We start from the raw sequence: 51,869 nt of genomic DNA, 5'->3' as shown, positions 1-51,869 counted from the left end.
GGTCTAGATCCAAATGAAAAGGAAAAAGTTCCGTTTTAGATAATAGTATAATGTTTATATAACTGACAATCATGTTAAAATATGATTAAAAGATGTAAAAATAGTATAAAGATACTATATACAAAATTCAAAGTGATATTTTGGCAATTGAATAGAACTCGAGTCGCTACGAGAAGATTATCCAAGGAACGACTCCAAAGATTCCTCTTATAAAAGATTTACACAAATTAATTATGTGAGGATTATAATGTAGGGATTATTTATGTGAAAATAATAATAATGCAGTGACTAATAATAAAGAGATTGTTGTACAACTTACTTTGAAAATGCACTCTTATTTTAAGGAAATTTTACCTCATACAGTAAAGATATACATCATATTTATTATAAACCAAAATTATTTTAAATTATTATTTTTTTACAGCTACCTTTTATATTTTATAGCAAAATACGCTATTTATGTTTTCTTCTCTCTTTGTTTCAATTAACACACAATTTTCTCTCCGAATTTTTCTTCTTTCTCTCCCTCTTTCTTCTCTCTCTCTTCGAGCACCTCAAGATACACGCCCTAGTATTGATGGCGGACGAGACATTAAAATATCTCTCTCTCTTCGAGCAACTCAAGATACACGCCTTAGTATTGATGGCAAACGAGACATTAGAATAGAGTAGAAGGCAGCCAGGAAACAGAAAAGAGTGAATTTTAGGAGCAGTGTGATGAACTCTTATCATAAATTTGTTGTACGAATCCGACGAACTTTCTTCTCTTCTTGGCCGAAAAATGCCATATCCGACGAACTTTCTTCTCTTATTTGCTATTTAGTTATATACAATGACACAAATACATTGTATGTTGTACAAATTCATCCAAACACATTGTATTTTTGTATAAATATATTTTTTTGCCTGTATTTATGTATTTCGAAGGTCTATAGTTTTTTAATACAACTTAATACACATGTATTTATGCATACTGTACGTACAATATGCATGAATACATGATATAAATATTAAAATAGAACAGTATATAAACAGTGAATACATTTAATTTTAAAATATAATAAAATATACTGAATACAAATAAAAATGTAATCAATACAACCAATGAAATATACTGAATACAGCAGTAATAACATATAATAGAAATAATTAAAATACTGTTAATATAAATACATTTGAATACACTGAATATAAAATAGCGAATATAGTAAATACAAACGTTGAATCTAATGAATGCAACAGTAAAAAAAATATCGAACCACACTAAATACAAAAGTTAAATACATGAACAATTATATATGACTGAAAAATTATTCTAATTAATTGGGTTGATAATGAGGCATGTTAGAATTGATTTTGTTGAGTTATATTAGGAGTGCATCATGCTAATTGATATTATTCCGTTATTAGGCATGTCACGACCCAAACCGATGGGTCACGACGGGCACCCGGTACCTTACTCAACCGAATACCAACATAACTTATATTTCATATAATACTATCATAGGTAAATGAGCCTGAGAGGCTGTCATGAGATAAGTAGAATAAAACCTGAGACAATACTCAATATAGGGTGACCCAACCTGATATACTGACTTATACATATGACGTACTGGCCTATAAGGCCATACCAGTATCCGTATACATGACATCTGTCTACAAGCCTCTAAGAGTACATAAATATCATAAAGGTCGGGACAGAGCTCCGCCATACCAAATAATACATATTCAAATCATACTGACCAAATAGGCAACTCCGGAGCAAGTGGAGTGCACAATAACCTTCTGCTGAGCTGATAGCCTACTAAGAGAACTCTCAACCTGTCTATCGGGACCTGCGGGCATGAAACGCAGCGTCCCCAAGCAAAAGGGACGTTAGTACAAATAAAGTACCGAGTATGTAAGGCATGATAGTAGTATATAAAAGACCTAAAAGAAACATGGAGTAAAGAACTCAACCTGTAATTTTGAATAGCTCTGTGAATCATGAAAATTTATAATGTCATGCATGTGCGTATAAATGTCATACCATGCATAGGTATATGCGTACATAACATCATCAAGCCTCTGAGGGCATCCCATCATATCATCTCAGCCACTGTGGGTAAAATCATCAATGTATACCAGCTGATCAGGTGGTGGTGCGTATATAACGCCTTAACCTTTTTTCATATCCCATATACATATAATATACGCGTATATAACGCCTTCTGGTCATGGGTCAATGTATATGTATAAATGCATAAAATGCATAAGAAATACGTTAATAAGATTTCTCGAATATCATAAAATCAATATGCCTTCCAGACAAACTTTATCAAATCCGTATTTTTAGGAGACCCATGAATAGAGTATATAATAATAATAATTCACATAGGGAATCAAGAATATAGATACCCCTAGTATTTCTATGAATAGAGTCATTTATAAAATTTACGTATTTTGCTCATTTCGTTTGTATCATTTGGATCATGCCAAAAAGAAAGAAGGGATAACCTTAACATACCTTAACTCCGTTGAGTCCTTAATACCTTCCAAGAAATTCTTCAAACAACTCAACCCAATCTACCACATCATAAGGAGATTCAAAATCAGTGCTGAGTAAAGGCTAAGTCCGCAACTTAAACTAGTAGCTCGTTTACGTAAATTTGGGCAGCATCTCCCCTGTAACTAGGCCCTCCTCCAATACCATATACCAACAACAACAAGAACACAACAATAACAAAATGTAAGAATCATTTTATAACCTTATATCTATCACAATATACCACAAAACAGCCCACACGCCCTAATCACTTCATACATAAAACGACAACCAAAGTAGTGTCAAACAACTTAAAAGAATATAACGATGAATGACCAGCCCACCATTCCGTCATTATGTGGTGTTTCTCCACACCATTTATCCTCCAAAATTTCATTAAATAGTAGAAAAATATACAGCCCAAAGGTAACACGAAACAGCCCACAAAACAGTCCACTACAAGTCAAATAACTCGAACTCACGGCTTTCGATCACCGTCCCGTGAGTTCTAACTATTAGGATACGAATTTATCAACATTCCTTGATATTTAAACACTTAAATACAGAAAGTATATGTTTTCTTAACTATGAAATACTTTCCAAAACTCAAACTACAAAGAAAAAAAGAGGCGATATAGCGATACTTACGTCGTAAGGATCGTTTTAATGTTATCGCTTCTTGATTCCGTGCCCTGGATGATAATATTCTTTGAAACACTATTAGAGAGTTCAAAGGCAGGTTCTATGGTGTTCTATGGTCGGGTTATATGTGAAAATGATGAGACAGACGGGTTAAGACATATTTATCAACTTTTGAACAGTCAAAAGGTGCTAGCTTGGCACCCTCTCATTCGCCCATTTTTCGACGCTTATATCTTTTTATCTAGATGCCGTATGAATGAACAGTTAAGAGCGTTGGAAACTACATTCCAAGACCTTCAATTCAGTATATAATATGTCCCAAAATGACCTTATATAGCACACGAAATTTATTTCTCAAAAAGCTCTGTTACAAGAAAAATCCTTAGTCGGTGTTTCCGCAACTTTAATCCGTTTTTTTTCAAACTTCATATTTTCTATCCAAACATCATATATAGCCATATTATGACTTTAAAATCATTTAAATCATGATTAAAAAGTCTCATATTCATTACGTCACCTTGGGACGCATAGGGTGTAACAAGGCAGTTGTACAGACCTATTTTTAAGGTGATTATCGTTACTGTATTCATGAATTCATGGCGCAAATACGTGCGCCTACAACTAGACTGCCCTGGATTTTAAGCGTTTTTTACTGTTATATGCATGAATACAGCAGCACGAATATATCAAATATACTACCATAACAACTGAATAGTAACTATAGGAAGTAATTATGTATATGGTAGTTATAGGAAGTTAATAACCACTAAACAATAGTGGTTTCTGAAAATTTCTCTATTTTTAAATAGTAGATCTGTACGTTACGAGTATGCCTGTGTTTAATTCCAAATTGCATCTGGCATACTATAATAGATAAACTCTGGCGCAACTTAATGTAGATACTGTCAATTCTTTCTGTAACAACCTTAATTGATCCGATATTGTGCGACTTTTACACTGAATAACTGTTATACACCTATAACAACATTTAACGTTTAAATATTTTTTGGTTGTTGTAAATAAAATTTATCCAAAAATTAATTTTTTTTTGTTAATACTACATATAAAAGATAAGAAAATTATTCAAATTTAAAATCTTAAAAGATATGCATATTTCAATAGGTAAATATTGAAAAAAACTAATACGCTATTAATAAATTCATACTAAACGTACACATATTTAAACTATAAGGCACGCATTTTAAAGCTACTAGAAAAATAAAATCTTTCAAGATTGATAGAAGAATTTTATAATTGTAACTATTTTGTAGATTTCATTCTTTTACTACTGATATAACACTTGAATTTGCGAAGATTCGTGTCCAAATTTTCAACAAAAAGGTATGAAATGGAAAATATGTCATGTATAAATTTTCAAATCTTATGTTTTATGCAAGAAAATTAAAACATTGTTCAATGGAAAAAATTGTGTGCATATTTATAGAATTATTATTAGTAATCTTAAATATTTTGTATGACTGTTATAGATGAGTAATTTTAAAAAGAGCGTTCTCCCTATAAATACGGATATTGCCGTTATAGGTAAAAAGCTGTTATAGATATGTAAATTATTACCTAAAAATCGATTTCGCAGAAAACTTGATTTTTATAGTGAATGACTGTTATATAGAGATGTTGTTATAAAGAAGTCTGACTGTATTATTTCACTGGCAATCAACTAGTGAATTTGTTCTGTGGCAATTACTTATTTCTTATGCGACCAACCAAATACTGTATTAACTTATACAAGATCTTATGCTTAGATTAATTTTTCCAACGTAAACCAAACAAACTATACTCAAATTCAATATAAGATAGAGAGAAGAAAAATAAAAAGAAAAATTTTATTAATAGAAGGAAAATTTCAGGACAAAATCTAAGACAAAGAGAGAAGAAAAATAAAATAAGAGACTAAATTAATGAAAGGAAACTTCATTTTTCCAGCAATAGGTTTGATCAATCATACTAAAAAAACAAGATAATCACACAGAGCTAGCAGAGAAAATACTATTACTCTTTTTTATCCCAAGAGCTTTTCTTCGTGGACAATTTTTTTTCAGACTTTTCCTACATATATTTAGGTGTACAATATTGTGTTTTGCAATAATTTATATTTAACTAATGTGAATCTAAGTGTAATTATTTTTCTACACTATCAGTGAATTTTAACAAGTGATATCAGGTTACTTACCATTTTACCATATTATTAATTTAAAAATTTTCAAAATATTTACATGTTATTACTATTAAGTGATAGTGCCAAGCCAAATCCTATATCGTTATTATATGTACCTTAAACTCTTTTAAAAAAAAATTAAAAATCCATTTACAACTTCACGAAAATTAAATAGGTAAACATGTCCTCCAAATCCGCAATTTTATTTTGAATCGGCAATAGCAGAGGAATAGTTTCCAAATAATAGCCACCACTTTAAAGCATACGAAAACAAAAACAAAAAAAATCAAAATTTGTTAATATCTTGAAACAACTAGAATCCATAATTATTCAACACTAAACGAGATGAAACAAATCTCACAACAGAAATGAAACAAGTAGATAAAAAAAACTATATAAAAAAGAAGTTAAAATAAAAACAAGTAAAAATTCGGGGGGGGGGGGGGGGGGGGTGGAGAGAAAGAAGAGATTAGTGCAATTTTGATATGGAGAGAGATTTGGGAAGTAGAGAAGCTGAGCCGTTGGATTAAATGGCTATCTCTGAAATGAGTATGTAATGGCTATTTGGGAAATGCATATGTGGGATCTATATATATACATGGGAATTTTCTCGTAAAGTTGATAAATTAAGGCTGCCGCAATATAATGAAGCAATCTCGACGAAAATAACTTTTTCTATCCAGAACTTGTTTTCCTTTTCTTTCTGTAGAAATGTTACAAGTTAACATGAGTCAAAAATGGAACAACTATTATTGCACAGATCAGAGGACTAAAAACATCTTTCTTATGTAGCTTACCTTCCCAGATGACGAGAATGAAGTGAATGTTTATCGTTTTGGATAAGTTATTCAACCTAATTCTAAAACAATATTTTCTTCAAATAACACCTTCACCAAGATAACAAAATTTATAATATTATTAAGGCAACATGAAAAATCAAACAGTAATTATGTGGCAGAAATTGAGTTGATCGCATGATTTGCAAACATTAAGAGATGCCACATCAACACTTTTTGCCCTCCTTTATATATGTAACCTTCCGCAGTATTTATTTTTGGTGGGCAATTAACTATCTTCAAATTTTCAAATCAAAACTGCATACAAAGAAGAATAGGAGCACTTTAATTAATTAAGCAATCATAAAATTGATAACAATTTCAGAAAATGAGACGTTGCAAGAAAGAACAAGGAGACACTGTTTAGAATTTTCACACATTCCATAGGTAGATAGATACTGGAGGATGAAGAAATACAGTGAAATACGTGATCGTTTTTTCGGGAAGCATAAATGGTAGTTTTAATTTGAATGTAACCTTTCAGAAGCAAAACCGATAGTCGTTTACCTTGCCAATGTGACTTTTCAGAAGTAAAACTGTTTAGTCTTTTATGTTAACGTATTTCCCTTTCCCTTTTTCATTTATAAGGTTTTTTAAAAAAAAAAAGCAAAAATAAAATAAAATAGGATTCCTAGGTTTTTAGAGATGCTACATCAACACTCTTTGGCCCTCCTTTATATAGATATATAGATACCTAATAACACATTACAACTTCATTTCATAAGACAATATTACATAATAATAATAATAATACAATACATAACAATATCAGAGACAAAGGGAGCAGATATACTTGGAGTGATTAGCATGAGCATCGAATCCTATCTAAAATAGATTGGATATTTAACAATGGAGCATGGTTGGATGTGTTGCCCTCTAGTAAGACCATTTTCTTGCTGCTAAGGTAGTCATGGCTGAAGACAGGACCAATCATATGAAATCATTCGTATATTGCAACAATTGGAGTCAACATCCTCATTTTACAAGACTGGTAGAAGAAGGATGGCTGGTACAAGTTGTAGGGTACAAAATATTTCAGATAGTTAAGAGGCCGAAACTGCTCAAGAAGAAGTTATAAAAGCAGAATAAGGACTACTCCAGTAATATAGTAGCAGAGGCAGAAGAGGATAGAAAGGATCTATACCAGGCTCAGACTCTATTACATACTAGACCTTTAGATATTAAACTTCAAGCAATTGAAAAGGAGAAGTACCTAAAATTCAAAAGATCATCTTACTTAGCAGAAGTGTATTTGCAATAGAGGAGTAAAGTCACTTGGCTGTAATTGGGAGATGATAATACTAGCTACTTTCACTCCGTCATAAAGCACAGGAAACTGAAGCAAGCAATAACTCGAATTAAGAATGACCAGGATGAGCTAAAAACTGATCAAGATAGCATAGTTCGGGTATTTATAGATTGCAATCAAGACCTGCTAGGAAAGAAGGCAACAACTAAGGTGCCAACTCATCCAGCAATCATTAAGAGGGGGAACACTTTGTCAACAACACAACAAATACAGCTTATAAAGGAGTTCACAGAGGAAGAAGTCAAAGCAACCTTATTTAGTATTGAGAAAAATAAAAGTCCTCGGCCAGATGGATTTGGAAGTGGATTATATAAAGCAGCTTGGAGTATTGTGGGAAAAGATATAACCAAAGTTGTTATCGAGTTTTTTCATAATGGGAAGATGCTTTGACATATCAATGCCACAAACATTGTCCTTATTCCAAAAGTTGATCATCCTGAAAGTACAAGCCAATATAAGCCTATAGCTTGCTGTAATGTGTTATACAAGTGCATCTCAAAAATATTGTGTAGGAGACTCAAGGAGACAGTGAGTCATATAGTTGCAGATAATCAATCTGCATTTGTTCAAGGCAGGTCTATGATCCATAATATCTTAATATGCCATGATCTCCTCAGACACTACAATCGAAAAACCTCATCAAGATGTCTTATGAAAATAGATCTCAGGAAGGCGTATGATATGGTAATGAGGAAGCTTTGAGGGGGTTTGGATTTCCTAAGAAGTTCATTAGGTTGGTCATGACATATATATCCAATCCAAAGTTTACTGTCAAAATTAATGGAGAAAGTTAGGGCTATTTTGATGGTCAGAGAGGCTTAGACAAGGAAATCCTGTATCTCCTTTATTATTTGTGTTGGTAATGGAATACTTAACTAGAGTCCTGAATTGTATGAGTCTGCTGTTAGACTTCAAATATCATCCAATGTGTAAATCTCTAAAACTACTCATCTAATCTTTGCGGATGACCTGATGGTATTCTGCAAAGGGGATGAAGACTCAATCAACAGAGTCCTAGAGGCTTTAAATCATTTTAGTGCTGCTACAAGACTTATTGCCAACAGGGATAAATCACATATGTTTGTTGCTGGTGTGCGTGATCAAGTTAAAGCTCAATTGTTGGAAAAGACTGGATTTGCTCAGGGGACTTTTCCTATTAGATACTTAGGATTACCCTTGTCATCTAAGAAATGGAGTAAGCTCGAAACAACAGTTGATCAACAAGATTACAAGCCAGATAACAACTACTTATGCAAGACAATTATCATATGCTGGAAGGCTACAAGTACTCAATATTGTCATGTTTTCTATACACAACTTTTGGGGTTCAGTCTTCATCCTGCCACAGAGTATCCTAAAAAAAGTTAATAGGAAGTGCAGGGAGTACCTATGGGGTAAAACAGTGGAACAAAAGAAAACATCCTTAGTCTCTTGGGATAAGGTCTGCTTGCTTAAGAGTAGAAGAGGTTTAAATGTCAAGGATTGCAGAACTTGGAACATTGCTTCAATGGGTAAGTTATTGTGGCAATTGATAGAAAGGAAGGACTCACTATGGGTGAGATGGGTACAAGGTGTGTATATAAAAATAGACTCAGATATATGGAGTCATAATGCACCTTCCCTCAAGAACCAGATGCAAAGCTGGTATGTGTAAATATCTAATTTTTTATCTTTCTTTTCTTATACATCGCACTTTTTTAGGTTTATTTTTTGTGTGTTTGTAGATTTTAGAATTAGATTTATTAAATATTGAGTGACGGGGTTAAGGGGATTTGGTCTTGTCATTTTAAAGCACAAATTGGCCCAAAACATGGACCAATTCATTGGCCCAAGAGCACCTGACCCGCCCAACCTTCATGCCCATACCAAACACGCCACAATGACGTAGTTTTGTTTAAGTGGATGAGATTGAATCTCAGCCACCCATCTTAATTGGATCCAATGGCCATAAATCACCTTTATCTTAGGTATTTAAAGACCCCATTTCCTAATTTTCCCCCCATTTTCCCCTATTTTGTCTTCTCCTCTCCCTCTTTCTTTTTCCTCTCTCTTCTCTTTCTCCTATGTGCCAAACCCATCACTGTCGCCTCTCCCCCGCCGCCGGAAATCGCCTACCGGCATCGGCTGTCCTCCAAACACTCCAAATTATACCAATCTTCTCCTCTCTTCATCCTCTACCCATATCCAAATCCCCGAAATCACCCTCAATATCACCAAATCTACCTAAATTTGAAGAAAACCCTAGCCGTCGCCGCTCTCAAATCCGTCAAGATCTAACCTCCCACACTCCGTGTCATACATAAACGGAGATCTATCCCTTCCTACCCATTTCACCCCCAAAATTCCCCTCATCGCCGAACTCACCACCCCACTGCCACATCACACCGCACGACCACCCCGCTGCCATCTACCACCACTGCCTCACTACCCACACGACCCCACAACTCCGTTTTACCCTTGGCTTGACTTGGAATCAATTTTGGTATGTCGAAATTTCTTTTTTCCAGCAAAAGCCATCGAGAAAACAGATCTTTGGGAGTCGATTTGCCGCGGTTCGCGTTGTCTTTGAGTTTAAGGGCAGCCGTTTTGAATTGTTTGGTACAACCCCTAATCTTTTCTTTTTTCTTCTTTTCTTTCTTTCTTTGTTGTTTAGTTTCTATATTCTGATTTTAGGTTCTGTTTTGATTCATTTATTGTAATCGACTACTGATAATTAGAATATCAAGCTGGTGTATTTGTTAGTTATCTCTGTTTAGCTACTTATGTTAATGTTAGCAGTTAGTTATCGATCAACCAATCTTTAGTGTCATCGGATCCGTGTTTATCTAGCAAGTTGTAGTCATCGTTGATATTTCGTCCGATTAGTTCAACAATGCTTGTTTAATTTCTGTTTCGTACAATAGTTATAGTTTCAGTCACTTTATGTCACTTTGCATAAGTTGAACGAATTTTAATCTAGTTCGCTCAGTTTGGTCGCAATCCAAATATGTTTGCCTTATCAATTTAATCAGTTTTAGTTACTTATTTCTTGATTTGATTTTGAATCACATAGGTTGGTACTAATATTGTAAGAGCTGAAATTTAGGTTATTTTTATCATAAAATAGGGTACTAATAGCCTACTTTTTACTAGTAGGGTGGCTGAAATGACATTGTTTCTTCTTGCTTTTGACATAGCATATTTTCGTCCTTTCACCTTTTGGACAACCTTTGAACAATGTTTAGCACACAAAGTCAGTCCTTTTTGGATAGACTTTTAGTGAACCAAAATATGTCTAAAAAGTGACTTTATTTGCCTATTTAAGGGGTTGTTCTTTCCTCACTTCAGACACACTCTATGACACTTAGAGATCATCCTTTACACTCTAAAAAGACAGATATCTTTAAGAAAAATCAGTAACTAAATACTAATAATAAGCTGAAAATTATGAGTTTTGTGAGTGTTTCTTAGAGTGTAAAACCTTTGAGAAAAATAGAAAGAACCCTTAGGCAATTTGTGAAGTTGTTTAGCTATTAGTTTCAAGCATCTTTGTTGGTTTTCTGGGCTGTTTTAATACTGAGGTGTTGCTGTAAACTTGTGCCCATTCCAGAAGCCCAATAATCTTCCCAACAAGCCCAATGCCTTTTAAAAGTTTATTTAGCCATTTTTCTTTTCAAGTCACTGCTGGCCCATTTTTGCTTGAGTTACTGCTGGCCCATTTCCTTTTAAGTAATGTACTAGACTAACTTTTGTAAACAAAGCTGGCCCAATTGATTAAAAGTCATGTTTGCTCAAATAGATTAACTAAAAGTGGTACTACAAAGTTGACCCAATTGATTAAAAGTCATGTTTGCTCAAATAGATTAATTAAAGTGGTTCTTTCTCTTAGTAATAGTAATCTAATAATTTAATCACCTCTTAATTGATTAATTTAAATGCTAGGCAAATGGTAAGTGCGCTTTAACTTCACGGAATCGCTTGCGTAGCGTGATGTTTAACATTGAATAAATTAATTGAACAATCTCATACCTTATCCAATAGTTTTAGTTAATTGTTTTAATTTAATTATTTTTCATAGTTGCGGATTCGCTTGCGTAGCGCGATAGTAGCTTATAATAAATTTAAAAATTAATTTCTTCGAATGTAGTAATTTTCTCCAAAAGTAATGATGTACTAATAATCCTCGTCATGGTTGCGGATTCGCTTGCGTAGCGCGGTTATGACAAAAAATTAATTAAATTTATCTCGGTCGCACATTCGCTTGCGTGGTGCGGTTAGGACAATTTTATTTAAAGCTTTCTTTAATAATTTTAATAATTAAAAGCGGATAAGTAAAACATAAAAATTCAGTAAAACACAGTTTGTCCAAAATTAATTCAAGTCAAGTTTAAGTCAATAAAGCGACCGTGCTAGAACCACGGGACTCGAGAATGCCTTACACCTTCTCCCGGTCAACATAATTTCTTACCCGAACTTTATTTTTGCGAATCGATAAAAATAGAGTCAAACCTTTCTTTGACTAAAGATTCAAATAAAAGGTGACTTGGAACACCGAAAAATCAATTCTAAGTGGCAACTCTATAAATAAAATAATCTCTACTCATATTTGTCACTTTAATTGGAAAAACTATTTAACCCACAATCCATAACACATATCTTTTGGGGTAGAAAAGGGGTGTGACAGTATGACTAGACAAGATACATTCTCACAGTTGGGGGAAGATATTCAATCACTAAAAGCTACTTGCAGCTGAAGGGAGAGCACAACAAAATGGAAGTGGCAGATCTCATTTGGAACTCAGTAGCTCTACCTAAATACAGATTTCACGTTTGGCTAGTAGTCTATGGTAGGCTATTGACAAAAGAAAGATTGCTCAGATTGCACATACCAGTAGAGAATCCCAATTACTACTTATGTGACCATCGGGTCATGGAGAAAAGTACACATTTATTTGTGGACCGTAATTGGATCACATCTTTGAGAGTTGAACTTACTCAATGGATTAATGTTCAGCTCCCCGCTGGAGAGCTGAAATATGTGTTAGAATGTATCAAGAGGAAGCGTTGGAAAGAATTTTCAAAGGAACTGATAGCAGCTGTTTGGGGCGCCATGACATACCAGACCTTGCGAGCTCGGAATTACAAAGTGTTTAAGGATGCTATACTACAACCAATAGAAGTAGCAACACAGATAAAGAGAGAAATTGTATAGAGAGAGAAGTACTTAGATTGTAAAAAAAAAAAAACATATAGGAGTAGATAGTTTTTACATAGAATACTTAGTTGAATTATAGTTCTTCTGCATATTTGTAATTAGTTGCTGTCGGAGGCTTATTGTTCAGAGTGTCCTTCCTAGAAGGTGGTTATGGAAATAAGTGCTCTATAGGTGTATTAATTTGGCTTGTTATTGGTAATTTTCACATTGTTACCAACAAAAAAAAAAAAGAATTAATCAAAGAACAAAAACATCAATTATATATACCTATTACGTAGCGAAAGAATCGTTTAAACTGTCACAAAACAACTAGCTTCAAGTCGAACGTTGTTTCACTAGAAAATACAGTAATACACCAAGAACTAACTTGAATATCATTACACTAGGATTTTTTAAGTGCAATACTACTCCTTATTAATCTCAAAAAGGAAATTCAACCATTGATCACTTGTTCATTAATGGTTTTTGTTTTTTTCTAGTAAAGTATACTTATTGAACAAGATAATATTATTTAAGACAGTTATTATAATTACTTTAGAATTTTCTGATGGTGTAAAAAAGTCTTATTTAAATAACCTAATCGTGTAATTTGAGAAAGAAAATTATATGTATATTTCTTTAAAATTGAAGTTTTGTGTGATCTAATCTGAAATATAGTATAATATTGTAATGATATATGAATCTATATATAGTAAGAATCTATATCTATATCTATATTATATTAAAAGCACGAAGTCCCTTAGCGAAACGTCGTTCGCCTTTTTTACCCTTTAAAATTTGATTTCAAACTAGGCAATGTAGTCGTTTTATTATTTTCCTAAAGTTTAGGAGTTTGAAGTCAACTAAAATTATGGCCATTAAGTCATTCCTTATTTGATCAATGTAGAAACTCTTAATATTTAAGAACTTAAAATTAGGCAATTTTACTAATATAATCCTTTATTTATTTGAATAATTGTGTGACGTAAAATATGTGAAAAGTGAAACTTTTAAGCTGGCTATTTAGAATACGTGATGTTAAGTATGTTAAAAATTAGTATATTATATGTGAAACTCTTGACATACAAGACTTCTCATTTCAACTAAAATTAAGCATGCTATAAGTTATTTATACTTCTTTTACATGATTAGTTTCTTATTATGTAGTGAAATAACATTTTTATCATTACTTTGATGAGTTTAAAGTTATCATCAATCTTTTGCTAGATTTTTTATTAAATGTGGCTCATAATATTTTTTGCCTTTTTAGTTCTTTAATCCATTGGATGCTAATTGTAGTTCTTTATATCATCTAATTTGTGGTATAATGGTTGACATTAGTTATTTTGTAGGCTCTAAATTATCAATTATTCATTTTATTTTCTAGGAGTTGTAGGACCAACCATTACTCTCAAATTTCAAACAAACAAAATTTTGATTTTCTTCATGTTATTGACAAATCTTTGAATAATTATGATAAAAGTATGACAAAGAAGATATTTAACTAAATTTAATGTTGATAGCTTTTCAACTTAAAAAATGAAGAATTAAGCTAAATAGCCGGTCATCCAACCGCTTAACTAAAAATAGCCAGCGAATATATAATATATGCCTACCAAGTGGAAAAAGTAAATAGTGAATCCGTTCGGCTATTTAAATAAAAATTCCTTTTGAAAATAGATTTTACATTACACAAAGTTATCCTTTAATTATTCTCTTAATATTTAAGATTTTAAAATCAACTAAAATTTATAGTTCAAAATGTAGCTGATGGATTCTACTTTTGCTATAGTAATTTTTTTTTAATCTGTTAGAAACAATTCGTATAGTAGTTCTTATTGATTAAAGAAAAATAGACTGTCTTTTGTTAGTTAGTTGAACATGTTTGTATCTATTAGAATGAATTTAAAAATTACCACAAACACAAAAATATGAACTTGAACATAGCTTTTCAAAAAAAAAAAAAAAAATTAAAAAACTCTTAAATCTTCAAATGCTATGTGTTCTTACTGAAATTAAAAAGGAAGTATGATAGCTTGAGAAGTTAAGGTGATAAAATTATAGAGATGGCAATGAGTTTAAGTTGAATATATAGAATGATGATTGAGGAATTCTATGAGATAGTTTCTCTTTATTTATTGAGTTATCTATATTGGGTTAATATTCATCAATTTCAAAAGTTTAAACTTTTATTTTGTAATTCAGATATAATTTTAATATACTATTTATGTGATTTTTATAAAAAGTTTATTTATTGAAGTTGGGTACACGCGCAACGCGCGTATCCTAAGACTAGTTATATTTAAGGCACGAAGGCCTTTAGTGAAATGTCGTTCGCCTTTTTTACGCTTTAAAAATAGAGTTCACACTGGACAAAATAGTCATTTAAATATTTTTCTAATATTTAAGAATAATTATTTAATTATTTTTTAATATTTAAAAATAGTCATTTAATTATTTCTATAATATTTAAGATTTTGATCAACACTAAATATGAATTGACAAGTATACTTAGGAACTACGAAATTGGTTCTCCATAGAATACGGTCTCATTGTTCATAGGTATGGACAGAAAAGAACATTACTTGTGCTTGTATTTACCAAAGCAAAATTTCTTCTTCCTTTATCATTGTAATTTTTCATTCACAGAAACCATGAGCCCCATCTCCCAAGTTCCTGTTAATTGTCTTTTCTATGTTTTAGGAATTCCAGTCATGCTCTATTATTAACCAACAATATCTATTGTGTAGCATATACACAGCAGATACTAAAAGGTATCCACTCATTGCCGAATTTCACATGCACATGGACTTAGGAACATTAGTTAAATATTAAAATAATAATATGTTCATATATTAAGTTGTATTATTTTGCATGCAGAACATCACGTCTCGATACATATTTTCTTATTACAACATAAAATTTTAAATTACCTATTACCACTAAATAAGGTTTTATGGTCTGCTCCATAAGTACTTTTACAGTGCAAGATACATTTATCTCTCCAAAATGTATCATATTACCGGCGAATCTGAAGAAGATGATGATCAAGGTGACATCTCCATGATGACAGTGAAAATTAAAGCAGCTGAGTATGACTCTATCTTTGCCTTGATGGAACAGTCTGACGATGATGAAGATGACGACGATGATGATGAGGTAAACTTTCTAGATGTTCAAAGAAATCTGAAATCCTATTCTTCAAAAAAACTTATGTCCTTAGTAAATATTTTAATTGATACTTATCATAGTCTTATAAATGATAAAAATGCATTAACTATGGAACTAGGAGAATCAGAACAGTCGAGAGATGATCTAGTAGTCGTTGTGGTAGATTTAAAGGAAACCATTGAGAATTTGAAGAAAGAAAAAGATGCTTTAATTGAAAAGGTTACTAACATAGAACATGAGAGAGACGATCTAATAGTTGTTGTGGTCGATCTAAAAGAGACCATTGAGTGTATTAAAAAGGAGAAAGTAGCATTAACTGAAAAGGTTGCTAACATAGAGCATGAGAGAGATGACCTATTAGTAGTTGTTGTAGATCTGAAGGATACAATTGAGGAACTAAAAGGAGAAGGTAGGCATGAGATTCTTCAAAAGGGAAAGAAAGTTGCGGATGAAACACATCTTAGGCTTGAAGATGAGCTAAAATCAGTGAAATCTAGTTTGTGTGTTGAACTCGAGAAAAACAAACAACTTCAGAAAGATCTAGGTAGAGTCAAGAGTGATCTTGAAAATTCACTCAAGTGGACCTGGTCCTCTGATGCTATCACTGCCATGCATACGAACAATGGGGGAAACAGGCAGGGAATCGGATTCCAAAGGGAGAAAACTCCCTACAGCCCTCATAGCAAGTACGTTACTGTACCTGACAACTGGCTCTGCACTCACTGTGGTAACACTGGGTACTTTAAGAAAACCTATAAGGGCAGGTTTCAGTCTCAACAGAAAAATATAGTTTTTGCTAAAAAGATAACACTGTTAGAGAACCTGGTCCCTCATATAAAAGACGTATGATGCCTACTTGAACCAAAAGAACCCTCATTCACCCCTTTCCTCATTACAAGGGACCCAAACTTGTTTGGCTTCCTAAGTCTAACCCTTGATTTCCTTGTGCAAGGAGCAGTAAAGGGTAGCAGCCAACAATGGTACTGGATAGTGGTTGCTCAAAGCACATGACTGGAAGTACAAACGATTTCCTTTCACTGAAGGCCCTACAAGGAGGGAGTGCATCAAATTGAGACTTCCTAATCCTTCCCACTCCCGTACTCCAAATATTTCACAGATATTTCACAGATTAGGGGAGTAACTCAGACTCCCACTGCCCGTACTCCAGAGTAACAGGTTCATATTGATCAGGTTCCGAGTATAGTACCGGTACATCCTGTTATTCTGGTTCAGCCTGAAGTCAGGCCAAAGGCATAAGAAAAAGAACAAAAGAGACTTGAGAGGTTTAAAAGGTATAGTCTACCTACCTTCAGTGGCACAACTACCGAGGATGCCCAGGGATTTCTAGAAATGTATCACAGTATTCTCCGTGCTATGGGTATTGTGGAAGTGGGCGGAGTTGCCTTTACTACATTTTAGCTGTCAGGAGCAGTGTATCAATGGTGGCACGTTTATGAAGAAGGTAAACCAACTGATGCCATACCACCAACTTGGGCTTATTTCTCGGAGAGGTTTTTTGAAAGAGTTTGTTCCCCAGACTCTCTGGGATGCATGGCACACAGAGTTTGAACGGTTGCATCAGGGCACCATGACGGTGTCAGAATATGCTATCAGGTACAGTAAGTTAGGCCGCCATGCACCTATCTTGGTTCCTACAGTTAAAGAGCGAGTCCGCAGATTCATTGAAGGGCTCGATTATGATTTTAAAATATGTATGGCTCGAGAGTTGCAAAATGGCATTCCATTTCAGCAAGTAGTAGAGACTGCCAGGATATTAGAACATGTTTGAAGGGAGGAGAAGGAGTCTAAGGAGGCCAAAATGGTCTCGGAACTCTGGAGGATTTAGTAGATTCTACTATGCAGTTATGACTCATCATGGCGGAGGCTCGGTCAGCGTAGTCCGCAATTCAGAGTACTCGTAGTGCTCCAGTTAATACTTTTAGTGCACCACCGACACAAGATTCTTAACGTGGTTATTTCAGTTATCCGACACAGACTCAGCACGAGCATCCACGACCTCAGGTAGGTTGTTATGAGTGTAGTGATACTAGGCACATCATGAGAGATTGTCCCAGACTTGGGAGGAGTGGATTTCATTAGAGCACTCAAGCTACATGCTTTATTCCAGTTAATACTCCATGTGCACAGTTAGCTAGAGGTGGAGGACAGGCGAGTAGAGGGTGCCTAAGAGGTGGCGGCCCGACCCGTTGATATAATCGTTATGATTTGGCTGAGGCTGATACACCAGATGGTGTCGTTATAGGTACGATCCCGATTTGTTACAAATGGATATTTTCCCTTAATTTGATTCGGTTCTGAATATTGAGGTGAGTCCTCCTATTATGCTCCGCTTATGGGTGAGCTACATAATTTTGTGACCCATATATATGTTTATCCCTGTTGGGAGATTTGAAAATGTTAGCCCGTGTCTATCACTTTTATTTTGTACACTACTGAGGGCTATAAGTCCAACAGTGACTTTATATTACTCACTACAGTGGGTTTTGATGTGACTTCGGAATAATTGATCTCAATTTTATGAATTATATACCTTATTGGTATGAGGGTTCATTATGTGTTGTGAAAATTATTTATGTAATTTATTGAAAAGAAGAAAGAAAGGAAATTGAATATTTAAGTTGGCACAGTGTGCAAAAATACTTGTGATTCGGAGTTGAGGACGAGATCCTCACATTATTTTTATATGAGATGAAACATTTAAACTGGGCTACGAACCGCGGTAGAAGTTATGTAAGGACGAAGTCCTTGTGGTGAAAATTTTATAAGTTTTAATTTTGTGAAATTTAATTTGCACTATAGTATTAATAGGGAGTCATGCCTGGTAGGCTTATTTGATAATTCTTGTATATATTTTTGTGCATATTTAGCCATTTTCGTGCTATAAACATTGAGTTTTAGCCTATGAGATGAGTGCCAGGTGGCGTAAAATATGACTCGTTAAGTCGGGTAAATAGTTATGATGTCTTCATGCCTCACTTTCTGTGGTCAGTGTTGTAAAAACAAAATTCAAAACAAGGTTTTGGTTAATATGAGGTTAATTGATGATGCTGGAATTAATTATGAATAACTGTTAAGACCAGAGATATGGTGATGAGTATACATATGATATGCTTCATGTCCTGATATCATTATAATAATGCAGTGCTTGTAACGCTGGGATTAGTGTTATTGATATATACATTGTGGTGCTTTGTTGGGTTGTGGATGTGTTGTTAGGAGTTGTTTTGGTGTTACCATAGCAGGTGGATATGCCCAATTACAGGGGAGACTCTGCCGAAATTTCTGAAAAATTTGGGAGTTAGGAAAATTTGGGGAATTGAGACGTGCAAAAAAAGAGATAAGTTATGTTATATGTTTAAGGGAGAATGATCCTAAGCGGGGGAGAATGTAACACCTCGGAAAAATTTTGAAGTACTTCAACACTATCAAGAAAGTTGATGTGTGCGTAGGCACGAGTTGCTATAGCCAGTTGAGACTAATACTATGCGTTGATGTGAAAATCAAGCCTTTTGAAAATGTTTGGAGAGTAAGAAATTGGTTTTAAGGTTTATAAGTATGGATAAAAGAAATAATCTCAACTGAGATGGCGTTGTCGGATCCATGTTACATTTGAGGTGAAGTAGAATCACCCGCGAGTATGTGTGTAAGAATACATTCAGTAGTTTAATGTCCTCAGAATAATTCTTAGCACATTCGAGGACGAACGTATGATTAAGAGGGGGAGAATGTAATGACCCAACTTTTCGTTTTAAGAATTAATGCCATGTTCAGTGATTTAAGGTCTCGAGAAGCTTCGCAATAGGTATTATGACCCGCGGGTGTGGTCGAGTTTGATTTTCAGAAGATTCACAAATTAAATTAAAAGAACAATTCTTATTTACAAACTTAAATGAAAAGAGTTGACCGGAGTTTGACTTTTGAGGAAATGACTCCGGAATGGAATTTGGATTATGTCAATAGTTTCGTATGGTGATTTTGGACTTAGGAGCATGTCCAGACTGTGCATTTGAGGTCTACAGTTGATTTAGGCTTGGAATGGCGAAAGTCGATTTTTTGAAGATTTCGACCGGAAGTGGACCTTTTGATATCGGGGTCGGAATGCGATTCCGATAGTTGGAAAAACTCCGTTATGTTAGTTGGGATTTGCCTGCAAAATTTGACGTCATTCCAGGTTGGTCTGGTAGGTTTCGGCACGAGTTTTCGGTGTTGGAAGTTTTGGAGGTTCATAAGTTCGATTCTTGGTTCGATTTATAGTTTCGACATTGTTGATGTTATTTGAGACCCCGAGCAAGTCCGTGTTAGGTTATGAAACTTGTTGGTATGTTTGGACGGGGTCCCGGGGGCCTCAGATGTGTTTCGGATGGGCCACGAGTCATTTCCTCCTATTTTGAACTGTTGTTTTCTGTCATCGTGTTCTGCTGACCCGCCTAATTCGCGTTCAAGCTCTCGCGTTCGTGAAGGTCTTCCCTTTCCCTTCTTCGCATTCGCATTCGCTTCTTCGCGTTCGCGTAGTAGCAGCCTTCATTTTCTTCCTCGCGAACGCGACCCTTACTCCGCGTTCGCGATGCATAAAGGCCTGGGCAGAATATAAGATTTCCAAAACGAGGGTTTGAGCCCATTTTTCATATTTTAAGCTAGAGATCACAAATTTGGGCAAGGGATTTTCACGGAGTTGATTGGGGTAAATGTTTCTTACTTGGTTTTAATTAAATCCCGCGATTATATCTTTGATTTTATCATCTAATTTATGATTTGGGGTGGAAAATTGGGGAAGAAGATGAAGTGTTCTTGAGTTCGATTTTTGGGGTTTTAAATGAGATTTTGTTATCGAATTGGAGTTAAATTGGTATGGTTAGATTCGTTGTTGAATGAGCTTTCAGATTTTATAACTTTTGTCGGGTTTCGAGATGTGGGCCCAACAGGAGAATTTTGAGCTAAATTTCGGATTGTTTTGGATAATTAGCATTTTCTTATGGAATTAATTCCAATAAATTTCATTGACTGTATCGAATTATTTGTGGCTAGATTCGAGGCGTTTGGAGGTCAATTCAAGCAAGAAGGCGATTATGGAATATTGGCATAACTTCAAAAAGGTAAGTATCTTGCCTAACCTCGAGTGGGGGAAATACCCCTTAGGCATTGAGTATTATGTGCAAACTGTGTAATTGAAAACCATGTACGCGAGGTGATGAGTACGTACTTGGTTTATATGTGCAGATTTTATTGATTAAAATCTTTAGACGCCCTTAGGTATTAAATTGAAAATTATTGGCACTTATTAAATCCTCTATTTGTCATGCCTAGATCCTTGTTTGTTGAAATTATATTATACGATGATTTGGTGTGATTGCCACCTTGATTGTTATGTGAAATATTATTTTGTTAAGCTATTCACTCCCGGATATTTTTGTTAAGATTTTTGTGCACATTATGGTCAAACCATAGGATCCTTATTGTGGAAAATAATGTATTGTTGATTTTTGTGGCAAGTTATAATATTTGAGCACTTGACGTGCAATCTGTGATACGTTGTAATATTTGAGCACTTGACGTGCAATCTGTGATAAGTTATAATATTTGAGCACTTGATGTGCAATCTGTGATAAGTTATAATATTTGAGCACTTGATGTGCAATCTGTTTGTTATAATATTTGAGCACTTGAGGTGCAATTTATGAGATGTTGTAACGACCCGACCGTTCGATTTGAACATTTGCAATTCGCTCGGTTGTTTGAGGGCATGAGTAGCTCCATATGATGTACTTTGACTTGTGTGAATCGTCGGTTTTGGATTGCAGGTGTTTCGACATCGAATGTAGCATGTTCCGACGTTGTTTATTAGAGAATAAGTGGTATCACATTAAGCAAATGTGTTCCAAATTAATATTTGATTGAATAATTAGATCCGTATTGAAATTTCGGAGCCATACCAAAAAGAATCGTCGAATTCGGATATCGTATGAGAGAGTTATGCCCATTTCCGTATCGGAAAAGATTTTTCGTCGCCGCGAGCGCCCAGGGTAGCGTGGGGCGCTAGCCCTGGCGCTGGGATATTTAAGGGTACTGGAAATTGCGCCACAGGCAGCACCCCACGCTACCTGTGACGCTCGAAAACATTAGAGGCTCTATAAACGGGTCTTTTGGCCATTTTTGACATAAAAATAGTTGGGGAGCTCGGTTTAGGCGATTTTCAGAAGCGAACTTCACAAATTGGACTGGGATAAGTGATCTTAACTTGATTTGGTCCGTTATTCATGAATCTAACATTATTTCCAGCACTTATTTCATGATTTGGGGGATTAGAATAGAAATGTTTCAAAAATTGATTTGAGGGTTTGAAGGCCGAATCGGAGTCGGAATTTAGAAAATTTTATATGGTTGAACTCGTGCTTAAATGTGCGTTCAGATTTTATAACTTTTGTTGGGTTCTGAGATGTGGGCCCCACTGTTGATTTTTGAGTTAATTTCGGATTTATTTTAGAAATTTAGCATTTTCATATGGAATTGATTCCTATAGCTCGTGTTGATTGTATCGAATTATTTTGACTAAGATTCGAGGCGTTTGGAGGCCGAATCGCGAGGAAAAGGCTTATTGGAATAAATAATTGCTCGGATTGAGGTAAGTAACGATTATAAATCTAGTCCTGAGGGTATGAAACCCCGGATTTTGTATCATTCTACTATTTTTAGTGACGCACATGCTAGGTGACGGGCGTGTGGGCGTGCACTGTTGGGGATTCGTGACTTGGTCCGTCCCGTAGCAACTATAAAGTTGCATACTTTGTTGAAACTATATGATACTTATATGTTTAAGAAAGAATTTCTGTAAATTGGGCTGAATGCCATATTTGGGCCTTGCGCCAATGCTGTTTGGACCCTTAGGGGCTGTTTCTTACCATCCTCTCATTATTTTTGATTGAAAATCTATACTCAGTCATATTTATGCTTGTTTACCACATAACTCAGTTTATGACTCTATTTTGAAGCATATAAATATTTTGGGCCGAATGCCATATTTTACTGAAATGCCCGAGTGGCTTGAGATACTTATGACTGAGTGAGACCGAGGGCCTGATTTGTGAGGATGAGTATGGATCGGGGCTGCCTGCCTGCAGCATACCTGAGTGAGGCCGAGGGCCTGATTTGTGAGGATGAGTGTGGATCGGGGCTGCCCGCCTGCAGCATACTTTATGACTGAGTGAGGCCGAGGGCCTGATTTGTGAGGATGAGTGTGGATCGGGGCTGCCCGCCTGCAGCATACTTTATTATTATCGCACGTGAATTGTCCGTGCAGATTATAGCGCTTGGGCTGAAGGAGCCCCTCCGGAGTCTGTACACACCCCCAGTGAGCGCAGGTACCTACTGAGTGCGAGTGCCGAGTGCTGAGTGACTGGGAGGCAAGAGTGATTGTGAGGTATGCCCGAGTGGCAAGAGTGATTGTGAGGTATGCCCGAGTGGCACGAGTGACTGTGAGGTCTGCCCGAGTGGCTGTTTATGATTTCATCATTTTTGCTCACCTTTGCATTGAGCCTTTGTTTGAAAAACTATTGGAAAATAAAAATGATTTTTATTGGAACTGGGTTTAAACGAGATGTTTGATTCAAATCCTGATTTTTAAGAGCATGTGGTATTTTACTAAGATTTCCTGATATGAACGTTATATGCTTTATTGCTCGTCACTACTGCTCAGTCTTTATTTATTGTTGTTACTTACTGAGTTGGCGTACTCACGTTACTCCCTGCACCTTGTGTGCAGATCCAGGTGTGGCTGGACACGGTAGCGGTTATTGAGTGTTCTGGTTGCAGATTTTCTTGGAGATAGCAAGGTAGCTGTTTGGCGATCGGAGCCCCTGCTCTTCTCCCTCTTATCTTCTTCTAGTAGTATTTAGCTATTCTTCCAGGCTGAGTTAGCCTTGATATTGTTAGACAGATTATAGTAGATGCTCATGACTAGTGACACCCCGATGTCAGGTTTTTCCTTCCGCACTTTTATTTTTTGATTGGGAACTTCTTTATAGAGGTTTTTATGTTAAATAACATTAAAATTATCTTTGAAATGAGAATATCGGTTTGTTTTGGAAATGAGTCGGCTTGCCTAGTTCCACGATAGGTGCCATCATGACAGGGGTTAGTTTGGGTCGTGACAGATTGGTATCAGAGCCTAGGTTACATAGGTCTCACGAGTCATGAGCGGGTTTAGTCGAGTCTTGTGGATCGGTACGGAGACGTCTGTACTTATCTTCGAAAAGCTGCAGAACCCTTAGGAAAATTTCACTTCCTTGTATTCTATCGTGCGAAATTGATTTAGCTTGAAACATAACTCTTTGAATTCCTTCCACGCATCTCGTATGTGCACATGAGCGCTCGGTATCATTTGTACATCGCCAGCTTGTAATTCTACGAATGATGTTTGAGATGCGTTATGCATTTTGGTAATGGGCCAGTCTGGAGGACTTGAGGCCAGGTTTAGATCACAGCTTTGGCTCGATAGCTTCAGTTGTAACCTATACATTTGGACTCCTATGTCCGGTAATGCCCCTACAAGTGGAAATTGTGGCTCGATGAGCGGTGGAATAGCTTTGTGATGAGTATGATATAACTGCGAGATATGATAAGATGATTTGAATGTGACGAGAAGTGTTTCCTTGAAATATAAAGGAAGTTCATTGGGCGCTTGATTTTCATTTTGATGTGACAAACGGTCTCGAGTGAATGTTTTGAAAGATCTTTCACGTTGTTAAATTTTGGGACAAACTAAATTCTCATGTCTTGTCAATGAGTTTGGAATCAAGAAGAGTAACTGATTGTTTAGTAATTGTGGTGGGTATTTCTGATGTTGATGGCTCGAGAAAGATGATCTTCGAAGAGACTTAGAGTCGGTAACATTTTATTGGTTCAGGTGCGACAAAGATGATTTTCGATTTGATGCAACAGTTGGGTAGCAAAGTATGAGGGAAAACATGACGGGAAGTATTTCGCGGTGGTTGAAGTACTAGCAGGTCAAGTGGGAGAAGTAGAGGTTGAGAAGTTTCTTAAATGAGGTGATTTAACCAAAGTAAGAGTGGTAGATTGGCATATGAATTCAATGGTAGGGTAGTCGTGCGTCTTGAGAGAGTGTAGAATGGTTTGGAATCATGTTAGTATGTGAATCGTCATGCAGACTCTATTTGGAGTAATGGTTAGTGTTCAAAGGAAAAAAATTTTGAATATGGCAGAAAGGAGTGTATTTGAAATGAATAGAGGCGTGAAGATCTGATTATCGTGTCAGGTGCAATATGACTTGAGTTTGTAAGGTATTGTTGACGTACAATTGATGTCAATAGGGAAAGTGCAGACTTATACAAATGGTGGGCGAGCATGAACCCAGGAGAATTTACGGATTTAGTGGTCGTTGCACTCAGTGCAATGTCATTGGAAGATATCAGTAAGGAATTCCACATGTGAGTTATCTCCTATGTGCAGCTAACGGTAGCGTGATGTTGATGAAGCTTTTGCGAGGAATACTACTTGCTACCCGGTAGGAGGTCGCGTACGTGATTTTGGCTGGAGATTCAGAATGTTCGTGAAAGGATTAATAAAAGACTTCGAGAAGTCTGGCAGGTTAACGGTGCGAGACCTTGGTAATTGAGAAGGAAAAATCCTTACAGGTTCTAATTTTATATAATTTCAGCTTAAGGCTAAGTGGGGGAGTTTGCTATCGACTGGGTTATTGCACGGTTATGAGTCATATTAGTTTTGGTTAGGGGTATACCGGTGAATCAGTTATGACTTGCAGAGGTCGAGATCGAGGATGACTCGGGTAAAAGAATTTCTGGACACAAGTTGTATTATACTCTATGGTTATGGGAGGACCATAAAATAATTGAGAGGTTATTCACAGAGAATATAGTGTACATGGAGCGGGAATTTGCTCGGTTGCGTATGAGTGTGGGTTACTCTTTATTCCCTAGGGTGTTGGTGTGCTAACGGGGCATAGGTCGTTTCGGTCCGTTTGGTTGGATAATTCAAGATTTGAGTAGAGTGGATGACTCTCAAGAATGGTTCCAATGCATTCAAGATTTATAAATATGGGTAGAATACTGGGAGTTGTATTGAACGGTGTTGAGACTCGTGGCATCTTATATCATTGTGAATTATGCATTTCAGTATCAAGAAGGTGAAGGAAACAGTTTTAGGATCACATGAAGTCTCATCGGAGTAAGCATTTTGGTTGTGGAACCTTTGGGATACATAAAAAGGGAGTTCGGCAGCTTATAAGCCTTAGGGCGGTGTGATTCTATGCTAGAGTTCGTGGGGCAAGTTTTAGTTAAGGGTAGTAGTTTTCTAACAAGGAAAAAAATAAATAGAAATTTAAAGGCAATTTGGAAAGGACTTGGAGAAATAGGACAACTTGGTAGTAGGTTGGGTTAGCATAGTAATGGGTATTATCGGTTCTTTGGGTACTTCTGACGTGGCTAGTATCTACAGGGGTTTCGTGGCAATGCTCTCGGATTTGGCAACTTGTGTGGCTTGGTGGAGTTAGAGGAATTTAGTTCAGATAGCTTGGTTATGTGCAAATGGATTTCAAAGTGTTCATGATGGTTTCTACCATGGTTTGAACCGGATATTTTCTACCGATGTATGGAGCGTGTTGTGTGTTATGATTTCCTCCTTGAAAGAAGCAAAAAAGAGGTTTCTGACTAATAAGGTATGTAATTTGCTAGTGACTCGGAGTTGATAATAGAATTCTTATGTTTGTCACATGATGGCATATTAGATGTGGTGTTATGCGGGAATAGGATTTACATGTACAAGGTCACAGTTCAATTTTGAAGGGAAGGACATAAATTCTTAGGCAGCATGGACGGTTTCCGATGTCTAGGTAAATGATATTACTATCTGGTATTTCTTGATGAGAGTGTACATTTCAGAAGGGGTAGTATGTTTTGATTTATGGGTACTTCGCTGGTATTGCGACACTCTCCTGGTTGATCGATTGTTGATATTCAAATTTTTGCGAGGTGGCACTGAAGATTTTTTTTTTTAGTATTTCTCGTTGGATGATTGTATATGAGAGAGGTGTTAGGCATTCGGGCGGTGGAGGTAGAATCAAATATGGTGATTCATGTGTTCTATGGAATTGGAGATTGGGAGTTCTCAGGAACAGATTATTTCATGGTTGTGGACTGTGAAGTTGTGGTCGGAGCTAGCCAGATGATAGAAGGTATTATGATTCCGTCATTTTAGACTTTCGGAGGTTGTTTATCTATTGGTGGCTGACCATAGTTGATTTGGGGGCCCGTTGGTAGGCCCAATTAGGATGTGTATTCTACACCGAGCAGAATTGATTGACTCCATACTACTATTGTTGAAGGATGTGCCATTCGGTTGATGTGAAGCTTATTCGTGTTCTGAAATGATCTGTGAGTTACTCTTCTATGCTATGAGGAGTTGTGATTCGTTGGTTATATGCACATAAGGTGCGGCTCTATTGTGGCCTTATAGCGGAATTTGAGCGAGAATAGTATTGGATATTGCTTGGTTGATGACGTATTGGTTATGTTCTTTCGGGTTTTATGTGGCATGGTGTAGTTTGCTTCTCCGTGGTTATGGTAATGCACTTTGGGTACTTGATGTCGATTTGCGCATGGTTATTGATTTAGCAAGGTGGCTTGAGGTGTTTCATATGGACCAGTATTTGGATAGGGTCGCGTATTGCAGCAGAGTTATGTGGAAATATGATCCCTCATGTAAGATTCGTGTGTTATGGTTCTGCGGTGTGTGATGGGTTCTTAGCATTGCGTTGGGGTGGTACTCATCGAGCTTGCGGAACGGCTCTCCTGTTTGGGTCATTATTACGATTGGGTACTTTTGGAATGTTGTTATCTGGTGCACGGATTGCACGAGTTGTGGCTTTAGATTGTAGTGATGTGTCATTTCACTGGAGTGGTCGTGTGGGATGAGACGAGGTCATTGGGCCTAGAATGGATGCTATCGGATTTGATTGTGGTATAATTGGGAGGATAATATCGGAAGTCGGCTTTGAAATTGGCTATAGTTCTTGTTAAAGGAACGGGAGCTCCATGACCTGTTGGTCTAATGAATGGCTATGAATTTGGTATGTTTCTTTAATCATCGGCAGTGTACGAAGGTTTTGAAAAAGAGGTATTGTCTAATATGAGGTTATTACCGGCACTGGGTTGATTTGAGTCGATACTGTGATTAGAAATCATTTCTTTGAGCATTCAAGCTATGCGGTATTGAATTTGAGTATTTGAGTTATGGTTACGGCTTTTGGTAGAGAGTGTTCAGACTTATACGGTATGTAGATGCAAACATCTCATCTTATAGGAAATTTCGGATGTTGGAAATTTGATTCGAAGGCTTGTGGGCTAGGTTGAATTGAGAAATTTCGGTTATGCTGTGCTATTGGACCTGTATGGGATAGGATGACGTGGGATCACCCCCGCGTTTGTGCATGGGGAAGTTACACAGCGATTTGATGGCTTTTGGAACAACTTTGGGCACGTTCAAGGATGAACGTATGTTTAAGTGGGAGAGGATGTAACGACCCGACCGTTCGATTTGAACATTTGCACTTCGCTCGGTTGTTTGAGGGCATGAGTAGCTCCATATGATGTACTTTTACTTGTGTGAATCGTCGGTTTTGGGTTGCAGGTGTTTCGGCATCAAATGTAGCATGTTCCGACATTGTTTATTCGAGAATAAGTGGTATCACATTAAGCAAATGTGTTCCAAATTAATATTTGATTGAATAATTAGATCCGTATTGAAATTTCGGAGCCATACCAAAAAGAATCGTCGAATTCGGACATCGTATGAGAGAGTTATGCCCATTTCAGTATTGGAAAAGATTTTTCGTCGCCGCAAGCGCCCAGGGTAGCGTGGGGCGCTAGCCCTGGCTCTGGGATATTTAAGGGTACTGGAAATTGCGCCACAGGCAGCACCCCACGCTACCTGTGACGCTCGAAAACATCAGAGGCTCTATAAACGGGTCTTTTGGCCATTTTTGACATAAAAATAGTTGGGGAGCTCGGTTTGGGCAATTTTCAGAGTCGAACTTCACAAATTAGACTGGGGTAAGTGATCTTAACTTGATTTGGTCCGTTATTCATGAATCTAACATTATTTCCAGCATTTATTTCATGATTTGGGGGATTAGAATAGAAATGTTTCAAAAATTGATTTGAGGGTTTGAAGGCCGAATCGGAGTCGGAATTTAGAAAATTTTGTATGGTTGGACTCGTGCTTGAATGGGCGTTCATATTTTGTAACTTTTGTTGGGTTCCGAGATTGAGCCCCACTGTTGATTTTTGAGTTAATTTCGGATTTATTTTAGAAATTTAGCATTTTCATATGGAATTGATTCCTATAGCTCGTGTTGATTGTATCGAATTATTTTGACTAAGATTCGAGGCGTTTGGAGGCCGAATCGCGAGGAAAAGGCTTATTGGAATAAAGAATTGCTCGGATTGAGGTAAGTAACGATTATAAATCTAGTCCTGAGGGTATGAAACCCCGGATTTTGTATCATTCTACTATTTTTAGTGACGCACATGCTAGGTGACGGGCGTGTGGGCGTGCACTGTTGGGGATTCGTGACTTGGTCCATCCCGTAGCAACTGTAAAGTTGCATACTTTGTTGAAACTATATGATACTTATATGTTTTAGAAAGAATTTCTGTAAATTGGGCTGAATGCCATGTTTGGGCCTTGCGCCAATGCTGTTTGGACCCGTAGGGGCTGTTTCTTACCATCCTCTCATTATTTTCGATTGAAAATCTATACTCAGTCATTTTTATGCTTGTTTACCACATAAGTCAGTTTATGACTCTATTTTGATGCATATAAATATTTTGGGCCGAATGCCATATTTTACTGAAATGCCCGAGTGGCTTGAGATACTTATGACTGAGTGAGGCCGAGGGCCTGATTTGTGAGGATGAGTGTGGATCGGGGCTGCCCGCCTGCAGCATACCTGAGTGAGGCCGAGGGCCTGATTTGTGAGGATGAGTGTGGATCGGGGCTGCCCGCCTGCAGCATACCTGAGTGAGGCCGAGGGCCTGATTTGTGAGGATGAGTGTGGATCGGGGCTGCCCGCCTGCAGCATACTTTATTATTATCGCACGTGAGTTGTCCGTGCAGATTATAGCGCTTGGGATGAAGGATCCCCTCCGGAGTCTGTACACACCCCCAGTGAGCACAGGTACCTACTGAGTGCGAGTGCCGAGTGCTGAGTGACTGGGAGGCAAGAGTGATTGTGAGGTATGCCCGAGTGGCAATAGTAATTGTGAGGTATGCCCGAGTGGCAAGAGTGATTGTGAGGTATGCCCGAGTGGCACGAGTGACTGTGAGGTCTGCCCAAGTGGCTGTTTATGATTTCATCATTTTTGCTCACCTTTGCATAAAGCCTTTGTTTGAAAAACTATTGGAAAATAAAAAAAATGATTTTTATTGGAACTGGGTTTAAACGAGATGTTTGATTCAAATCCTGATTTTTAAGAGCATGTGGTATTTTACTGAGATTTCCTGATATGAACGTTATATGCTCTATTGCTCGTCACTACTGCTCAGTCTTTATTTATTGTTGTTACTTACTGAGTTGGCGTACTCACGTTACTCCCTGCACCTTGTGTGCAGATCCAGGTGTGGCTGGACACGGTAGCGGTTATTGAGTGTTCTTGTTGCAGATTTTCTTGGAGATAGCAAGGTAGCTGTTTGGCGATCGCAGCCCCTGCTCTTCTCCCTCTTATCTTCCTCTAGTAGTATTTAGCTATTCTTCCAGGCTGAGTTAGCCTTGATATTGTTAGACAGATTATAGTAGATGCTCATGACTAGTGACACCCCGATGTCGGGCTTTTCTTTTCCGCACTTCTGTTTTTCTTTGATTGGGAACTTCTTTATAGAGGTTTTTATGTTAAATAACATTGAAATTATCTTTGAAATGAGAATATCGGTTTGTTTTGGAAATGAGTCGGCTTGCCTAGTTCCACGATAGGCGCCATCACGACAAGGGTTAGTTTGGGTCGTGACATATGTGATATTGGCACGTTATATTTTTGGGAGGTTTGTTCGGGTGTTTGCACGAGGTTTCTATCGTGATATTGTTATTATTGATTTATGCACATGCAGCGTGACAAGGCGGGCTATATATATATATCTATATGTGGGTTGCGCATGTGGCGAGACAAGGTGGGAACATTATTATGCATGTGTGGCGAGACAAGGTGGGCATTTACTTTACTATTGCACACATGGCGAAACAAGGCGGGCTATGTCGGGGATTGAATTGTGATGGCCTGGGGGCATTTTTGTTATTGCATATTTATTTTGGGACTACGAGACGGTACCTCGGGAGATCCCATGTTGAGCATTTACTTTGGGACTATGTTTGCACTTGCTTTTGGTTATTTTGTTTTTCCGTGATATATAAATTCTTGTGCCCTTCAATGATGTAGTATTTAATTTTATTATGTGTTTCTTTTTCTTGTTGTACTGTGTTGGTTCTGGCTCTTTATACAAGACTCTAAGGATTTGTGTTTACTGGTTTTCGAGATTTGAGTTGTTTCGAATAAAAAAAAATTGCTATTATATTTTTAATTAATAATTTTTACATCCAAATTAGTAGTCATCGCATGCTTCATTTTAATTGAAATATCATTTTCTTCACCCAAACGAGTTCAAAAATAAACTCATTTCTTTGATGCCTTCTTACTTGATTTAAAAGTTGTAAACTTACTTTATTGAAAATGAATTGATCCTGCGGATCTAATATAAATTGATATTTTGGTACGTGAGTTGTCTGTGTGATTATAAACGAAATATGGGCATGAGGTGCCGTGAAAAATATGGTGATTTTATTATTGACACGTGAGTTGTCCGTGTGGTTGTGATATAAATATGGGCACAAGATGCCGTGAAAAATATGGAAGTGGGCTGAGACCCATAATGTTTATGATTGTGAAATGAGGTGTCACATGGTGACTTTTACTTGAAAATATATTTATTTGAAAGAAGTATATTCGAAAGATATTTATTCAAAAGAAATATATTCGAAAGATAATTGTCTTAAGGAATAATATGTGAAGGATTTATATTTGAAGAACTTGATAAAATGATTGTACTTGTGTTCCTTATTCGTCTGAGCAATAATTATGATGTTCATGTTGCCTTGATGTTATATCACTAGTTGATTTTTGTCGTTATCATTGTTAGTTGTTTTTCAGTATTATTGTATACTGCTATATTGCAAAGGTTAGTTGACTAGTGAGTGTCTTAACTGTATCTCGTCACTACTCCACTGAGGTTATTCTTAATACTTACTGGGTACCGACTGTGGTGTACTCATACTACACTTTTTCACATTTTTGTGTAGAGCCAATTAATATGGAGTCATTTGACTGCTCGCTAGTAGTACGAATTTTGCTGTGGAGATTCAAGCTAAACCTGTTGTTGCGTTCGCAGGCTTTGGAGTCACCTTTTGATATTGTACTTGCACTTTTTAGGCTTACCTAGTTCCAAAGACTAGGTGTCATCACGATACTCAACGGAGAAAAGATTGGGTCGTGACACATATGGCATGAGTTAACCAAGCTAGACTTCTTTTTGCTTATTGCTTGTTACTGGTCTTTTTATGATGCCAAAAGGGGGCAAGATAATTAAGGGGGAACAAATTTAGGGGAAATAGAGGTGTGATGACCCAAAATGTCATCTTTAAATTTAATAATTAATTATATATTCTAAGACCTTGAAAAGTACTTTTTATCATTCCTCGACTTGATTGTGCAGTCCGTAAAATTTTTCGAAAAGTTTTTACTATTGCGTGTGCAGGCAACAACTTTACAGCTGTTGGAGAGTTGACTGGTACTGTTACCAGGGGAACTGGTATCCATCTGTTCCCCTCGTTGTTTCTTTGACTTTTGAAGAGTTAATTTACGTCTCCAGCTTGAGACTTGTTATTCTCACGTACTTGAGGATGTGTATCAGGTTCCTTATCTGGTTCTTATCAGTAAGTTTGTTAGATCATCAAAACATAATAAAGGTACATATGACCTATCAATTTCCTCAATTTTGATGATGACAAACTTATAATTGAAGTTCCCCCTAAGAATCAAAATGACATACACATATCCTGTTGTCACGACCCCAAATTCCCTCCGTAGGAGGTCGTGATGACACCTAGTCTCTAAGACTAGGTAAGCCTATCAATGCAGAATAATAATAGATATCTGAAATAAATAAACTGCAATTCAAATAATTATAACTCCCAAAACCCGGTAGAAATATGTCACAAGCTTCTAAGAATTTATTCTCAATGTCTCTATATATCAGAGTCTGAAGAAAATAAGGAAGCAACATAACAAGAATAGAAGGGGACTCCGGAGTCTGCGGACACTGGCAGATATACCTCGAAGTCTCTGTGCGCAGGTAACTCACCGATGTCTGGGCTGGTATGATGTACCTGGATCTGCACAAAAAGATGTGCAGAAGCGTAGTATGAGTACACCGCAGCGGTACCCAGTAAGTGCCAAGCCTAGCCTCGGTAGAGTATTGACGAGGTCAGGTCAGGCCCTACTGGAAAATAATAATGGCATGGTAAAATATTTAATAATATAGTAAAATAAAATGACAATGGAAATGAATCAAGTATATGTTACCATTTAATTACACAAAATAATGGAAAATAATATCTCGTGGAAACAAAACAAAATTTCTTTCAACTTTAAGAAAATCACAACAAATAATCAAAGGCAACTGCGGCCATAAATCAATATCAATAAGGGCACTCACGGGATACCGCCTCGTAGTCCCAAATCATAAATAAATTCACAATATCTCATTTTCTTATATCACCACGGGATCTTTCATAATTTATTTTAAAGAAAATAATTTTTTCGAAATAGCATCTCGCGTTTTAGCCATCCTTATCACACCGCATGACTTCTAGTAGTTCCCCCTACTAGCCACACGTATCAAGCCACCCTTATCTCACCGCATGTGTTTCAACACCCAGACCTTATACCACCACATGCATATTAATATCACAATATATCACAATTTGCACTTCAAGTGCCCAAATAATTCAACTTGCCAAAATAATTCAACAACAATATTTTTTCACAATAAAAAGCTCACGGCTCATGCCAAAATAAATCATCAATAATATTTTTCTACAATAAAGAACTCACGGCTCCATTACAATGAGTACGAAAATCTTACAAAAATATTCAGGAATAAATAATTCAGCAAAATAATATTTTAAAATCTTTAATACGTTGCTTCAATACCAAATTTTAAAATGTCAAGTACTTCATATTAATAATATTTAATTTAAACAAAATCAACCTTCAAATAATGCACAGAATAAAAGAAACCAAGTTCAAACTAAACAGGTAAAACAATAAGCACGAAAAGGTCAAGCAAATTTAAATTATAAACATTAAATCAATGATGAAGAATATAACAACGTAAAATTATTTAATTAATATGCAACAGTGATCTACACAATTTAAAGACATAATCTTCTACATTTAGTCTGTGTATACACTCGTCACCGCGTGTACACGACTTTCAACACATTATAATTTATCACTTTAATACAAATCCTAGGGGAAATTTCCCCCACACAAGGTTAGACAAGTCACTTACCTCGACTTGCTCCAATTTAACCAAGTAGTATGCCTTTTTCTCAATTTTTCGACTCCGACCGACTCGAATCTAGTCATAATTAATTCGATACAGTCAACAAAAATTATAAAATCAATTCCATAAGAAAATACTACATTTTTCAATAAAATTCGATATTAACTCAAAAATCGCCTGTGGGGCCCATGTCTCGGAATCTGGCAAAAGTTACGAAATATGAACGCCCATTCAACTACGAGTCTAACCATACCAAAATGACTAAATTCTGATACCAATTCGACCCTCAAATAATCAAATCTATCCAAGAGGGTTTTCAAATTTTTCCAACTTAAATCACCAATTAAATGTTAAAAACAGTGATAGATTCGAGTAATCTAACCAAGATTGAGTTAAGGACACTTACTCCGATACTTTCTCGGAAAATCTCCCAAAACTCGCCTCAATACGAGCTCTAATTTCGTTAAAAATGGAAAATGGGACGAAGTCCCATTTTCAGAATTTAAACTCTCTGCCTAGTCATTTGCCCTGCGCGATCGCAAAAATTCACACGCGATCGCGAAGCACAAATTTACACTGCCCAGGTTTAACCCTATGTGATCGCAAACAATGCCACGTGATCACGATGTACAAGATTCCAACTCTACGCGATCGCATCCCTCTTCACGCGATCGCATAAAGCAAACGTGTGGCCCAACTTCCTCTCAAGTTTCCTCTTCGCGAACGCGGTCTTAGCCATGCGTTCGCATAGCACAGCTTGCCAAACCTAAGCGATCGCGGACTTGCCCACGCGATCGCATAGCACAAAATTTCCAGCTGCCCAATTAACCCTACGCGATCGTAACCCTTCTCATGCTATCCCATAGAAGGAAACCAGAACCTGCAGAAACCAGAACTTTAGCTATCAAGCCAAGTCCAACAATGATCCGTTAAGCATCTGAAACTCACCCGAGCCCCTCAGGACCTCAACCAAATATACACCCAAGTCTTAAAACATCACACGAACTTGCTCGCGCGATCAAATCGCCAAAATAACACCTAAAACTACGAATAGGACACCAACTCAAAGGGAAATTTCAAGAAAACTTTAAAACTTATATTTTTTCACAACCGGACGTCCGAATTACGTTAAATCAACTCCGTTTCTCACCAAATTTTTTCAAACTTTTAATTTTTGATCAAAATTTCATATCTCGGGCTAGGGACCTCAGAATTTGATTCCGGGCATACGCCCAAGTCCCAAATCACGATACGGACCTACCAAAACTATCAAAACACTGATACAAGTCTGTTTAATCAAAATGTTGACCAAAGTCAACCCGATTGAGTTTTAAAGCTCTAATTCACATTTTAATCCATTTTTCACATAAATATAATTTGGTGTAGAGACCGACTGCATGTGGTTACACCTACGTATTTAAATATCTTTCTACTGTTAGCAGATAAATCTTATAATTACCTCCTCCGTCTCAATTTATCTGATACACTTTTCGATTCTCGAGGTTCAAACTATGTGAACTTTTATAAATATTTTAAAATATATTTTTTGATTTTATTGATATAAGAAGAATTGCAACTTAAGTACTTTTCATATAGTTTGTGAATATTTTAATTTTAATTATAAAATATTAAATTGATCGTATCCAACTTAGCTTCGAAAATAAGTTAAATTAACTCTCGAGAATCGAAAAGTATCACATAATTCGGGTTGACAAAAGGAATGTTAGATATTCTATATATATAGTACATCTCTATACTGTTGTGATTTTTCATTCTTGTTTCGGAAACAACGTCTTTACCTGCACGCGGCAGAAGTAAGACTGCGTACTTACTATCCTCCCCAGACCCCACCTGTGAGATTATAATAAATTTATTGTTATTGTTGTTATTGTCTATATATAACACATGAAAATAGAAATTAGATTTGAATTATATTTTTTTATCCTTTTAATTGCGAAGCTTCGAGTATCGGGAATCATGACAAATGCACCTATAATCTTAACACTGGACTGTGACATGTACTCAAATGATCCATCAACTCCTAAACGGGCTTTATGCTACTTCTTGGACCAATACCTCTGGCCCAAATTAGCATACATTCAGACACCACAGCATTTTCATGGGCTTAATCGGGCTGATATCTATGCCAGTGAGTTCAAAATTTCTGGCCCAAATTAACCCATTGGGTATGGATGGGCTTTTTGGGCCCAATTACTTAGGGACTGGGTGCTTTTTCCGTCGTCGGGCTTTGTTTGGCGGCCCATCAACATTTGTGCAGCAAGAAATGATTCCAGATCATGCGGTGAACAAGCCCATTATTAAGGCCCAAAATATTCTAGAGCAAGCTCACAAAGTGGCAAGCTGCAATTATGAGAACCAAACTAACTGGGGTTTCAAGGTATGTATATGTTTTATTTTCTTTTTTCATCGTCAACGGCAGAGGCAAATTCAGAATTTAAACTTTATGAGTGCAGTTTTGAAATTCTATCACAACTTATTAGATCTACTCGGTTCGTATAAACTTATACCTTACCCTTTACATTCGCCTCTAGTAACATGCATGTCATGAAAAGCCCAACTGAAGTAACGGTTAGGAGGAAGCCCATGTGATTTGGATTTGTATCACTGTAGCACGAATTATGATCTCTTAACTATTTCGTGGAGATTTCTATTACTACCTGTTGCTGCTTTTTCTTCGGTTATCTTGTTTTTCTCGTTGTTATTACTGCTTTTTTTTTTCTTCTCCACTACCGTATTTCTATTTTCCTTTAGCCGAGGGTCTATCGAAAATTGTCTCTCTATCTTCACAAGATAGGGGTTAAGGTCTGCGGATACACTAACCTTCCTAGACCCCACTTATTAGATTACACCGAGTATGTTGTTGTTGTAACCATTTCATGGAAAAGAGTCTTTACATTTCTTAACATATATAATAAACAAAGCTTTTTGGTGGTGACTGAACTAACAACAAAAAGAAGTGCAGATGGGCTTTAGATATGGATCATTGGTGGAGGATTTCTATACTGGTTATCAACTTCATTGTGAAGGTTGGAAATCTGTGTTTTGCAATCCAGAAAAGCCAGCATTTTTAGGACATTTACCTCTTGCTCTCATTGATGGGCTTATTCAAATCAAACGATGGTCCATGGGCCTTCTTGAAGTGGCTTTCTCAAAATACAGCCCACTTACAACTGGTGCGCGGTCTTTGGGCCCTATAATGGCCCAATGTTATGCTTACTATGCATTTTGGCCCATTTACTACATACCCGTCGCGTTCTATGCTTTCTTTCCTTAACTCTCTCTTCTCACCTGAGTTCCCATTTTCCCGAAGGTATCTCTTGATTTTTTCAAAACAAATTACTCGTGATATTAGGTCTTCATAAAAATGTTTTAATTGTAAAATATGATTGCGTAAGCTCACATTTTCATTTATATTGACTTCAGATCTCCAATCAATGGACGTTTTTGTATATTTTTCTATTTCTTGGAGCGTATACACAAGACTGCTTAAATTTTGTCTCAACACAAGGGTCATTACAAAGATGGTGGAATTATCAAAGAATGTGGATGATATGGGGGTTATCATCATTTCCAATTGGAACTATTGAGTACTAAACAAAACACATTGGTATAGCCACGCAAAGGTTCAATATAAGAAGCAAAGTAGTCGATCATGACCAAGGTACAAGGTATGGTAAAGGAATTTTTGAGTTTGGGGTTGCTTCGCCTATGTTTGTGCCCCTAACAATAGCAGCAATAATCAATTGAATGGCATTCCTCAAAGCAATAGTGAGATTTTCCAAAGGGGAAAGCTTCAATGGATTATTTCTCCACACTCTTATTGCTTGTTTTGGAGTAGTAAATTGTTTGCCAATATATGAAGCTATGGTCTTAAGAGCTGATAAAGGAAGGATGCACACCAATATTACTATCATCTCAACATTTTTAGCTTGGTGTCTTTACACAATATCTTCTTGTATTGTAGGACATATGTAACATCATACTTATGTTTCTTGTGGTTTTCTTAATACATACCTATTGTAATTTCAGTGTTTGCAACATCAATAAAAGAGTAGCTAGTTTTTTCAAATAAATTAAATGTTGCATCTTTCAACAATAAAACAGTCGTTAATTATAAGTTGATATAGTATTACAGTAATACTTGGAAAAATTGCCTCCTATCTATTGTCCTTTTTTACTACTAAAGGAACCAAACTATAACTAAAGGAAGGTTGTTCTCATTGTATTTACATTAATTATCTTTTACCTTTAATGAAAAATTTTTGTTGTACTGTATTACCTAAAATTACTTAATGTAAGACGTCAAATGGATGGTGACAATTTCATAATTCAAATGATAGTTTAAGATATGGTATACATGCATGACGCATCTAACGACGGCTCGAAATGAATGTTTAATGAGAACAACTCGAAACTTTAAAGTAATGAGTGAATTAAGAAAAAAACGTTGTAACTTTGTTTGAGAGTTTTTGGGAATGAAAAACCTAATAAAGAGTGCACCCCCTTAAATTATTTAAAATTAATCAAACCAGTGCATCTCGAATACTAGATGGTTAACCAATAAAAAAAATGGAGAAAAGATCGAATGGTTGATTTTGTGGTAAATCACTGATCATTAATCCCTTATACATGGGTGCCATCTGTACTTTGAAAAATTTACAAATATATGTATACACACATGCATACATGTATAATAAACTCAATGTCCAAGATAAAAATAATGACGGGAAGAATCGATGTGGCAAGTGTTCTCGAATAAACATTAGTGTTGCATATAAAAAACGACATAAAAAACGACATCGCTTGAAAATAATGTAACGTAAAAATCAAATTTTGAAACAAAAAGTAAAGCCTTGGGACATGTATAGCTCCATCAAATTTCCAAACCTAAACCTTTTTTTTTTTCATTCGGACTCACTTTGAAGATTCGATTAATTCAATTTCGCATCAAGAAATCTCACTTTAGAGGGTAAAATGCTTCATATTAAAGCGGCTTTTAATCTGAGACCTCCAATTAAAAACGAATGAGTACTACTACCCTAACACAACCTTTTGTGATAGACCCAAACCTATATACAAACTAGGTTGCCATAATAGATTGATACTATTTGTACAGATTCCAAAAAACTGCATAAATATGACACTTTTTGGTGTGGTCTTTAAATTTTGGTCCCATTTGCCTCTTAGGTAGAATTTTAAGGTCTAAAGCTAAAAGTATTTCTCATGGGGTAAGCGAGGGGCGACACCTGTTAAACTTGAAGTTCTGCTTATGTGCAAACGGGAGCAAAAAAATCTACTTTGAAGGCTATTTGTGTACTTATGTATACGTTATTATAGTGACACAAGACCTTACTCGAGCGAAGTTCTCCATATTCTCAACAGCCTACGAGGTATTAATAGTCGTTTCGAGCTTCAAGTGGGAGAAAAAAGAAAAAGAAAATGGAAAAACTACATAATATAGTCGCTCCCAAAAATAATAACCGATAATATATATATATATATATATATATATATATATATATATATATATATATATATATATATATATTTGTATATAATTACTAGTTAGGATGAACTCGGGCGCAGCCCGAGCCCAACAGCTATTGTCAAAGCTGCAAAGTTTTCCTTTGTGCTGTACGATTATTTGGGGTACATAATTTAAAAGAATTTGCTACCTCATCTTAATTGTTACCAAAGTGTAACTGTAAGTTCAAATATGGTTAGACTGTTCAGTAGTATCCAAAATAAATTATGTGGGTCTGTTTCTGTAGCAGTAAAATATGTAAATGTGGTTCATAACAAGTGTAGAAAAATACACTTCACAAAATAAAATATATCGCTCTTTGGATAAGCAAAACCAGAATGTAAAAGATGATTGATCTTGTAGATATATACAAATCTATAGGAGACGTAGTGGTAGTTACATGGAGCAGCATAAACAATTTCATTGACCCTGCTTTAGGCACAGACACTCTTAATTCCAGCTCTGGAAATGCAAGGTAGTGGTAATTGAAACAAGGAATAGTCGCAAAACAAACAAGCTAGCAGTAATCTAGGTTCATGGGATGTGCTCTTCCATTCCTAACATATTTTGCAATGTTGGCAAAAGTCAATATAAAGTTCAATTTGCAGCTATTCAGTAAGAAACACACTCACAATGACATTAACCTGCAATCGTGAAAATGGCTTCAAAATTTGTTCCTTCGATAAGGTTCTGTCATCTTCTTTGAAGTTTATAAAACCTGGTTTGGACACTATCAATAAGACAAGAAATCTGCTAGAAAATATATAAGACAATATAGCTCATAAGAAGTTCAGCCGAAATCCTTGCAGTGAAGGATCTAACTTTTAATTGACAGCAAAATCTCCTTAGCTTACAAAATGTTATAAGTATATCAAAGATAACAACATCACTTGCGATTCTATTAGACGCATGCCTGTAATAATATTTTATTTATTTAAATTATTTGTAGGTAAATTTATTGCTCAGCGCCACTTGCAGCACTGTAAAAATGATTTTACATCCATAAGGTTACCAATCGTCTTCAATATAAACATGGACGTTACAGAGTTGAGCCTAGGATGTAGAGAGGAGCTCACAGTTCCTTTAGATTTTGACAGTGTATCTTCATCTATGGTTTTTCCAACGAAAAAGTAATGCATGAAAGAAACTACTCCATATAAGTAAATTGCTATAAATGCAAGTCGAGGCTACTGTAAGAAAAAGTGAGATCACATTATATTTTCTATGATTCACGGAGTAGTCCACCTGATACCATGATATGCCGACGACATTGATCACAGTCGACAAACATCAAATAAACCAAAAAGAAAGAAAATTCTGATCGGGAATTTCACTACTTCAGTAAAAGCAGCATTCTGATTTCATAACGAATATCAGTAGATCTACCATCACAATATCATGAAATTAATAGCAGAAATATGCAACAATATAATTAAAAAAGAAAAACCAGACCTCCGGAAACAAAGAGAAGCTGAAAGTTGTGAAAATGAACGCCACGGACGGGGCCATTCAATGATAGTTCCCATATGTTAATCCCAAAGCTGGGTCACAGCGCCGTGAAGGCTAGCTAAGATCCATGGCCTTTTTCTATGAAAATTGAGTCCTTTCACTCGATTACTCTTCGTCTCCAACTTCGTATGCAGCTTCCTCTCGAACTCCAGATAAAACTCCGTATACATCTTTCAACAAGTTCCTCTATCTCCACACACACAATCACACTGCAATTAATCAAAAGTAAATGCAAAACAATAATTTTGACATGCGTGTCAAACATTACCTGAATTTAGTGTATCCTTATCCATTTCATAGTATGTTCTTCAACTTCTTCGTGCTTACGTTTTTTGATCAAAGTTTGATTGTTCAACACCTCAGTGAGAAATTGCTGTTTGAATTTAAACATTGTGAACAGTTTCTTTCTTGGTATTGAAACACAGTGCTTTTTAATCCTTTTGTTTTAGTTGGGATTGATGATAACACCAACTGATCTACAAGCCTTTCTTGGTTTATACTTGCTATTTTTTCTCCATGTAGACAGTTATTCGGTTTTTATGGAATCCATCAGTTATGCAAGTTCAAGTTCCTTTTATACCCGTAGATATTTGCAGCAGCAGTACTTCATGTAATGTTTGGAAAACACATATTATATTTTATGGTCAAAAGAGTGACAAAAAATGCAAATGTAATTTCATGGGCAAGATTAAATGTTAACCTTTATAATGAGTACTCTATCATAAAAAAAATCATTTCACAGGAAATGGCTATCAACAGTTATAGTAGCTAAAATCACAGAAAAAACGCGCTCAAACTTGCATCATATAAGCATATCTCTTGCTGAGGAGAATGGCTAAAGACTCATTCAGCCAAAAAGGGAATTTCTAGACCAAAGCTGGAATTATCTCATGGGCACAATTTTCAGAAGTGGTTGTTATTGCGACTAAACACACTCACGCAAGTATACGTGATCGTCAAGTAATAGAGTAGTGAATAGAGTATCGTTCCCACGAGGACTTATGATTAACTTTTGACTAATTCAAACTCAAACAGCTTATCGATTCAAGCGATTTCTTATAAAATAGATAATTGTCTAATTTACTACCTAAAGACTATCAAGTAATGGAATACCAGAAATCAACACAACACTTAAATAGTTTTAAATAACAATCAATGGGAGATAATATTCCAGGGTCACGGATTATTTAACAATCATGTTGCATCCTTAGCTTAAAATAACTAATTGCTTTATCTGGATTGTTGGTTCACAGGGTTGATCTTACTCATAAGAGTCTGTCAAGCCCTTACTCGCCTATTCAAGATAACTTAATACCTATATGTCTATGGAATTAAACTTAACAAGAACGCATTTACAATTCCTGTACTGCAACCGAGCAAGGCAATTAGGTATATGTCTATCCCAATTGTGAATCCTATCCCTTATGCCCGGGTTTAAGAACTTGCTCTATTTAATTCTATATGCAATCTAGAGTTCCCACTTTCGAGTTCAACTCTAGATTCGTAGATAATATTTCACTGTTAGCTACTCAGCAAAATAATTAAAAACAGAATTAAATAAACAACTCAATATGATAAAATCAACTTCGTCAAATTAAACTTCAAACATCAACATTCATGTATACCCATGACCCTAGAACAATAGGGTTCTTAGCCACTCATATTCAGGCAATCATCAAAAATTCACAGGAGTGCATAAGAATCCATAAAAGAAAGAGAGAATAGGAACTCAAGACAAATTCCGTGGTTTTAGAACTTTGTTGTAGCTTTTTCCCCTTCTCCAATATGTTAGATAACCTAAAGGAGGCGTTTTTGGCTTATATATTGCGTTACAAAAGTCGTGGGCCAAAGCTCTCCTATTCCTAGTCCAAATCGGCTTCAGGGATTGATGCTAAGGTGGATGCGACGCATCCACCTCGTCCTCCATTTCAGTTTTGCCTGCGAAGGTGGATGCGACGCATCCACCTTGTCCTCTATTTCTCAGCTTTGCATGCGAGGGTGGATGCGACGCATCCACCCCTAGTTCCTCCATCTCAGCTTTGCCCAGGTGCGGATGCTATGGCGGATGTTATGGGCTGACTTTACTGCTAAGGGTGCGCGAAATCTGATCTTTTCTAGATTGGATGCGTCGCATCCAATCTCTCTTCCTCTACCTAGAGCACCTTTTCTTCATATTTTTGCACTCCAAACACCCTAATTCACCACACACAACTCAATTAGTCATAAAACCAATAATTAAACCATGTTGGGCATTTTAAAGATCAAATAACATCAAGAAGCAGTTAAAACATGGGTAAAGTAACATCAACACATATCGAAATATGCCAAACATCACTACCCCACACTTAAACCTTTGTTCGTCCTCGAACAAACTATCCTATAGTAGACGAAACAAAATTAAGCTCTTATCATTCAAAGCACATTGCACCTATGACCATGGTTATTTGCAACAATTAGGCTCTAGACTATGCATCACACACACTTCCCTTTACGTATGCCCTTCTTTAAACATATTCGAACAAAGACAACATGCTCACAACAATCCTAACCTCAAAAACCGACTCAATATCACAATGCACTCATGGCTTGAACAACCAACATCATAGAGAAGTTTAATAACGTTACCTATCCCTCGTGAAACCATGTGCCCTCACAACAAGAACAAGAGAGCGAGTTCAATCCACACATTCGAATCTCATGATCAAATATTTTAATGACTCACATATATCAAAGAAAATCGCTCACTCTCGCAGAGAAGTCATATGCATGCAATTGGTACCATAGGCTTGCCCTTAATGTAAATCTCTACTAATGTAAGCTCGCTCGATCTAAAATCAATTAGGATTTTTTCATGGTTGTAATGTGGGCTAAGAAAAAGGTAGGATATATTTTAGGAATAGTGACTCAACCTCCTAAGCACTTTAACACATCATCAAATAACTTAAGCGCAAATTCTTCAACACCACTTCAATTTCACAAATAATATCACCCCAACAATATTTCATCTTTCTTTAAGCACTACTTTAATTCATACTCACTAGCAAGAACAAGACACAATTTATTCATCTATATTTTTCTTTCTTTTTTTTTTTCCAGATTTTTCTCTTCTTTTTTTTTTTTCAATTTCCGCTAGTGGTGTATTATTTTACAAAATAAGTACACCCTTCTTTCTTTCATTGGTTCCACTCAAAAGTCACCCTACACTTAGTCCATTCTTACTTCTTTTAGCGCTCATCTAACAATTAAAGTGCTTTAAGAGGTAAAAGGATCAAAATAATGTCAATTAAGAATAAAAAGGGTATAGGCTTGTAATGTGGGTACCAAATAAAAAGGTCTATAGGCTCAAAAGGGTTACTAGGGATAGATTTTATTTGTGATAAGTAATAAGCTCAAAAAGATCAAAGAAAGCCTAAAATCATTTTTCAAACCGAGCATCACCTAAAATTTCGCTTCAACTCACATACCGGGCAAGTTCTAGACACAAGTACAATACATGGGCAACACAAAAATCTCACCACACATGGCACATGACTCACTAAGGACGGCCCTATTCCGACTCTCAAACAATGCAAGTATTCGCGGAGCCACGAGATATTGAGCATTAAGCGCAAAGTGAACACAAGTCAAGAAAACGAGAAATAGGGGCCACAAAATATGCTATCCAATTTATAAAGGCTTCATGATCAATTTTAAAACATAGGAAAGGCACTACACATGCCAAAACCTGAATATGCTACTATCAAACAAGTCAAGAGCCCCTATGAATCTCATATTTCTTCCTCTATTTATTTTCTAAACTCTAATCTATTCTCAAAGGAAAGAAAGAAAAAAAAAATTTTTACTGCCCGGTTCAAAATACATCCCATGGAAAAGAACCGATGCACAAAGAAAAATCACAGGGGATTATTACTACCTACACAAAAATTTTACTAATTACTCAAGGCTACTACGTCAATCTCCTAATACTAAACTAATTTCAAGAATCAACTGAGAGTTACTCCATATAGATGAATTTACTACTATTACATGCCATTAATCCTTACAGCCCCCAACAATCAAATTGTAATAGTTTAGTACATTCATCCATACAAAAAAAATATGAATACCCTCCACCCCACACTTAGAACTGTGCGTTGTCCCCAATGCACAAAAATAAGGTAAAGTAGGGTGAGAAGAAACTCCCTCAAGTCAAGGTGGAAGGCTCATTCGCAGTCTGTGGAAGAGCATCGGCATCCATGGCATTCATCAAGACCCCCTCCGGCCTTGCAACATCATCCTCACGCATAGGGAGAGCTGTCATTATCCTATCATCACCAACTGGAGCTGATTCTGTAGCAGGTGGTACATCGACCTCAGTAGGCCTGGTGTGTGGAGCCTCAGGGACTATAGGGGGAACAGGAGTGGATGGTCCGGCAGTGGACGATGCAATCAGCTGTGAGATGTCTATATCTGCATGTTGAACCAGAGCTCTGAGGAGTAATGATATCTCCCTCATTATCGTTGCCTGCTCAGTCTGGACTCGGCTTAGATCCGCACGAGTCTGACTCAACTCATCCCTGGTGGCACTCAACTCGACACGAGTTGCTATCAACTCAGCCCTGTTCTCTTGCATATCTGCTTGCATCTGCTCAAATAACTGTTGAATGGTGAGCTTAGAAGACCTTCCCTTGTTCGGCTCTAGAACATGAGTGACATCGTATGATCCTGGAGCTTTAGCCTCAATGTCGTCATTCTCCTTGTCCCATAGTACTCCCATCTCTGTCAAGAAAGCTGATAGGGTATTTGCAAAGAACAGCCTCCACTTGTAATTCATCCTGGTGCGCTGTATTTGATCATGCATGATGGCTCCTAAGTTGAGCGGTATCCCCTCCAATAAAGCATACAACACTAGTGCGCGGTGACGAGGGACATCAGTTTTGTGTTGGCATGGCATCAGGCGGTTGCATATGAAATTTAGAGCCACACGTGCTAACGCACTCATGAATTCCTTGGCTATAGAATGGTACTCCATACTCCCATGCTTCCAATCTGCATCCTTCCTGGTAGGGCATAGGACAGACTTAATGTGTGCATAATCTGGTGTTTTGCATATGGAGTCAAACCTATCTGTTAGTGTGTGTGGCACCCCTAAGAAATTATTCAGAGCTTCAGCTGACACATTAATATCTACCCCTCTTACTCTCACAATGTTGCCCATGGCGTGACGCCAATTGGCGTAAAGCTCTCTAACAATAGTGAGGTTGGCTTTGCCGTGACCCTTCAAGATGGGTCCCCATTGTTGCACCTCGCGAATTGATTTCAGAAACTCTGGGTACTTTTTCTTAAGTGTTCCGATGTTGATCGGCTTTTCTGGAATATACTTCTTTGAACCCAGTATCTTATTATAGGCTCGGAATGCCTTCTCATTAACAAAGTTCTTCTCCCAAGCAACTCGGTCTATGGGTTCACCCTCATCTTCATCACTCATGTCGACCTGTAGAAGGTCATTATCCGAATCGGATTCGGATTCAGATTCTGCAGTAATCTTCTCCTTTCCCTTATCAGTCGGATCACTCTTTTTGGAGGCTTTTCTCTGGTATGTCACAGGCTCTCTAATCTCTATCCCTTTGCTTGGTGGATTTAATGATGTTTTTGTAATACCCTTCTTCACTGTCCTCCTGACTAATGGTTCCTCTTCTTCTTGCTCTGAATCATCACTTAACTGCCTAGGCTGCAGTTCCTTTTCCTTCTCCATTCGCTTCCTTTTTTTCTGTGGATTTGGGGCACCTGCTGCCTTTCCGGTAGGCTTTTTGGGCGGTTGCTTGTTATTATCTTTGTCTTGTTGCTTGGACGGTTTACTCGTTGCTGCCATTTTACGAACCTAATTACCTGCAATGCAAAGAAATCAACAATTAGTGTATAAAACAGTGAAGTTCAGCTCTAAAACAGTTGCAACAGCTTGCACTTCCAATTATTCGCAGAGTCATGGCATTCAATACTTCATGAAACTATAGCTCATGGCTATATAGATATCATTATGCCCAACATGAGGTTTATCCGAGCGACGCTCACTCACCATGTTCAATTGCACATAGCACCTCACTCGACCCCACACTTATTCTCACGACATATCATTACGCATAGCGCTCACACAATGTAAATCGAGTAACACTTTATAATTCAAGATGTCTAGCATGTGTCGGATGTTCAATTCATTTAGACAATATATCATAGGCTCAAAACATTGCTATACACAATCAACACAAACAACCTCACACTTATACACAAGCATATACCAATGTTGCTCGGTTACTCAGACTTCACCGACGCCCAAATTTACCTCACGGTCAATTCATCGAACATGTGATATGCAACAGTTGTGCCTAGTTCATTCTATCAGTTGGGTGATGCGACTACCCTCCCCAAAATTAACGAGATGAAGGGAATTATAGTTTATAATCTCGCAACCATTACAACTAACAAGAACGACAGCCCTAAACCTCAGGCTTTTTCAGTCCCTCTCTTAATCACATGTGTGATATTTGAAATTGGCAAAACCTAACTTGTTGCTACCATTGAGCACTTGGAGAAGAAAAAGAAAGAACGAAGAAGATGATGCGTACCTGTCGCGTTTGGATGCGTAGCAATTGGGATTAAAGAAAGAACGAGGAAGACGGGCTTTTTTTTATGTTAGGGTGTCGTGTTTGTTTTTATGTTTGAGTTTTGTTTTTGGCCTAAGATGTGTTAAAATATAGCACTTACCTGTGCGTGCGAGCTTGGACGCGACGCATCCCCTCTGCTTTCTCCAAAAATTGGTTGGACGCGACGCGGACGCGATAGACAGATTTCACTGCCTTGAGCAATTGGTCCGTCAATTTTTTTTCATGCTGAGGGGGATGCGACGCATCCCCTCTGCTTTCCCATATCTGGATCCCTTTTTTGGACGCGACGCGTCCTAAGCGACTTCTCTGAATTTTTTTTTATTTATATACATACAAGATCTAATTCCTACAAAACAATGAACTAACTAACTTGGGTGGCCTCCCAAGAAGCGCCTGATTTAACGTCGCGGCACGACGCAACACGTTCTTCATGCCTCCACTAAATCCATCGAGGTCTTGTGACGTGCAATGTCACCACCCCAATAGTATTTTACTCTCTGGCCATTTACCAAGAATGTCGCATTGGAACCTGTATCACGCAATTCTACCGCACCATGAGGTTTCACACTAACCACTTCAAACGGACCCGACCATCGAGATTTAAGCTTTCCTGGAAAAAGCTTTAGCCTTGAATTAAACAAGAGAACTTCTTGACCTGGCTCAAACTCACGATGTTGGATGTGCTTATCATGCCACCTTTTGGTCTTTTCTTTATACAATTTGGCATTTTCATACGCATGCAATCGAAACTCATCAAGCTCGTTGAGTTGTAGCAATCTCTTCTCACCGGCCAAGTCCATCTCCATATTTAGCTTTTTAATCGCCCAATATGCTTTGTGTTCAAGCTCGACGGGCAAATGGCATGCCTTCCCATAAACCAACCTGTACGGAGAAGTACCTATGGGGGTCTTGTATGCAGTGCGATACGCCCATAATGCGTCATCCAGCTTCCCGGCCCAGTCCTTTCTATTCCCACTTACTGTTTTTTCCAAAATCTGCTTTACCTCTCTGTTGAAAACTTCTACTTGACCACTCGTTTGGGGATGATAGGCAGTGGAAACCTTGTGCTTAACTCTATATTTTGCAAGAATATTGTTCAGCAATCTGTTACAAAAGTGAGTTCCCCCGTCGCTTATCAACACTCTTGGAGTCCCAAAATGTGTGAAGATGTGCTTCTTTACAAAGCTTACCACTACCTTTGCGTCGTTAGTAGGAAGAGCAATAGCCTCCACCCACTTAGAAACATAGTCGACCGCCACCAAGATGTACCTGTGCCTATTAGAATATGGGAATGGTCCCATGAAATCAATCCCCCAAACATCAAAAAGCTCTACTGCCAGAATATTTTGCAAGGGCATCTCGTGTTTCCTCGTGATAGTTCCGGTTCTTTGGCATCTATCACAATTTTTAATAAAGGCATGTGCATCCTTAAACAATTTTGGCCAATAGAAACCTGATTGTAGCACTTTTTGGGCGGTTCTATCCCCGCCGTGATGACCTCCATATGGCGAAGCATGGCAGTCATGCAGTATAGCGTTCATCTCTTCCTCAGGAACACACCTTCTCACCAACTGATCTGCGCATTGCCTATATAAGAATGGCTCATCCCACATGTAGCGCCTTACATCATGTAAGAATCTTCTTCTATTGTCAGGTGTCAATTCTAGTGGTGTCACCCCACTTGCAATAAAATTCACATAATCTGCATACCATGGGGCTTCACCTGAGGTGACTGTTAATAATTGCTCATCAGGAAATGTTTCTTTGATTGACCCTCCTTCAGCTACATGGTTCCGACTTTCTAATCTGGACAAATGATCAGCCACTTGATTTTCTGTCCCTTTTCGATCTCGGATCTCTAAGTCAAATTCTTGCAAGAGGAGGACCCAACGAATCAGCCTCGGCTTGGTGTCTTTCTTTTCAAACAAGTATCTGATAGCTGAATGATCTGTGTAAACGATGACTTTGGTTCCCACTAGATAGGATCTGAACTTGTCAAACGCCCACACCACTGCAAACAACTCCTTTTCAGTAACTGTATAATTCATCTGAGCTGGATTCATAGTTTTGCTCGCATAATAAATGGAGTGAAAGATTTTATCCCTCTTTTGCCCCAAAACCGCTCCGATTGCTATGTCACTTGCATCGCACATCAACTCAAATGGTTGTGCCCAATCTGGGCCAATGATAATTAGTGCAGTCATCAATCTTCCCTTCAGCTCCTCAAAGGCTTTCAGACATGCATTATCCAACTTGAAGGTGACATCTTTCTCTAGAAGCCTGCACAAAGGAGAAGAAATTTTCGAAAAATCTTTAATGAAACGACGATAAAAACCTGCATGACCCAAGAAACTGCGAATGCCTTTGACGGATGTCGGTGGGGGCAATTTCTCAATCGTCTCCACCTTTGCTTTATCCACCTGTAGACCATCTTTTGACACCTTGTGCCCCAAAACTATACCTTCACGTACCATGAAATGGCACTTTTCCCAGTTTAACACCAAGTTCGTCTCTTCACACCTAGCAAGCACTTTATCAAGGTTCATCAAGCAATTATCAAAAGAACATCCAAACACAGAAAAATCGTCCATGAATACTTCTACAAATCTTTCAACCATGTCAGTAAAAATAGCCATCATACACCTTTGAAAAGTCGCAGGTGCATTACAAAGACCGAAGGGCATTCTCTTGAACGCATACGTGTCATAAGGACATGTAAATGTAGTTTTTTCTTGGTCCTCTGGGGCTATAGCAATCTGATTATACCCCGAATAACCGTCCAGGAAACAGTAGTATTCCTGGCCAGCTAACCTATCAAGCATTTGGTCAATAAAGGGAAGGGGAAAGTGGTCTTTCCGGGTGGCATTGTTCAATTTTCTATAATCTATGCAAATTCTCCATCCAGTGATAGTTCTTGTAGGAATTAAGTCATTATTTTCATTAACTACTACAGTCATCCCCCCTTTCTTCGGCACACATTGAACGGGGCTTACCCATTTACTATCAGAGATTGGAAATACTATACCTGCATCAAGCCACTTAATCACTTCTTTTCTTACCACTTCTTTCATGATTGGATTTAGTCGGCGTTGATGCTCTACACTTGGCTTGTGTCCGTCCTCCATGAGGATTTTGTGCATGCAGAAAGCTGGACTAATGCCTTTAATGTCAGACATTGTCCACCCAATTGCTCGCTTGTGCTCACGTAGCACCCTTAATAGCTTTTCTTCCTGCAATTTAGACAAGTGAGAAGAAACAATAACAGGTAAAGTGTCAGAACTACCCAAATAAGCATATTGAAGGTGAGGGGGTAGGGGTTTAAGCTCCAATTTTGGAGCTTCTTCAATTGACGGCTTTGGAGGGGGCCACTTGGCCTATTCAGGGGCTCAAACGGGTGTATTCCTTGCATGTAAGCACATGATGCATCTAGGATATGCATCATTTTTTCAACCTCATCATCAATCATCAAGCTATCAAACAACATGATTGCTTTTTCTAGAGAGTCCTCTAGATATACACTCGTGTCGAGAAGTTGCGCATCCACCTCCACAACAGATATCATAGAGAGCTCCTCATAGTGGCGGGGAAGTTGGATTGCTTTGTAGACATTGAAGACTGCTTCCTCGTTGTCCACCCTCATAATCATTTTCCCTTCCCTCACTTTAATTATTGCATCACCA

The 51,869-nt window shown here is 37.1% G+C and overlaps 1 protein-coding gene and 1 pseudogene across 1 annotated transcript; both read left to right on the top strand.

Moving 5' to 3' along the window:
• Nucleotides 1-8,459: 8,459 nt before the first annotated feature.
• LOC142169947 (uncharacterized) lies at nucleotides 8,460-12,678 on the top strand. The gene is made up of 3 exons (XM_075231891.1): nucleotides 8,460-8,772; nucleotides 8,819-8,998; nucleotides 12,179-12,678. Exons 1-3 carry the CDS (start codon nucleotides 8,460-8,462, stop codon nucleotides 12,676-12,678), a joined length of 993 nt encoding a protein of 330 aa, XP_075087992.1.
• A 3,261-nt stretch (nucleotides 12,679-15,939) lies between these two features.
• LOC107801035 (cellulose synthase-like protein G3) lies at nucleotides 15,940-38,490 on the top strand (annotated as a pseudogene).
• The last annotated feature ends 13,379 nt before the right edge of the window (nucleotides 38,491-51,869 follow it).

This window comes from Nicotiana tabacum, chromosome 15 (genome assembly GCF_000715075.1).
Source record: "Nicotiana tabacum cultivar K326 chromosome 15, ASM71507v2, whole genome shotgun sequence".
NCBI classification, from domain to species: Eukaryota; Viridiplantae; Streptophyta; class Magnoliopsida; order Solanales; family Solanaceae; genus Nicotiana; species Nicotiana tabacum.
Note: the sequence above shows the minus strand (reverse complement) of the source record. Positions and strands in the feature narration are given on the sequence as shown.

Bases quoted from the DNA above. Each gene is read 5' to 3' on its own strand.
- LOC142169947 (XM_075231891.1), top strand. From the start codon at position 8,460: ATGGTATTCTGCAAAGGGGATGAAGACTCAATCAACAGAGTCCTAGAG. The intron at 8,773-8,818 runs GTACTCAATATT...TTTGGGGTTCAG, and splicing joins CATATGCTGGAAGGCTACAA to TCTTCATCCTGCCACAGAGT. The intron at 8,999-12,178 runs GTAAGTTATTGT...ACATTCTCACAG, and splicing joins TTGGAACATTGCTTCAATGG to TTGGGGGAAGATATTCAATC.